We start from the raw sequence: 72,089 nt of genomic DNA, 5'->3' as shown, positions 1-72,089 counted from the left end.
AGTCCCATAATGCATTTCGCACATATTTCTGAACTGTCATTAGAGTGCACTGTCCTTTGTATACAAGAGATAGCACCGCGGTTAAGTCCTCACTTTTTATGGCAGCCATAAAGCCTGGCTATTCACAGCACAGGACTTCCCTTCTGTAAACTACAATATGCCGTCAGCCACAAATTAGCAATTGGTGGATTGAAGGTGTAGGAATCGCTATCCCTCAATAAACAAACATTAGCAAAGCTAATAGGTCTCGCCTATACAAGAGCTATTGGCTTTGGCAATGTGTTTTTCCCATGTTGTACATGAGGGTGGCTGTTGTTCAGCATGGATAAAAGTTAGTGGAGTGGAGTGGGGGTAGAGTGTTGTAGAGTGGAGTAAGGGGTGTAGAGTGTCGTAGAGTTCAGAGGAGGAGAGTAGAGTTCAGTGTTTCAGTGGCAGCGGCACGTTGTGGCGTGTGGTGGAGTGAAATAGGGTGGAGTGGGTTGGAGTGGTGTGAGGTAGAGGGGTGAATTGGAGTAGAGTGGGGTGGATTGGACGGGAGCAGGGTGGGGTGGATTGAATGGAGTGGGGTGGATTGGAGTGTGGTGGATTGAAATGAGGTGAGGTGAATTGGAGTTGGGTAATTAGATTGGACTGGGTGGGTGGATTGGACTGATGTGATAGGACTAGGGTGGGGTGGATTAGATAGGGATGGGGTGGTTTTGAGTGGGGTGGATTACACTGTACTGGAGTGGGGAGGGTTGGACTGGACTGAAGTGGGTGGATTGGACTGAAGTGGACTGTGGAGTGGATTGGGCTGGAGTTGAGTGGATGGATTGGAGTGAGGTAGATAGGATTGGACTAGAGTGAGGTGGTCTGGATTGGAGTGGTAGACTGGATTGGATTGTTGTGGGGTTGACTGGATTTAATTGTGCTGGGGTAGATTGGAGTTGGGTGGACAGGAGTGGGGTGGCTTGGATTGGACTGGAGTGGACTGGAGTGTTGTAAATTGGACTGGAGTGGGATGGATTGACTGAGGTGGGGCGGAATGGAGTGGGTTGGAATGGAGTTGGTGGTTTGGATTGAGTGGGGTGGATTGGATTGAGGTGGACTGGATTGGGGAGGATTGGAGTGGGGTGGATTGAAGAGGGGTGGGTTGGATTGGAGCAGAATGGATTTTTTTGGCGTGGGATGGATTGGATAGGAGTGGACTTGGTGTGAGTAGGATGGATTGTGGTGGTTTGGATTGGAGTAGGGAGACTGGGCTGGAGTGCGGTGGATTTGAATGAAGTTGGGTGGATTGGATTGAGTGGGGTGCATTGGATTGAGTGGGTGCAGATTCAGGAGGGGCACACTGGATGGGGTCAGATTATTATGGATTGGAGTAGGACAGATAGTTGTGGATTGGAGCAGATTGTTTTGGATTTGTTTCAGATTGGAGTGGGTCAGATTAGAGTGGGGCACATTGCTTTGAATTGGAGTAGGCAGATTGTCTTGGATTGGGGTGTGGTAGATTGGAGTGGGCAGATTGTTTTGGTTTGGTGTGGGCTGATTGATTTGGAGTGGAGTGGGGCAGATTGGAGTGGGGCAGATTGCTTTGGATTGAAGTGGCAGATTGTTTTTGATTGGAGTGGGGCAGATTTGTTTGGTTTTTACTGGGGCAGATTGAAGTAGGACAGATTGTTTTGGATTGGACTGGGGCAGATTTTTTGGATTGTAGTTTTGGCAGACTGGAGTGATGCATATTGGTTTGGAATGGAGTGGGACAGAAGGTTTTGGATTGAAGTGGGGCAGACTGTTTTGGAATGGAGTAGGGCAGATTCTTTTAAAATGGAATGGGATAGATTGGAGTGGGGCAGATTGTTTTCGATTAGAGTGGGGCAGAATGTTTTAGTTTGGAGTGGGATAAATTGGAGTGAATTGGGATGAGCTTGATTGGAGTGGGGTGGATTGGATTGGATTAGAGTGGGGCAGGTTATTTTTGATTGGAGTGGGGAAGATTGTTTTAGATTACAGTGGGGTAGATTGTTTTGGACTGGAGTGGGGCAGGTTGTTTTGGATTGGAGCGTGGAAGACAGGAATGGGGCAGATTATTTTGGATTGAAGTGCAGTAGATTGTTTTTGATTAGAATGGGGCAGATTGATGTAGACTTGAGCAGATTGTTTAGTATTGGAGTGGGGCAGATTGTTTTGGATTGGAGTAGGGCACATTGTTTAGGACTTGAGTGGGGTTGATTGTTTTTGATTGGAGTTGGGCAGATTGGAGTTGGGCACATTAATTTGGATTAGAGTAGGAAGATTGTTTTGGACTGGAGTGGGGCAAATATGAGCGGGACAGATTGTTTTGGATTGGAGTGGGCTGATTGGTTTGGATTCAAGCGTGGCAGATTGGAGTGGGGCCGATTGTTTTGGATTGGGGTGGGGCAGATTATTTTGGATTGGAGTGGGACACACTGGAGTGGGGTAGATTGTTTTGGATTGAAGTGAGGTAGACTGTTTTGGATTGGGGAGGGGCCGATTGGAGTGGAGCCGTTAGGAGTGGGGCGAATTGGGGTGAGGTTGGTTGGTTTGACTGGAACAGACCACATGGGGCTGATTGTTTTGGATTGGAGTGGGGCAGACTGTTTTTGGAATGAAGTAGGGCAGATTCTTTTGGATTGGGGTTGGACACATTGGAGTGGGGTAGATTGTTTTGGATTGGAGAGGGGCAGATGGAATGGAACTGATTAGAGTGGGGTGAATTGGGGTGAGGTGGACTGGGGTGGAGTGGGGTGGGTTGGATTGTAGTGGGACAGACTGGATGGGGCAGATTATTTTGTTTGTACTTGGACAGATTAGAGTGTGCAGTTTGTTTTGGATCATAGTGGTATAGATTTTTTGGATTATAGTGGGGCAGAGTGGAGTGGGATATATTGTTTTGGATTGGGGTCGGGAAGATTGTTTTGGATTAAAGTATGACAGACTTTTGGAATAGGGTAAACAGATTGCCTTGAATTGTAGTGAGACAGAGTGGAGTGGGGTGGAATGGAGTGGGGCGGATTGGAGTGGGATGGATTATGTTGAGGTGGACTGGATTGGAATGGGGTGGATTGGAGTGGTTGGATTAGATTGGATTGGAGTGGGAGTGGGGCAGATTGTTTCAGATTGGAGAGGGGCATATTGGAGTGGGCAGGGTGTTTTAGATTAGAGTGGGGCAGATTATTTTTGGATTGGAGTGGGGCAGATTGTTTTGAATTGGAGTGTGGCAGATTAAAGTGGGCAGATTGTTTTGGATTGGAGTGGGGCAGATTGTTTTGGAATGGAGTAGGGTGGAGTGGACTGGAGTATATTGGAGTAGAGTGGATGGAGTGGGCAGATTGGAGTAGGCTGGATTGTGGTGAGGTGGACTGGACTGGAGTACAACGGATTTGAGAGGGCAGACTGGATTGGAGTGGGGTGGTTTAGAGTGGGGCAGATTGTTTCAGATTGGAGTGGGCAGATTGTTTTGGATTGGAGAGGGGCAGATTGGAGTGTGGCAGGGTGTTTTAGATTGAGTGGAGCTGATATTTTTGAACTGGAGTGGGGCAGATGGTTTTAGATTAGTGTGGGGTAGATCGTTTTGGATTGGAGTGGGGCAGATTGTTTTGGATTGCTGTGGGGCAGAGTAGAGTGCCACAGATTATTGTGGATTGGAGTGGGGTAGATTGTTGTGGATTGGAATAGGACAGATTGCTGTGGACTAGAGCAGAGTGTTTTGGATTGGAGTGTGGCACATTGTTTTAGACTGGAGTCAGGCTAATTGTTTTGGGATTGGAGTGGGGCAGATTGGAGTGGGGAACATTTCTTTGGATTGGAGTGAGAAGATTAGTTTGAATTGGAGTGGGGCTGATTAGAGCGGGCAGTTTGTGTTGCATTGGAGTAGGCTGTTTGGTTTGGATTGGAGTGCGGCAGATTGGTTTGGTTTGTACTGGAACAGACTGAGTGGGCCAGGTTGTATTAGATTTAAATGGGGCATTTTTTTTGGATTGCATTGGGGTAGACTGGAGTGGGGCATATTGTTTTGGATTTAAGTGGGCAGATGGTTTTGGATTGAAGTGTGGCAGACTGGAGTGGGGCAGATTGTTTTTGATTGGAGTGGGGCAATTTGTTTTGGATTGGCGTGGGGCAGACTGTTTTGGAATGGAGTAGGGCAGATTCTTTTGGATTACAATGGGACAGATTGGAGTGGGGCAGATTACTTTGGAATGGAGTGAAGCAGATTGTTTTTAATTGGAGTGGAGCAGTTTGGAGTGTGGCTGATTGGAGTGGGGCGAATTGGGGTGAGGTGGACTGGGTTGAAGTGGGGTGGATTGGATTGGAGTGGGCGGACTGGATTGGGGCAGATTGTTTTGTTTGTGCTGGGACAGATTACGGTGGGCAGATTGTTTTGGATTTTATTGGGGCAGATTTTTTGGATTGTTGTGGGGCCGAGTGGAGTGGAATACATTGTTTTGAACTGGAGTGGGGCTGATGTTTTAGATTAAAGTGAGGCAGACTGTTTTGGAATGGAATAGGCAGATTGTTTTGGATTGTAGTGGGGACGATTGTAGTGGCGCAGATTGGAGTGGGGTGGGTTGAATGGGGCAGATTAAATTGGTGTGGACTGTGTTGAGGTGGATTGGATTGGAGTGTGATGGATTGGAGTGGGCAGATTGGATTGGAGTGGGGCAGATTATTTCAGATTGAAATGGGCAGATTGTTTTGGATTGGAGAGGGGCAACTAGGAGTGGGGCAGATTGTTTTAGATTAGAGTGGGGAAGATTGTTTTGGATTAGAGTGGGCAGATTTTTTGGATTGGAGTGAGGCAGATTGGAGTGGGGCAGATTGGTTTACATTAGTGTGGGGTAGATTGTTTTGGAATCGAGTGGGGCAGATTGGAATGGGGCAGATTGTTTTGGATTGGAGTTGGGCAGATTGGAGTGATACAGATTATTGTAAATTGGAGTGGGAAAAGATTGTTTTGGATTGGAATGGGGCAGAATGTTGTGGACTAGAGCGGAGTGGTGAGGTGGGCTGGATTGGAGAGGGGTGGATTGGAGTGGGGCGGATTAGATTGGAGTTTGGGGGATTGGAGTGGGGCAGATTGTTTTGGATTGGAATGGGCAGAATGGTGTGGACTAGAGCAGATCAGGGTGAGGTGGACTGGACTGGAGAGGGGTGGATTGGAGTGGGGCGGATTACATTGGAGTTTTGGGGATTGGAGTGGGGCAGATTGTTTCGGATTGGAGTGGGCAGATTGTTTTAGTTTGGAGGGGGCAGATTGGAGTGGGGAAGGTTGTTCTGGATCAGAGTTTTGGACTGGAGTGGAGCAGATTGGCGTGGGGTAGATTGCTTTTGATGTGAGTGGGGCATATTGTTTTGGATTGGGGTGGGGCAGATTTTTGTGGGTTGGAGTGCAGCAGATTGTTTTGGATTCCTGTATTGAAGTGGGGAAGTGTTATTGAATTGGAGTGTGGCAAATTGTTTTAGATTGGAGTGGGGCACATTGGAGTGTGGTGGGTTGGGAGGATTGTAGTGTGGTGGACTTGAGTGGATTGGGGTGAGTGGTTTGGATTGGAGAGGGGCGTATTGGATTGGACTGGGTGGATTGGGGCGTACTGCATGATTATGTGTTAAAGTATAGTTTGTAAATTACACATAAAAAAGAAACAATGTTGCTTTGCAATATTTAGAAAAAGACAATAGTCATCTTTTGAGAATATTGCCCACAAGCAAAAACAAAACAAGTCTGCAAATTTAGAAAAGAAACTTGGCAAAATCAAAAGTTAACTATAGAAAATACAACTTTTCAGTTTTTTTAGTCCTATTGGGCTCATTGTTTCCGGTCATGAGCCTTCAGTTTGCAGGACACTAGAAGGTAAAAGAAGAAAATAGTACCTCAGTCACGTCGGGAGCAGCGGAAGGGCACTGGTTAAGTTGAATCACTCAGTGCTTGGTCCCGTCTCTACAGATGGGGGCGGAAATTTTGAAATGGCTCCAGTGATGAATTACGAGTTTGTAAATAGGAGTGCCACACAAGCCAATAAATGGTAAGCCATAGGCAGGCTTAGGCCCTTTTCTAACTACAACAGCATCTTCCTAGCAGTACTATTGCAAGCTCTAAGCTAATAAAATAGAAATTTGAGTATGAGGCCTCTGTTTAAGTATTCCAGAAGCTCCCCGCTCTGCCTGAAGAGGTTTGTATGGAGGCAAGTAACATGGAATTTAACTTATGCTGGACCAATTCATTGCATACCTTGACTTTGGGAAAATGACAATAGCACTGACTGATCAGAGAAGAAATGTAATTTTGCACCGTTAGCTAGTTTGAATGTTGATGAATATGTCTGTGTTACACTGCATCACAGTGGTGCAATCTATATTATTTGGAATTGTTAATGCAAAATTGTGCCAGCACTAAGGTAATCTATGTAATAAAGGAAATGTTGGTACAATATACCCCACCAATGCAGCACATGCAATAAGGCTCCGTATTGGCTAGAAAAGGTTGTAAGCAGGTGTGCTACACCAGTCTTCTACTATGATTTACTATTATAAGTAGAGTTTCACCATAGATATCTAATACAAGCAAGCTTAACGCAAATCTCATTTTAAGACAAACAGATTTTTTTAAAAGAAAATTGGCTTCAACACTTGTGTGACCTAAAGTCGGGTGGATTACCATTTATTTATTTTGATCATTTTGAATACTGTATGAGGGGGCAACACTGCAAACTAAGGATCCATCACGAGTTTGGAAATTGGACCACCAGACCACCATGTTGGTGGTCATGAAAAGACCAACATACTGGTGGTCTTTCAGACCACCTCATTACAAATTATACAGGCAGGACCACCGACCGCCAATCAAAAAAGGGCAGACTGGCAGCAGTGCAGAGGCCTGGAAATAGGCGGTCCGACCTCCAGTGCTGACAGCACCACGACCAACCACTGACTGTATTACAAGTACACAGTCGCCATGGCGGACACCCCTGGTGGTCCGAACCACGGCGATGTGCGATCATCAAAGTAATACACATCTGCGCATTGGATGAATCTGAAAACCACAGAGCTGCCACACAATGCCACACTGTACACACCTGCAAAGGATACTAGAAAACACACCCCTTCACACACCAAAATCCTTTACATTATCAATGCCAAACACTGAAGCCAGAGCACATTATTTTCAAAACACTGGATAGATTAGGCACACTTGTTGTCATCATCCCATAAAACACCCTGCACACACTTTTGTCCAGTCACACCCTTTTGCACTTACCCTCTTTAGTAAGTCACTGTAACACATTTTTTTTCCACCATGCCATATTAAAAAAATCCCTGTTTTTCTGAGGATGAGTTAAGAGTCATAGTGGATGAAATCATAAAATTAGAGACACAATTGATTGGAGCAGCATACTCCTCTCAGTAGGAAAATGGAAATGTGACACAGGATCGTCTATAGAGTCAATGCTTTAAGTACCAACTTACGTACAAAGGAGGACATGAAGAAAAGGTGAATCAACCTCAGGGGCAAGGTCTGTTCCCTGGTTTTTAGGCACCAGCTGCAGGCCAAGAAGACTGGTGGTGGCCCTCCCTGTGACCCATTACATCTCTTTCCCTGGGAGGAGAAGGTCTTAGCCATCCTGCATCCTGAGGGCTTGACAGGGCTTCGTGGGGGAGTGGAGTCTGATAAGTCATAAAACAAAAATATGTCACCAAAATGCAATGTCATGCATGCCCCCAGCTGACCCTTTGCCACTGTTACTGTCATTCCACTAACCAGCCCTCTGTTCACCAGTCCAAAGACCTCAATTTGGCAACTCACAATTAAAGTATACTCACTTGGGAGATGACATTTGTATAGTGTGTATAGTGGAGGGACTGACATGACTACATCTCACAGCAGGCACTGTTCTACAACTCCATCCACCAGACCAGTGGTCACTTATCCAGGTATCCCTGCTTGGCAAATCAAAACTGAACTCCACTTACCTGGAAGGATACCATTTGTCAAGTGTGGGAAGTAGAGAGAGTGACCTGACTGCATCTCCCTGGAGGCACTATTCCTGTAACTCCAAACACTAGCAGTGGTGACATGCTGCAGCACATATGTTAGCAAACTCACAATTGAAGTGTACTCACCTGGGGGGAGAACATTGGCCAAGTGTGTGTACTAGAGAGAAAGACATGACTGCAACTCACAGTAGGCACCTCCAAATACCTGAACAGTGGTTACATGTTCCAAGACCACTGTCTAGCAACTCACAATTTAAGTTTACTCATCTGGGAGGATACCGTTAGTCAAATGTGGGAAGTAGAGAGGGTGACCTGACTGCTAGGACCAGGAAGACCCTGTGTCTATAAAACCAAGAATAAGCCCAGTGTTCGTTTGTCCAAACACCATTGTTTGTGAACTCTCAATTGAAGTGTACTCCCCTGGGAGGATAACATTTGTATAGTGTGTGTAGTACATGGACTGACATGACTGCAACTCACAGCAGGCCCTGTATCTTTAACTCCAAACACCTGCACAGTGTTCTCTTGTCCATGGACCTTTGTGTCTTAACTCTCAATTGAAGGAGACTCGCTTACTGTCACTCTAACCCTCAGTCCAGTGCCCTCTTCTCCAAAGACTCATGTTTTGGAAATCACACATGAAGTGTAATTACCTGAGGGAGGACATATATCAAGTGTATGAAGTAGAGGGAGTAACATGACTGCCAAGGCCAGGAAGCTCTGTCTCTCCAAATCCAAACACAAGCCCAGTGCGCCCCTGCCCAAATAACCCTGTGTCTTAACTCTCAATTGAACTTTACTCAGCTGGGAGGGACCAAGATACAGATCATGCTCAACTCTGAGATGTGTCTGGCCACCTAGCTCCATCTTGACCAGCTAACCCAAGATGAAACTATTGAGGACAGGAAGGATACCTTACCTAGTGTGGAAAACAATAATCCCAAAAGCATCAAGATGCATCACCAGAATGGTATTGGCAGCAGACACATTCACAATCCACTGACCACCTGATGACTCCAGTCACATATACAACAAAGTCTTGGATTTGCCCGCAAACAATCACCTATGCCTCAAAAAGGCCAAAGGCATATTTTGCCTGGCCACTGTTTTCCCTGTACTGGTGGCAAAATGACATTCTCAGGCCATCCTCCCGAGGGCTAATTAGCTGCACATCTCAGCAGCTGCTTCAGTCAAATAAATCTGGTGCGCTCCACAAATGACATGTCAATACAACCAGTGTAATGGCAACCTGCCACATAAGATTAACTGCAAAATAACTTTGTACAAGGTCCATGCTTAACAAAACACTAAATTGTCAGAGGTAGATGTCACAATACAACCAGTAATATTGTACCTGTCACATCAAAAGGTGGAGCTGCCACTGGGCACACAGAGGCCACAGAAGAGACTGCCACTACCCCCCTGGATAAAGCCCTCAGTGAAGAAGACACTCCTGGATGTCTGGACTTGGAGGATGGTTCTCGACCATCTGGGCAACCTGGTCAGACACCAACAGAGAGTCTCACTGTGGCCACATCAACACCTCCCAGCCCAGCTCCCTCTATATCACAGGCAACCATTTGCAATCACTGAACTATTGAAGGTGGAAGCTATTGGCATAAAACCAGCAGACAAAGGAGGGGCCATTGTGATCCTTCTAGAGACAACATACAGAGAAGAGTGTCTTAGGCTTCTTAACCAAGGAATTTGTAAAATCTCCAAAGAGACCGCACTAGAGAAATAATGGAGGATATTGCATTCTTGATAACAAGAGGCCTGAACAGAGGTTGGATCACAAAGAAGGAAGCACAATTCCTCAAGAACCCAGACCCTAAGATACCTTATTTTTTACTTTCTACCTAAAGTCCACAAAGGGACTGTCCCTCCCTCAGGACACCCAATTGTCTCGGGGATTGGATCTGCACTAGAACCCCTGTCAAAGTTTTGCAATAGTTTCCTGAGACCAAAGAACAAAAAACTTCCATCTATCTAAAGGACACAAAGAAGGTGTTAAACCTACTCAATGAAGTGTCTTTTAGTCCAGAACCTGAACTTATGATCGGGCTAGATGTTGAAGCTCTGTACACAAATATCCCCCAAGAAGAGACTCTTAAGTTAGTAGATACTATTTTATAAGAATAAGCTTGGGATTCTATCACACCTAAAGACTTTGGGGGTGATTCTCACCCTGGCGGGCGGCGGAGGCCGCCCGCCAGAGTTCCCCCCTCCAAAATACCGCTCCGCGGTCGAAAGACCGCTGAGGGTATTTTGGGATTTGCACTGGGCTGGCGGGCGACCGCCAAAAGGCCGCCCGCCAGCCCAGTGCAAATCATCCTTCCCACGTGGACGCCAGCTCAGAATTGAGCCGGCGGAGTGGGAAGGTGCGACGGGTGCAGTGGCACCCGTCGCGTATTTCAGTGTCTGCAAGGCAGACACTGAAATACTACATGGGGCCCTCTTACGGGGGCCCCTGCAGTGCCCATGCCATTGGCATGGGCACTGCAGGGGCCCCCAGGGGCCCCACGACACCCCATACCGCCATCCTGTTCCTGGCGGGCGAACCGCCAGGAACAGGATGGCGGTATGGGGTGTCAGAATCCCCCATGGCGGCGCAGCAAGCTGCGCCGCCATGCGGGATTCCCAGGGCAGCGGAAAACCGGCGGGAGACTGCCAATTTTCCCTTTCTGGCCGCGGCTGAACCGCCGCGGTCAGAATACCCTGTGGAGCACCGCCAGCCTGTTGGCGGTGCTCCCTCCAACCCTGGCCCCGGCGGTCCATGACCGCCGGGGTCAGAATGACCCCCTTTGTAATGGACTGCGCACACATGGCACTCACGTACATTTATTTTGAGTATGAGGGTGAGTTCTTCCTTCAGATTCATAGGACGCCTATGGGGAGTACATTTGCCCCAAGTTTGGCCTCTGTATATGTCTACCACCTAGAGAGATGTATGATCCTGTCAGAAGAGATTCCCTACCAAAAAAAATCAGAGTATGGAAGCGATATATCGATGATGTAGTTCTCACATGGAGGGAGACAGTAGAGGAGGCAGCAGATTTTTGCACGTGGCTCAACAATATCTATCCCTTCTTAAAATTTACCAGCAATATGAGTAACAAATGATTGACTTTCCTTGATCTAAGGATCTTTGCAGAGAAGGGACTTTTGCATTCGGAGGTCTTCTATAAAGCAACAGACAGGAATAACCTTTACAGTAGCTGTCGCCCCAAGAGTTTATGAGATAATCTCCCGGTAGGGCAATTTCTATGCCTCAGAAGGACTGGCACACAAAGACAAGACTACATAAAAAATGCAGAAGTCCTTACTAGGAAACTCAGAGAAAGAGGATACCTAGATAAGATTATAGATAAAGCAGATGAAAGGGCATATAACAGTAACAGAGACTGTTTATTGGAAGACCGTCCAAAACAAACCAAGACAAATGTCATATGCGAAACAACTCATACTCCTGTGTCCAATGCAATTAGGAAGATTGTCCTATGTACTGGAGGTTCTTACACACAGATGGATTAGACTTAGAAACCCATTTGTTCGCTTTTAAATGATCAGGAAGTATAAGGGACCAGATTGTCCATACTAGATGAAGGACGATGCAAGAAACTTACAAACAACAGACTATGTGGAATCTTTCCTCAATAGTGGACCACCACCCATGTGGAAACTGAAATATATGCCACTGAACAACAAAACAACGGTTTCTGGACCTGGTGTTGTGCACCCCGTGGGAGCTAAGAAGCTTCTCCAACTGTAACACCAAAAATGCAGTGTATATAATAACATGCCGGTGTGGGCGTAGAAATATAGGTATGACCACAACAGAAATCAAGACACGTATAAATGAACATCGCAGCACCTTCGGGTGCAAAATGATGACAATAAAGTTAATGTGCCATTTTCTTGAGAAAGGACATGGAGTGGATGACTTCACGTGGTCTGTCCTTGAGGAGGCCCCAACGGCAACACTATGGGGGTCATTCTGACCCCCGCCGGTGGCGGAAGCCGCCCGCCTGGCGGGAACCGCCAGAAGACCGTACCGTGGTCAAAAGACCGCGGCGGTCATTCTGACTTTCCCGCTGGGCTGGCGGGTGACTGCCAAAAGGCCGCCCGCCCGCCCAGCGGGAAAGCACCAGCAACGAGGAAGCTGGCTCCGAATGGAGCCGGCGGAGTTGCTGGTGTGCGACGGGTGCAGTTGCACCCGTCGCGATTTTCAGTGTCTGCTAGGCAGACACTGAGAATCAATGTGGGGCCCTATAAGGGGGCCCCTGCAGTGCCCATGCCATTGGCATGGGCACTGCAGGGGCCCCCAGGGGCCCCACGACACCCGTTCCCGCCAGCCTGGTTCTGGCGGTGAAAACTGCCAGAACCAGGCTGGCGGGAAGGGGGTCGGAATCCCCATGGCGGCGCTGCATGCAGCGCCGCCGTGGAGGATTCACAGGGGCAGGGGAAAACCGGCGGGAAACCGCCGGTTTCCCTTTTCTGACCGCGGCTTTACCGCCGTGGCCAGAATTGCCCTTGATTCACCGCCAGCCTATTGGCAGTGCATCCTCCAACCCCGGCCCTGGCGGTCCATGACCGCCTCGGTCGGAATGACCCCCTATATCCTGCCCAAACCTTGTTCCTGAAGGAACAGAGATGGATGTTTAGACTCCTTACGGATGTTCGGGGTCTGAATGATGAAATACCCTGGGCTCAAGTAAATAACAGATAAGAGTACGGCACAGATGTGGGGAGGATAACATCTGGTGACTGATATCAGAATGAACATTGATGGACACATGCTAAGTGCATTTACGCACTTCTTTAGACCAAAACACATGAACAGCAGGCCATCAGATATAGAAACGGTATCAAACAGGTATGGCAGATTAAGACCCCCCTAGTGTACAGCACCCCCACTATTAGGACCCTAATAAATGGTGCAACATACCCACAGTAAATGTGGATTGTATGTGAAGTTTAGACTCTATTTTCCATAAGCACACTTACACAATACAGTTATGTAGCACTCTTTAATTGGATTCCAGGATAAATTTAAAATGTATATGGTGTTTCGCCTCAACCATCCATAAGTGGATTTCCATCAATAAATATAAAAAAAAAGAAGGTGTCCCTGGGAGCGGTAGCAGCTCTACATGAGTAGGAGCTACTACTACTCCCATCATCCCTAGCGGCAGGCACAGCCTGATGATGCAAAGGAAGCTCCGGCCTTGGGATGATGGGGATTAAAAGACTCAGCTGACAATGGAGGTAGTGTGCAATGGCAGTCCTAAGAAGTGGTGCGGCTTAGGTGACAAAGAGGAGGATTCCTTTTGATGAAGTAAGTGGGACGGGGGGGAGAAAAGCATTTTCCATACGACGCGAAGACCGTACAGTGCATATGGCATAGATCTCGCTACGTGATTGTGAAAGCTGAGTGCAGTAATATACTGAGAGAGCCCCCCGGGGCAGCCGGAACAAGGGTGACATGCCAAGCTCTGGTCAGGTACTGTCTAATGATATTGAAGATGTACATAGTGCACTCTAAAGTGATGGTAAAAAGCATATAGGAGCAACAAATTAATGTGGGAAAAACAGATACAGGTGCGAGGAGAGCTCTTATGGAAGTAGGTGAAGGAGTAATAAGTACTGCACGATGAACCTGTATGAGTATAAAAATCAGCCAGGGGGAGAATAAATAATTACATAGACATCACATGGCTTTTGAGGACCACGTACCCCGCAATATGGGTTAGATATGATATTAAGAGGTAACACATGTGAAGTGAGAGTATGAGATTTGGTAATACCACCCAGACAAGGGAGCTATTGGGAAAGAATGAGACAATATTTAGGTTGTCTAATTATGCTTGAAAAATAGTCCCAGATTATAGTTATGCTTTGTATACCATGGGATAAGTTCTGACTTTCCAATGTGTGACAATAAGGGAAACTCCCTCACTAGAGACTGATGAGCCCCTTACCTGACAGTTGCAGGGTAAGTGATCGGAATTAGTGGCATGGTCATAGGGTTCTCTGAGTGGACAAAGGGCATACAGAGGATAGCCTTACACCCATAAGGTACACTGTATGCAGTGTTTCTACTCACTACGTGTGATTCACATCAGGTGTTGATATTAACACGTATGGATATTGTATGATATACTGACCTACCATGTTGCCCCCTTTTGATTTTTAATTCCTAGGAGATGGTTAGAGGACACAGGTAAGAAGTACACTTACCTTATGCATGCTGGATATAATAGGCACGCAAGTGACAGTAGGAAATAGAAGACGTTTTTGCCCTGAAAAAGGCCAGAGGACTTATGCCTTGAGAACAAAGTTCCCTAGCAAGTACCTAAATGACGGCCAAAACATGTTGGCAATTTTAAGAGGGTGTAGGGATCTATTACAGGTCCAATAGACACCCGGACGCCCTATCACATAGAAGGGAGCTAACTGGTTTTAACCCAATCCTATATCTTCCTGAATAAAGACAATGGCACTCATTATAACTTCAGCGGTAAGTGCCGCCTACCACCGCAGCGATGGCCGCCAGAAGACCATCAGCACGGCTAACATCTGTCTGCCAAATTATGACCACAGCTGGATTTCTGCCACAGGAAGGACGGAAATCTGGCTGTGGCCATGCTGGGGGACGGTGACGGTGTAAAGGTGACACTGCTACCACCAGCAGCGCCACACCAGTATACCGCCGCCAGCCGTATTATGACAAATAATACGTCCTGGCGGTGTTCTGCTGGTGGGCACTGCTGGCGGTAGCAGCGCCCCGTCCTGTCCTCTTCCGGAAGACTCCCTGGATTCAGGTAAGTCGGGATTCTGACAAGGGGGGGGTGGGGGTGTTGTGTGTGTATGTGGGGGGGTGTGCATGAATGTGTGAGTGTGTGCGTGAATGTGAATGATTGTGTAGTGTTGCTTGCATGTGTCTGCATGTGTGAGAATGCGTGAAGGAATGGAAATGTGAATGCGTGTCTGCATGTAAGTTTGGATGTGTGTACAGATGTGTGCGTGAATGAATGGATGCATGCGTGTATAAATGCGTGTATGCCTGTGTGAGTGAGTGTGTGAGTGCGTGGTGTGTGTCTGCGAGTGTGCGTGTATGTGAGGAGGATTGGAAGGGGAGGAGCACGAATGGGGGGTTGTCTGGGAAGTGTTAGGGTGGGGGGTCGGTGGTCCTCTTACTAGTGACAGGGAAGTATTTCCCTGTCACTGGTTGGGCCTCCCGCCATGGTTTTCGTGGAATTACGAACGCACAAAAACCATGGCGGTAGGCAGGGTCATAATGCTGCCGGCGGGATAGTAGCAGCCGCTGGGTTGGAGATTGTTATCTCCAGCCCGGCGGCTGCTACCGCCATGGCGGTCAGTGTGGTACATTGAGCCAACCCGCCTATGTCATAGTGTGGCGGTATATACCGCCAGCCTGTTGGTGGTACTGCCGCCACATTTCCACCGACCGCCGGGGATATAATGACCCCCAATATTTGGATAGGTATTAAGATAGTTTTAACTTCATTTTTTTATCCTACTGGTACCCTACTGACCAGGTGAATATTTATCTAGATCTCCCTACTCCTATGGGAGCTAGTTTTCTCCTGGAGTTACGGTTGAGACCAGCGGGTCAGTAAAATCTGTACCCGGTGGGTTGGACTAGCCAATGATGAAGCATGCCACGATCAAGTGGGTGAGGATTTTCCATCCATGAAGGAAATACCCCTTAAAAAAGTTGGATAATCATGGTAGTTCAGTAGGCATTGACGATACACATAATAGCAAATGTAACTCTGGCCCCATTTTTTGTGAGTATACATTCGCCCCCAACCTGTATTCCGAGCACACTGTCTACCATCTTGTGACCCCCAGTCCTGGACCCTGAGTTGCAACGCTACACTTCCAACAATGAGGGTACAGGACCCAGTGGGAGAGAGCACTGTATGGCAAGGGCACAGGGCCGTGGGGGTAGGGTGCGTGGGAGAGATGCTGTGGGAGAGCAGGGTGAGGCCATTGGTGCTGCTCCTGGCCAGGACACCATCAGTTCCTTCTTAGGTGTCTATCAGGAGTCCCAAGACTTCATGGGCCAGGTAATAACCGAACCTCTGGAAATAAAGCAGCTACAGAGGGTCATGCACAGGGAAATGTGTGAACAGTGGGAGGCTCACAATACCAACATGGCCTCCCTAATAGGGGTGATGAGGGACATTAACAGTACCCTGAGCAGGGTCTCTACAACACCACTCTAACTCATCCCTTGGAGTATCAACACAAGACCCTTCTTCATTGGTGCCAGCCACTGGAAGGGAGGACCTGCCAAGGGAACAAACCCAGACACCCCTGCCTCTGTAGCAGCAGATCCCCCTCCAACATGCAAGGTGGGGGGGCCTGGCAAGGAATGCTGGAGGTGCGGATGGCAAAACACCCACCACTGCCAGCAAGTGACCTCTTCCTAAAGGAGCTCCTTTGTGTGCCACACGTTAACTCAGTTGACTGATCCTGAACTACCCACCAGTTGCAATGGGAGGAGTACTCTGGACTTTGGACTCCCAATGGTGTGGCATCTACTCCAATGAGTTCATTCACCATGATTGAACCCTTCACTTATTTTTATTTTTTACTGTCCATGTTGTATTTACTGCATTAGCACTGTAATAAATTCACCCATCACAAACCCATTGTACGCTTGCTTAATTTCAACATTTTGCTGTGTAATGAAGTAAGCCCAAATGAACTATATGATGAAGACATGACTTGTTCAAGGAGGAATATGTTACAGGTACACAGTGTCCTGCTCAGGATCACAATCTTTACACACAAATACATCAGTACAAGTTTCTGGTCACAACACACATTTTATTCCAGTGTATAGCACTTAGGATGTCCATATGTCTGGACCTTTGTGACATACGAATGTGTGACTCATACTGAGTCAAAGTACATTTCCAGGGTACAGCACCCCAGACCATGGAAGGGAGGGTTTTGTCAAACATTGTCCTGTAAAATAGATAAACGTTAAAGTGGGTGATGTCAGCAGCTTGAGCTTTATCACATACCATACCAAAGTAAGCCAACAATACATAATCCAAGATACAAACAGAAGACAGTACAACAGTCCCTGATCACACAGCAATCATTATCTAATGACCATGCATCTGGTGTTACAACACAAACGTATGTCAGTGTTGTGGCACAGGCACTGTTGCCTGCAATGATGAAACACATTTACAGCTACATACAGGTCATACAAGAAAAGTGTTTAACCAATGTGAAGGGTGAATGTCTTGATCGCAATTGATGACTACCGATTTCATGCCCATATGATGACACACATGATTCAATTGGCCCAACACAGTACACAAAACAAGTCCAATGTACACTTCTGGCCTTCCACCCAAACACTGTTCATGCTGCCCTGACACAGGTCTTATACACCCCAAATCTGTGACCGACATTACCTGGAGCAATTCATGTCCACTCTGTGGGCCTGATTCTAACTTTGGAGGACGGTGTTAAACCGTCCCAAAAGTGGCGGATATACCACCTACCGTATTACGAGTTCCATAGGATATAATGGACTTGTAATACGGTAGGTGGTATATCCGCCACTTTTGGGACGGTTTAACACCGTCCTCCAAAGTTAGAATCAGGCCCTGTGTGTCAGAAAATCACCTGGAGGGTCACAACTCTGAAATGCTCACATGAGGATGTCATGGTGAAGGTACCTGTTCAAAGACAAAACAAGGGGTACAGGCTTGAAAACATATCTATAACACAAATTACATAGCAAGCATCTGGAAAAGAAATTACATTACAATGAGACTGACACAAAGCAGCATCATCTAGGTGGGGATATGTCAAAGGCTAACTCTTCAAGCAGCATTTGGTTGAATTTTTCAGGTCCCTAGTTGTTGCTAAAACAGCCAACTCCACACATTCTCACACCAACAGTTCATTGTACAGTCATTACATCGCATGACATAGACTCGTGAAAAGTAGCTGTTAATGAGATCTTCCCGCAAGTCAGTTCCTTCCTCTTTACCGCTGTCATCCTAACTTGGTATTTCAGGGAGCTCAACCAGTGACACTGCAGGCTCCCCCTCCTCTGGGATGTACAGGATATTCTCAGGGCAATGTTGTGGAGCATGAAGCATGCCACAGTGATCTGACACACTTTTCCTGGTGAGTAAAGAGGGCTCCACCAGTCCAGTCCGAACACCTAAATCTGGCCTTCAGGATCCCAAAAGCCCACTCCACCACTCGCTGTGTTCTTTCATGGGCCTCATTGAAGCGGACTTCCCCTGGCGTAGTTGAATTCCTCAGTGGCGTCAACAACCGAGGATGGTTTGGATATGTGGAGTCTCCTGTTAAGTAATGGGAGATATGTGCAACAATGAGTCACTCAGTTCATGATTGTAGCACCAGACATTGCACAAACACAAACAGGACATATGTGACTTACCAACCAGCCAGACCCTCTTTAGGTACAGTTGTGACATCAGCTGTGGTATGGTGCTGTTCTGCATTATGGATGAATCATGGGCTGAACCCGGATAACGGCACATACCTGTGAAATGTAGAGATACGCTAAACAGACAACTTGCACGTTGATGAAATGGAGGCTCTTTCTGTTGTGGTATACTTGTTCATTGGCCTCTAGTGGGACCAAGCCAACATGTATGTCATCAATTGCCCTTCCTCATGTGGGATGCAGGTAAAACCATAAAAGTCAGCTTTCACGTGGGGTAAATCCTCATATCGGGGAAACTGTATATAGCTGTCAAGGTGTTTCAACATTGCTGAGAGGACATCCTTCAACACCAGACTAAACATAGGTTGGGACATACCAGCAGATAAGGCCACTGTGTTTTGAAAGGACCTGTGGCTAAGAAGTGAAATACTGACATGACTTGTACAATGGGTGGGATGCTGGTTGGATAACTAATAGCTGGCATCAGATCTGGCTCCAAATGACTACACAAGTCCACTATTGTTTGCCTATTCAGATGTTGCAACAGCATGATGTGTCATTCTTCTATTGTCTGAAGGTCTGGCAGTGGACGGTAGATAGGAGGTTGTCACATCCTCCCTCTCCCTGGGTACCTATGTGTAACAAGATAAGATTTCTAACATTAGTCAGTATGTCCACAGGCACATACATGATGCATGTCAATGATATCATGTGGCAAGGCATTTCTGAATGGATAGACATGGTGACCAGTACACATCACAGCTGCAAAGAACACAAGGGTCATATGTGGCCACCATAGTTTTATACACATGTGATCACAACATGCATATGGACCAAACTCAAAGATGTGCAACACAATGACCCCTCGAAGTGTGACTTGATATCCCTACCACCAACATGACCATCAGTGGTGGTGAACTATGCTCACTGTTAAATGCCATCTGTGCCCTGTAACATACTACAATGGTGTTTGAGTAGTATGACCTACAAGACAAGATAGGATAAGCATGTTTGTGAGGTGAAAAATCCATTTTCACAGGTGTGACACAGTTTATATAACCCAATAGAGCATTTGTGGCTGCCAAAATGACGGCTGCCTGACCTACTCCACTGGACATCAGGAACTGCCGTGCCCGCCGGCGGAAGTTGTCATGACAGTAGGAAGTTGCAACTGTGGCGGACACAGCCTTAGTCTTACGTTGTTGCCAGTGGCGGTCGCAGGCATATGGCTGTGTCCGCCGGCAGTGACGACTGCGTACGTGGTGGACGTGACTGCCATGTTCTGCAGATTCAGTCACTTGACTCCTGACACTGCTGCCAGCAAGACCTCCACAACCTGAGCTGCTGTGTGCCACCTCTGGGACCAATCAATCCACGTCCATCGGGTGATAGGGCCCTACCTTCTCTCCAAACAGGCTGTAGAGGCTAGTTACTGAAGTCCTACCCCTGTATGAACAGCTCTATGGCTCCCCAGAGGTGAAGGTAAGTCCCTCAGGTGCACAATGTTCCCTGTACTTCACCATCCTTTCCCTCCTCACAGGCTAGAATGTGCCCATGTGTGCAATTTTGATTACTTGTGTGCCTGTTGTTGCAGTCTGTGTGGCATTAATGGGATGGACAAAGTGCAGGTATTGGCGGACAGTGCCATGTGTTAAGGTCAATCATATTGTGTTGTGTGAGGGTTTTGGGGTTCTAGATCATCCTTGTGTTGCATGCACATAACTAGGTATAGATACATTACTGCCATCCAGAGACATCTCCTTCGCCATGATTGTTGTAAATGTCAGACAGCATGAATGTTCATGACAGAATAAGCTGTGTATGCATGTTGTATGAGTCAGTTGAGAGTCATGTGAGCAAAATCTATAGTGCCATAGGTTGTCAGGAATACGGCTGTGCGCTGTCCAGGTCCCGCCCGAAACTCCGCTGCGTGGATTTGCGGCGCTTCATGCACACCACTTGTCATCCCCTCTTGTTCTAAAAGTGGTCATCAGCGTTGTCTTCCCTGTGGTAAAGCTCATGTAGCTGCAGGGTCAGGACATTGATGGACAAGATGCACTTGTCAGTGCTATTCTGTGAAGGGACTACAATTCCCATGTTTTTAGAGGCAGCAGCCATCTTGGGGTGTGGCAGGCCTATAAAGCCCAGCCACACCCAAGCACATTGCTCACTATTTTGAAGACTTCCATGCAGTCAGACCTAGTGGGGGTTCCTCTGAAGAAGAGCTGATTTCCTGCAAGGCAGATTGACAGCAAATCGGAGTATCCTTGTTTCCATAGTGAATTCAGATACGAGAAGGTCGTACTCGTAGCGGTAAGGTCTTGATGAGTCCAATCTTGAGGGGAGTTGTTACTTCCAAAGGTAAAGCGCCCCTTAGCACAACGAGCAAAGCTTTTTCAGTTTTAAGAGTAAAGCAGCCTTGGCGTGACGATCAAAGCGCTTCCGAGCACAGAAGTAAAGCGCCCCTTAGCACAACGAGCAAAGCGCTTCAGGCCACACATGTAAAGCGCCCTTGGCACGGCAATCAAAGTGCTTCAATCCACATGAGTTAAGCGCCCTTGGCACGGCAATCAAAGTGCTTCAGTCCACATGAGTAAAGCACCCTTGGCACAGCAATCAAAGCGGTTCAGTCCACATGAGTAAAACGCTGTTGGCATGGCAATCAAAGCGCTTCAGTCCACATGAGTAAAGCGCCCTTGGCACGACAATCAAAGCGCTTCAGCCCACATGAGTAAAACGCTGTTGGCACAACAATCAAAGTGATTCAGGCCACATGAGTAAAACACCCCTTAGCATAACGAGCGTAGCGCTTCTGACAACGCAAGTAAAAACGCTTTCTGGCTTAAGGAACAAAGCGCTTCATGTATAATAATCAAAGCGCTTCATGAACAATAAACAAGGTGCTTCTGCCCAATGAATAAAGCGCTTCAAGTTCAATGAGTAAAACTTTCAGGTCTATAGTTGTAAATGTGAAAGCATTTCGGGGATTAGCAAATTATAGTTTCATTGTTTTTTGGAAAGCATAATATGTGAGATACATATTTAAGTCTTTGAGAATGTCTAGGCTGTGATCAAACGTTTATGTTATGAATGCATAGTTGTTACAGGATTGATATTCAGAGTATGACTATAGCCCAAACCTCTTGCCATCTCTTGGTTCAGAGGTTGTAGTTTGTTCTTGTTCCATGATTCAAAGAAGGGGCTTCGCCCTCACTTCACAAAAGGGGTCTCAATTTGATATCACGGAGACGCCTTTATTCAAGAGTCCATTGATGAGTTATACTGCTATGAATGAGTATATGCATATTTGTTCTAACTTTTTCTTTTCAGATCTCTCTCCCTGCAGTTCCCTACCCTAATTCCCTTCCCCCCGCCTGGCTTCATCATAACTCTGTGCTATAATAGCTTTGTGAGTTGGTGATGCCGGGAGGTTGGCCATTTGTTCAGCAGCGTGCAGATCCTGAGGAAAGGACACTGTGACACAGGTCTTTGAAACCACATCTGCCCTTCCTAAACTGTTGTATGGAAAGCATACCAAGAGTCACTCTGCCCTTCGAGTTGCCACACATCACATGAAAAACTGCTGTTGGCTACATGATGTACAGTCATGCATGGAAGTGATGGGGTGTCATATAGGTTCTGTCAGCTCAGCCTGCAGAGACCAGGGCCTGTCAGATGTGTCTCCCAGTATGGGACCTTGTTTAGGCTGTGGGAGAGTCACTGTGGCTATGAAACTGTGGCACTGGGCCCACTACCTGTACACCCACAGATTGTGTCATGTGACTAATATGAGGCTCTGGTGCCAAAACCTACCCTGAATGCCTTAGTCCTTTGCCTAGATTAGGAATGGGTACAGAGGTAAAACATTAATCTGGTCCATATGTGCACTTAGTATCACTGCCTTATACTCTTGACAGGTCCCTTACTCCCAGAGCTCTGTTATCATCTTCCCACAGGTCATATTTTTCCTGTACAGGCATATTGCAAAACTGACAGTCCCACAGTGGAGACAGTGTGTTGATTTCTGGGAGGCCATGATATGTGAGCCAGTAGCTTGGTCACATAGCAAAAACTGGACAACGTATGCCTTTGTTTGTTGGATGCCATCTCTGTAGGCTGGACACATTTTTCCAAAGCAGTGTTCTGTGGTACAGCTACATAACACATAACCCCACTCACTAAAGTGGCATGGGTCTGCATTTGTTAGTCCACATGCCCACACATTAACAGGTAAGACACTTTTTGTACCCACCATGCCAGCACCTTCATTGTTACTCATTTGTAATGTCAAAGTTTGTACTCTGGCAGTTGCCTGTACGGACGGCATGCAGTGAGTCATTCTCACAAAGTGTGAATGTGTTGGTCTATTCTTGCCTAAGGAGTTTACCCTTCAGAAGCTACACATGTGTGTAGTGATTCATTGTGGCTCACATCACAGTACAGGTTGCTACAGCATAGGCTACCTGATGTCAATAAGCTTGTGTAGTCATTGTAGGCCCTGAGCAGGGTAGTGGGTTAGTCTGCAGATGGAAATATATGTCTGTAGTCATGTCCCTGTACTTATTGGCTTGTATGTGTCACTCTTGGGTAGTACTGACAAATAGAAAAGTCCTAGCTTGATTCTACAAACATGTATGTGACTCAACCATTTGTTATCAAACTAGTGATTTTAATCTCTTGATTTGTCTTTTGCATCCATGCAGGTCAACACCCATCAAAAGAAGGAACTATGGAGAGCCATCACCCAGAAGGTGCAGACCCTGGGTGTCCACAGCCAGAAAAGGTGGGAGGACCTGAGATGATGGGCACAGAAACTCACAGCATGGGTGGGGTGCCTGTTAGACCATGACCCCTCTGATGGCCCGCATTCTGGCAGTGGCCTACCCAGAGCTTGATGGGCATTTGAGGACAGCACAGCAGCTACAAGGGGGTGAGTACAGGGCATATTCCTGTCTGTCACATTGCCAAGTGAATGTGTTAGGTTCTGACAGCTCCACCTGATGGTTAGGGATGAGCCATGTGTAAAACAGAAGATGAGTGATTGTTTATGTAGGCATGTCATCTGTTGTATACTGATGTGCCTTGCCTATTGGCCCAGGGACCTAGGACGCAACTGTGTACAACCCACAAACCAATTGCTCTCCAGGGACGACATACACTGTGTATAGAAATTAAGTAATGTTTGTTGTTTTAGTGTGTGCAAATTCTATGCAACAGACCACTACTCCTCAATGTTACACAAAAAAGATAAGTAAGTGATGGATCACTGTTCTCAGTCATGTACCTGGGTAAATGAGTACATTGGCACCTGCGCCCAGAGGCTGGTTGTCCTCAGCGTATGACGGGTGCTGGTCCCTCACTGCAGTCTGTAATGTGAAGATGGCCATCATACACGTGACAGAGCCGACATTATACTTTGGGTACAGCTACAGGTCAATACTTCACCTTTGTGAATGGGGAATGTCCATTGCCATGATATATGTGCCACCACTGTTGCCAACATTCCTTGTGCCTACATGTCAGCATGTGTCCCTTTCTCATCAACAAAACATTTATTGTAAGCTGCTGTTTTATGCATGGTCTACCTGTGTTGGTGAGATGGTGTCTGTATTCCCTCACATATATGCACATGGCAACCTGTGTGTGGAATAAGCCATTTAGAATGGTGGCACATTTCATACTGTGCCACATAGAGGAGTGTGTCACCATTGTGTTATTGGCTGACACATTCCCTCATGCATTATAGGATGTCATTTGGCATGTACAACTGCAGGAGCAACGAGGGACATGACAGATAATCCTAGAGTTTTTAGCCACAATGTGCATTTCTATGTCATTGATGTGGCAGCATGTAGCAAAGGCACTGTATATGTGTAATGAGTAGGGTTTGTGACTTGACTGTTGCATGCATCATGGAGTGACTTGCTGTTATGCTGAAATCACATGTGTTTGGATACAAGGGTTCATCCACAGACAGACATCTGGGTATGGATGACCATTACGGAGACAACGATGTAGCTTCCAACTGGGCAACATGTTGAGGGCCTTAACAAGTACTTGCAAATCTCAGGGCCTCTCCAACATCAAAGGGACTAATGTCATTTACTGATGCACTCAGAGTATGTCATTGTAAGGGGTGCAAGGCATTAGTGGTGATTACCCTTGCGTTTGCTGATTAATTGTGTTGTAGATTTTGGGGACATCTCTCCCTGACATATTGTGCATGATGTGTACTGTGTCTATTTCCATGTCACATGTGTGGCCTATCTGAGCAACAATAATACTACCTCCATGACTCTATTGGCACAAATACCACTTGGTGAAGTGTGCATAGTGGAATGGCTTCCAGTGTGACACAAGTATTTCCATGTCGCCTTCTCCAGGCCATTGTACTTTTCTCATCAACATGGCAGGATTTTGGAGCATCATTTATTGTTCGGTCATTATGTATGTGACAAGTAGATGTGTGCATGACCTTGTGTGAGATCTGTAGGAATGGACTTGACATTGGCCTACTATTGTATGACAACAGGTGACTGAGGTATGCTCCATGGGGCAAAGCTTTGAGGGTGATAAGATCTCCTACTTGTTGAATGACTATTGTGATTGCACAGCTGTAGCCATGCAATTGTACTTGTCTGAGATCCTGATTTTCCTGTGGGCATGACAGTTTAGATGGCATGCATGCATATGTTTGGCAAATGTATGTGCCACGTAGGTGGAGTATGTTGCTGGGCCCTACATGACAGTATGGTAATGTTTGCTACTCACCACTGTTGTTCAAGTGCGACCATGGACATGTGAATGCCTTCTTTATCTTTGCATTTGCAGCATCAGCAATGGCAAGCAAAGGAGACAGGGCACAGCCAAGTGGGGATGCATCTGGCCATGGAACCTTGGGTCAACACAACAGACACAGAGGAGCCCAGTGGTCTGGAGAGCGAGGGGAGTGCCACAGGGGAGACCAGAACATTCTTTTCATCATCACATTCTTCCTCCAGTGGACACTCCCTAGTGGTGGCGGACCCATCAGGGCATCCCCTTTACCATCTTTGCCAGCCACCCCTGTTCCATCACCGCCCACCCTGTTGCTCCCCACCTAGCAGGCTGTGCCCGCTCATCCAAGATGGTGGGTATCTCCTTTGCCGCAGGCACCTCCAACCCCTGTTACCCCTGCTGCCCTTATTGAGGAGGCTATTGATCTCCTGAGAACTATCTCTGTGGGTCAGACAGCCATTGTGAATGCCATCCAGGAACTGGCAACCAAACTCCAAAAGACAAATGCATTCCTGGAAGGCATTCATGGTGCAATGACTGACCTAAGGAGATTTTTTTAAGCTCTGCCCTCCACACTGAAGGCAGCCAGTCACTGCCACCTTCCGTCCCCCCTCCGCCTCCCTCTTTCCAATCTAAATTCCCCCTTCCCCTACCTACCCAAAGCACACACAGACTGATCTGCATGCACCGCCTCAACACACAGGAGCAGCACACACAGACACAAGCACTAGAAATCACACTGACACGCAAGCAAACACCAGACACAATATCCCCTCTGTCCCAGACACCACCACTACCCCCACCTTAACACACACAATATCAGGCATACCCACAGGCACCACCAAAACAGTCAGTGACACACCCACCACACCCACAGACACCAAACCAACGGATACACAGACATCCACCACAAAAACCATACCTGCAGACACCACCACATCAGACACACAGACATCCACCACATCCACCATACCAGCAGACTCCACCCCAACAGACACACACACATCCACCACTCCTTCCCCAGCACTTCCACCTCCCAGCCCCCCAAGACACACAAATGCACTCACTCACCCATGCAACAGACACCACCCAAACGCAAGCATACTTCCCACACACATTCACCCATGACATCCACTCCAACCCAGCAGATATCCACTACCATGACTTCCAAATCCCCAACCCCTTTCGATGCCTGTCCTAGTGTCCCTTAGAAAGATGTTTTGTTTGACCCTGACCTTTCTCCTTTACCTTGTACCGTCCACCCCATCCCAAACTTAGGAGGCCCGACTCACCTCCAAACCCCTCCCTTCTACCTCCAAGTCCTCCCCTGCCACACCTGCCCCGCCGCAAGCAACCATACCCAACCCCCCAAGAAAAAGCCCTGCCCTCCCAAGAAGCAGTCCACCCCTCCAAACCCAAGAGCAATCCCATCCCTCCAAAATACAAATCCCCCAAAGAAGATCCCACTTGATGCCCCTTCCTGTAGAGGTTCCCTGTCAGTTAGTAGTCAATTGATGGCCCCATGAGGTGCCTGTGCAGGGACATATGGACTGGCCAATAGCCTTGGACCTTCAAAAAAATCCACTTAATAAACCCATACAGTATGTTGTTCCACAGTGACCTGTGTTGTCTGCCTACAGTTGTGTGTGTTTCAGCCTGCTTGTTGATCAATGTGCTGTTGTTTACAGTATCTGACTTTGTATGCAGTGCTAGTCTCTCCCAAGACAAGGCAATATGTTGACTGTCTGGATATTTAAGTGTATATGTAATGGTGGTGTCATGGCATTGTGTACTGTTTGGTATGGTAAGTATTTCATCTTGGGTTGTCCAATGTGAGCATGTATGGTGTTAGACTTGTCAACCTGTTATGGATTATGGATTCATCTAATGTGCCGCAGGTTTAGGTTTGTTTGTGCAGATATGGAGTCTGTTCAGTTGTGCTACCTTTGTTTGCATTTGATTGTGCATGTGGCCATTTAGCTGTTTGTACCTTGCAGCTACTTCAGGTAGAGGTATGCCCCATGCAATTGGAGTTATATGTGCTTCATTGACTTGCACTTTCACATTGTGTAGCTAGGCATGTTATTTGGGTCTAGTATTGTTCGTCCCTGAGATACATGTAGGGCCATTTCCTGTGCAAATGTTTAAGAGGCATCTGCAAAGTGATATTTGCCACAGTGCAGCCTCCTTACCTGAGTGCTCCTGATGACCCCTATTGTGCAGGAATTGTTTGCATAGTGATCATAGTATATCTGTGTCTTGGTCTATTGGACATCCATTGAACTTCCATTGTGTTGCAATGTGGGTGATGTGTGTGTCCATAGCAGGGCTGTTTGATGGTAGTGGTGTTTGTGTTCTATGCAACATCCATACATATGAGTGTTGAATGTAACAACAGTCCATGGCAAGAGAGGAATGTGAGTGTGTGAGTTGTATTTGTAGATCTGATGTTGCTGTGTTGTAGTTGTTTGAGTTTGACACAATGTTGTGTACACATCACAGTCCCTGTGCCTGCAATGAGTAGGCTGTGTTTTTGTCTAGTGATGCAGTGCAGTGTGAGTGACCTGCCCAAAGGGGGCGGTTTGGGACTGTGCATGTGTCCTTCTTTGTGTCTGATTCCGATGTGGGACACAATGACAAGTGTACTTGTAGCCCGTAGCATGAACCCCATATGATGTGGCTGACAGTGTGATGAACAATTGTTGAGCATAATGGCAAAGGTAGGTGTGTGTACGTATGGCCGGTGGCACCCACGGCAGCTTGGATTTTGAGCTCCATCAATGATCATTAGCAGTGGCAGCCTACAGCTAAGTGTCCCACTTTATTGTCCCCATTTCCACTTGCTGCGATGTGGTGTTTGGACCGCCATGGTCACATTGCCGGTGTGCAACCTCATAATGTGTCCGGCAGAAACATAGGCTTTGTTGTGCTGTTTGTGCAGCCTCGTGACCATGGCGGTCTGGGCTGCCTGGTGGTGCCGGAGGGACTGCAACACTTTGTTCCACAGGTCAGCATGACTCGTAATATATTAGTCCGATCGCCAACCCGACGGTGGTTGGACCGCCAACGCTGCGATGGTGGTCCACGGACTGCCAAACTCGTAATGAGGCCCTCAGTCATCTCTATTATCTAATTTATCTAAAATGTAACTATTGTACGTAATAAGGAAGAATCAATATGTTTAATGCTTTCTGAATTTTAAACTGCTACTGAATCTTTCGACCATTGGTACATTGGCCCATAGCGTAGGAACACCTATTGAAAAGATTCATGCATCTTAAAAGATGAAAGCTCTTTTTCTTAGGTTGGAGTGGAACTAGTTAAGTCTGACCCCTCCAAAGTCTTACACTTTCCCTACTATTTCTGAGGTTGGAGTGACAATAGTAAATCTGACCCCTCCATAATCCAACACTTTGCATACCATTGCTTAGGTTGGAGTAATCTCACCTCTCCAAAGTCCAACGTTTTCTCTACTGTAGCTTAGGATGCAGTTGGACTAGTAAATCTGCCTCCTCCAAAGCCTAATGCTTTCCTTCCTAATATTTAGGCTAGAGTGTGAATAATAAATATGATCTTTCCAAAGTCCTATGCTTTCCCTATTGTTGCTTGTATTGGAGTGGGAATACTAGTTCTGACCCATCAAAAGTCCAACAATTTCCTTACTGTTGCACTGCAACGATTGGGACTACCATATTGCACCCTTCCAAAGTCCAACACTTCCACAATAGTTGCTTAGGTTGCAGTGGGGTTAGTAAACTTCATCCTCTCAAAGTCCAACACTTTCTCTATAGTTACATAGGTTTGAGTGGGTTTAAGAAATGTAATGCCAATACATTTTAACACTTCTAAACTTTTTATGTTGCAGTTGGAATGCTTCTTTTTTATTTATATATTTAATTTTTTTTAATTTAATGGATTTTCATTGGTGCTTGTTATTTAGCTTTCATTTAAATATACATTACTCTGGGGGTAGAAGAGTAAATATTTTTCTGTGTTTTAACCCCTTCGCTGCCAGGCCTTTTCCCCCTCAGGTGTCAGGCCTTTTTTTGGCTATTTGGGGCAGTTCAAGCTTAGGCCCTCATAACTTTTTGTCCACGTAAGCTACCCATGCCAACTTTGCGTCCTAGGGATTCTAGAGGTACCCAGAGTTTGTAGGTTCCCCTGAAGGAGACCAAGAAATTAGCCAAAATATAGTGGTTTTTTTTTTATATGGGAAAAAAGGGCTGCAGAAGAAGGCTTGAGTTTTATTTCCCCTGAAAATGGCATCAACAAAGTGTTTGTGGTGCTAAAATCAGACCATCTTTCCAGCTTTCAGGAACAGGCAGACTTGAATCAGAAAACCACATTTTCCAACACAATTTTGGCATTATACTGGGACATACCCCATGTTTACTATTTTTTGTGCTTTCAGCCTCCTTCCAGTTAGTGACAGAAATGGTCATGAAATCAATGCTGGATCCCGGAAAGCTAAACATTTCTGAAAAGTAGACAACATTCTGAATTCAGCAAGGGGTCATTTGTGTAGATCCTACCAGGTTTTCCTACAACAAATAACAGCTGAAATAAAAATAAAATAAAATTGAGGTGAAAAAAACAGCCATTTTTCTCCACGTTTTACTCTGTAACTTTTTCCTGCAATGTCAGATTTTTTAAAGCAATATACCGTTACACCTGCTGGACTCCTCTGGTGGGGGGGATATATAGGGCTTATAGGTCTATCAAGAACCCTAGATGCCCAGAGCCAATAAATGAGCTGCACCTTGCAATGGGTTTTCATTCTATACCGGGTATACAGCAATTTATTTGCTGAAATATAAAGAGTGAAAAGTAGATATCAAGGAAACCTTTGTAATTCCAAAATAGGCACAAGATAAGATGTTGAGAAGCAGTGGTTATTTGCACATCTCTTAATTCTGGGATGCCCATACTAGCATGTGAATTACAGGGCATTTTTCAAATAGACATCCTTTTTCCACACAGTCTTACATTTGGAAGGAAAAAATGTAGAGAAAGGCAAGGGGCAATAACACTTGTTTTGATATTCTGTGTTCCTCCAAGTCTCCCGATAAAATGGTACCTCACTTGCGTGGGTAGGCCTAATACCCGCAGCAGGAAACACAACATGGACACATCACATTTTTACATTGAAAACTGACGTGTTTTTTAGAAAGTGCCTAGCTGTGAATTTTGATCTCTAGCTCAACCGGCACCTAGGAAAACCTAACAAACCTGTGCGTGTTTGAACACTGGACACCTAGGGTAATCCAGGATGGGGTGTCTTGTGGGGCTCTCACCAGGTTCCGTTACCCAGAATTCTTTGCAAACCTCAATATTTGGCCCAAAAATTACATTTTCCTCACATTTCGGTGACAGAAAGTTCGGGAATCTGAGAGGAGCCACAAACTTCTTTCCACCCAGCGTTCCCACAAGCCTCCCAATAAAAATAGTACCTCACTTGTGTGGGTAGGCCTAGTGACCACGACAGGAAATGCCCCAAAACACAACGTGGACATATCACATTTTCCCAAAGAAAACAGAGCTGTTTTTTGCAAAGTGCCTAGCTGTGGATTTTGGCCTCTAGCTCAGCCAGCATCCAGGGAAACCTACCAAACCTGTGAATTTGTTAAAATTAGACACCTAGGGGAATCCAAGATGGGGTGACTTGTGGTGCTCTCACAAGGTTCTGTTATCCAGAATCCTTTGCAAACCTCAAACTTTGGCCAAAAAACAATTTATCCTCACATTCCAGTGACAGAAAGTTCTGGAATCTGAGGGGAGCCACAAATTTCCTTTTACCCAGCGTTCCCCCAAGTCTCCCGATAAAAATAATACCTCACTTGTGTGGGTAGGCCTAGTGCCTGCAACAGGAAATGCCCCAAAACACAACATGGACACATCACATTTTCCCAAAGAAAACAGAGCTGTTTTTTGCAAAGTGCCTGGCTGTGGATTTTGGCCTCTAGCTCAGCCGGCACCTATAAAAACCTGCCAAACCTGTGCATTTTTTAAAACTAGACACCTAGGGGAATCCAAGATGGGGTGACTTGTGGGGCTCTCACAAGGTTCTGTTACCAAGAATCCTTTGCAAACCTCAAAATTTGGCCCACAAAAACGCTTTTTACTCACATTTCAGTGACAGAAAGTTCTGGAATCCGAGAGGAGACACAGATTTCAATCCACCCAGAGTTCCCCAAGTTTCCCGATAAAATTGGTCCCTCACTTGTGTGGGTAGGCCTAGTGCCCGTGACAGGAAATGCCCCAAAACACAACATGGACACATCATATTTTCCCAAAGAAAACAGAGCTCTTTTTTTGCAAAGTGCCTAGCTGTGGGTTTTGGCCTCTAGTTCAGCCGGCACCTATAAAAACCTGCCAAACCTGTGCAGTTTTTAAAACTAGACAGCTAGGGGAATCCAAGATGGGGTGACTTGTGGGGCTCTCACAAGGTTTTGTTACCCAAAATCCTTTGCAAACCTCAAAATTTGGCCCAAAAAACACTTTTTACTCACATTTTGGTGACAGAAGGTTCTGGAGTCCGAGAGGAGCCACACATTTCAATCCACCCAGAGTTTCCCCAAGTCTCCCGATAAAATTGGTACCTCACTTGTGTGGGTAGGGCTAGTGCCCACGAAAGGAAATTCCCCAAAACACTATCTTGACACATCAAAATTATCAAATACAAATCTACCTGTTTTTGAGGGGGCACCTCAGTTTTTTGTCCTGGGTTCAGCAGTCATATAGGGAAACCTACCAAACCCAAACATTTCGGAAAACTGGACACCCGAGGGAGTCCAGAGAGGTGTGACTTCCGTGGATCCCCCAGTGTTTTCTAACTCAGAATCCTCAGCAAATCTAAAATGTAGCAAGAAAATCACAATTCCCCACATTTCTGTGTGGGATCACAGCACTGGGACAAATTTCCTACCACCCACTGTTCCCCTCAGTCTCCCAGTAAAAATGATACCTCACTTGTGTAGGTTGGCCAGATGCCTGTGACAGGGAAGAGCCAAAAACATGTCAAAATTGAGAGGGGACTGTAGCGGATCCAAAAGGGCAGTTTGAAAAAAAATATTTTTAGGCTGACAAGTGGGGCTGAATTTTTATTGGTATAGTTGTGACAATGATGGATGGTAGGAATTTTGTGGATTCCTGCAGATCCTGGAAGGTTCCATCAGAAAAATGTGGGAAAAATGTGTGATTTCAAGCAAAATTGGAGGTTTGCAGGGCATTGTAGGTAAGAAAATGGTGCAGTGTGCATGTGAAGCACACCACCCTGGACTCACCCAGATGTTTTTTTTTCAGATGTGTCTAGGTCTTGTGGATTTTTCTACATGGCAGCGTCCCAAAGTCCAAGAAGTGCAGCCCTCACCATTCAAGTGGGACGATTTGAGACTTAGCCAAGCTCTCAGGGCCCAAATGTAAAACCAAAACCCAAAATAATCTAATGTCCTCTTGCTTGCTGTGGGATAACATGTTTCAATGTGCAGGGGAGAGCTGAGAGACTGTTAGCCCCTTCAGTTGGGGTGGGGCATAATCATGCCCATACTGGTTGGTAGCCACCACCCCACTATTTTTTTTTTTTAATTCCCTGGCATCTGGTAGGCTTTCTGCCCCCCCCAGGGAGCGGATCAGGGGTAATTGCCCCACCTGCCCACCGGTGGGTAGAGCAACTTTGTCCCCATTTATTTGGGGTGGGGGTTTGGCCTTACCCCCACCCTCTTTTTTTGAAAAAAATTCTTCCCTGGTATCTGGTGGGGTTTCTGCCCCCCTAGAGGGAAGATGAACCTTACAAAAGTAGACCGATCTGCCCCAAGGGGGGTAGAAGTGGCCTAAAATAAATGTGCCCCCAGGGGGCAACCCTTGCCTAAGGGGTAGCTCCCCTTGTGTGAAATTGGCACCCAAAAAAGAAATCCCTGCTGTCTAGTGGTTTCTGCCCCCCTTGGGGCAGATTGGCCTAAGACAAATAGGCTGATCTGCCCCCACAGTGGGCATAAATTAACTAAAATAAATTTGCCCCCAGGGGAACGATCCTTGCATAAGGGGTCGCTCCCCATCTGTAAAAAAAAAAAACTAAAACAAAATCCCTGGTGCCAGGTGGTTTCTGCTAATCAATATAGGCTGATCTGCCCCCGGAGGGGGTGGGGACAGAAAAGGCCTAATAAAAAAACTGCCCCCTGGGAAGGGACCCTTGCCTAAGGGGTCGCTCTCCATATTCCAATTTCATAAAAACAAAAAATCCCTGGTGTCCAGTGGATTCTGCCCCCCCGGCGGCAGATCGGCCTAATCAATATATACTGATCTGCCCCCGGGAAGGGGGCAGAATAGGCCTAGTACAATTTTTGCCCCCTGGGGAGCGACCCTTGCCTAAGAGGTCGCTTCCCTTATGAAACAATACAAAGAAAACCAATCCCTGGTGTCTAGTGGATTCTGTCCCCCCATGGGACAGATCGGCATAATCAATAAAGGCCGTTCTGCCCCCGGGGGGGCAGAACAGGCCTAAAATAACTTGCCCCCTTGGGGAGCGGCCCTTACCCAAGGGGCCGCTCTCCTTATGCACAAACAAAAAAACAAAATCCCTGGTGCCTAGTGGGCATTTCTGCAGCACAAACGCATTGTAATCGGGCTGCAGAAATGCTCAGAATGACATCAAAAGAAAGGAAAGGTCTTTCCTTTCTTTAAATGTCTCTGCCTGCCCCCTCCTCCCAAGCAGAAGAAAAATGCTTGTGATTTTAGTTTATAGTATGCCTGTATTTCAAATTTCTATTTATTTTTATGTTTTATTTTTCACCTTTTGTTTGGAGTAATCTAACTTTTAATACATTTTTCAATTGTGAATTTAATAATGGATGGTATAACTCTAATATGTGTTTATATATATATAGAAAAGACTTTGTCACTATCTAGCTCGGCGTGGATAGCACTGTGCTGATCCAGTGCTTAAAAACATTGCTAGATAAACAGACATTTGAGGTGAGCAAATCTAGAGTGTTGCTGGTGTTGCAGGGTACTCTTTACTAGAGCTGCTCTCCACCTAAACCTGGGAACTACCCAGCGTTCTCTATTCTTTTTTGCATAATTTCTGCGCCACTCTAACCCTGAAAGGGATTAGTTTGGACTTATACTGGGTGCTCCCATGTGTCTGGACAAAGCTAAACCTCTCTGATGAGCTCTAATGAGAGCAAAACATGTGTCAGGGGTTGCTTTTACTCTTTCCAGGTTGGCTTGGATGGTATTTTACCAGTCCAAAGCTGTAATACTATGCCTGGAGTGGTAAATGGCTTTTGTCATTTTACAGCTCTGCAAGGTTGACACTGTGTCAAACCTATGCTTAAAGACTTTGCTGTACAAATGGCAAAAGACTTTGTCACTATCTAGCTCGGCGTGGATAGCACTGTGCTGATCCAATGCTTAAAAACATTGCTACATAAACAGACATTTGAGGTGAGCAAATCTAGAGTGTCGCTGGTGTTGCAGGATGCTCCTTAGTAGAGATGCTCTCCACTTAAACTTGGGAACTACCCAGAGTTCTCTATTCTTTTTTGCATGTATGTATATGTATGTATATATACAAACAAATGGCCCGAAGACAAATTCGACGGCGCACTCTGCTGCCGGTGCCAATGAAGAGGGGGACCACACTCAAATTAATATTTCAAATACGTAGAAATTCACCGCACTCCAAGAAGCTCCAAAATTACAGTCTTCATTCATGGGATTTAGCAAACTACCAATGTGTTTCAACTCGAAAAGAGTCTTGTTCACGGTCAGCAAGTCCTTCCACCCTTTCTCTTAAGTACTGAGAATCCAACTCGCCCATAATGAGGCATTCTAGATATCGTAGTCAGTATAAGCATAGTGACTTGTGTAAAAATAATAATTTGGTTACATACGATGGAAATATTTTCAGTGCCCAATTTGTAACTAAACACATCTACAATTGCGATCAGCTTACTCTTTTGGTTATAACATCGTGTTATACAGTTTATAATGCTATTCAATCAGCTACAATGAGTCTCACTGAATACATTCTTTATATATCTATATATTTGTTCTTGAAACAAAAGAGAGAAAGGAAACAAAATTATTTCACAAAAATAAATAAATAATTATACCAAATTATGTAAGTGTATTCTACTGCGTTATAGCTTTCAGCCTTTTTTATAATTAACGTATTTTCTAAATCACGGCTAAGTCGCCTAGTAGCCTTATACGCATCGTTATTTATATCTATATGTCTCATCGTCAAAACCTTTCTCTCAATATGTAATTAAACTCAATTGCCAATGAATGCTACAATAAATATATAATTAAATAAATTATATTCATGTATTCAATATCATTCAGACTAATCATATTTGTATCATTGCTGATGATAATATCATATCTACACCACTACCCCCTTATCATTTTTATTTGAACCTCTACTAATTACAAGTGAACAACAAGTTCTTCATCTATGTTCAATCCATATGGTGTCTTTGTTCGAAGCTGAATAATATTCTCTCCAGTTGTTGTAATTTTAATGTTCTATCTCTTTCATCTTTGTGCACTTGAGCTAGACCAAAGAATCTAATGCTCCTCCAATCACTAGTATGTTGTTTATTGTGATGTCTCGCAATAGCATAACTTTGATCCTGATGTTGAATTGTTCGCACATGTTCTAATATTCTTTTTTTTCAAAGGACAGATTGTACTGCCTATGTATTGTAAGCCACACTCACATTCAATTAGATAAACAACATATTGGCTGTTGCATGTTATTCTTTGTGAGATACATATTTCTCTCCATTTATAATCTTTTAGAGTTTTCAAATTTTTGGCTACTTGATAGGCCTTACAATTATTGCATTTGTAAAATCCCAATGATCCTTTCTCCAGCCAATTTCTTGTCATTCGTGAAGTGAAATTGCTTTTTACTAATATATCCTTTTTAGAACATGATTTCCTCAACTTTACTTGAGGCCTTGGACCTATCAATTGTCCTATATCATGATCACTTTACAATAACTTTCAGTGTTTCCTGAAAATATTAACGATGTCCTTACTTTCCTTACTGTAAGTGAGTACTAATCGTGGACTCTCTTTTTCTTCCTGTTGGGCAATTGGTGTTTTGTCAATTAAAGTTTGCTGATGAGTTCCATTTCTTGCTTTTTGAGCTTTTTAAGCTCCTAATTCTACATAAGTTCTAGGAAATCCTCTTAGAAAGAAACTTTGCCTGACATCCATGAATTGAATTTCCATTTCTTTCTCATCCAAACAATTTCTCCTTGTTCTAAAAAATTCCCCAAATGGGATACTTTTGAATAATGGTTTGCGATGAAAATGTTTGCCATGTAAAATACTATTTGTTGTAGTTTCTTTTTTTATACATAGTTGTGTGTACTTGGTTGTTTTCCACATAAACTTTGATGTCCAAGAAATTAATTTGTGTGGCACTGATGTTGATGTTGAAAGTAAACTGTAACCCACAATCTTTCTGATTTTACTTATGAAAGTATGTTTTGAATTCTTCATTTGAACCATTCCATATAATGAATAAGTCATCAATATACTGGAGCCACAAAATGATATTTTCAAGATGAATATGATAATTTTCCTGCCAGGCAATTTCCCCTCTCCCACCATCCCATAGTAAGGTTTACATAACTTGGAGATAAGGAAATGCCCATGCCAGTTCCGCGAAGTTGTTTGTAAATCTGATGGTTGAATAAAAAGATATTATTTTGAAGGCACATTTCAACCATTTCTAAAAGCACTATTGAATGTTTTGTCTCTTAGATATTTCTCTGTCTGAGAAAATATTCTAAGGCCGAAGACCTACATTATGTTGGATAGATGTGTAGAGTGACATTACATCTATGGTCACTAAGAAATAATTGGGTTGCTATGTTATATCTGAAATTATTCTTAAAAAGTCTCTAGTATCTTTGATATATGAACTTAATGATGTTACCATAGGGGCAAGGTAAAAATCAACATACTTTGAGATGTTTTCAAACACTGAGCCAGACCCTGAAACAATTGGCCTGCCAGGAGGTTTAATGAGTGTTTTATGAATTTTAGGAAGAAAATATATAGTGGGCATGATAGGATGTTCTTTTTAAAAAAATGTATATTCTTCTTCATTAATTAATGCTTCCTGATACCAGCCCTTCAATTTAACCTCAACATCATACAGTATCTCATTTGTAGGATTATGGTTACATTTCTGATAGTTATGTGCGTTATTAAGTTGTCTCATTGCTTCTCTAACATAATCCTCACAATTTTGAATAACTATATTCCCTCCTTTCTCTGCTGGTTTTAAAATGATCTTATCATTCAAAGATAACTTTATTAGTTCTTTTCTTTCTTCTAATGTCAGATTTTCCCTATATTGATGCTTTTGATATTTCAAACTCTCCCGATCAGTTGTGACAACTTTGTAGAACAATTACATTTTATTACCTGGATTCACCACAGGACAACATTTTGGTTTAGATTTAAAGTGACTATATACATGATTATTAGTTGAAATACCTAATTCATCCATTATTTCCATTGAAGTAACCTCCTCATCCGCCAATCATAACAAACTTTTATATCTTGTATTTGTTCACTCAAAGGTCGAGTGCCTGTTTGTGGATCAGAGTGTAGCTTGTCCTTTTTAGAATGTTTGGCGGAGTATTTGGCTAGTCTGACCTTTCTTTTAAACTTAAATGTATACATTTTAGTCTCCACTTTGTCAAAATGATGTTCCGGGCACAACAATAGACCTTTATTTAAAACTTTATTTTCTTCTTCTGTCAGCATATAATCAGATAAATTGACTACCAAATTTTCTTCAATATTCACTCCAGTATTTATTTCCTTTGTCTGCTGCAACAAAGACAGTTTCTTTTTCCCCCTTCCTCTTCTATGCTTGATTGTGAGAGGTTTGGTTGGCCTCTGCCTCAACCGCGTCCTCGGCCCCTGCCTTTTGATACTTGTTGATCCCGATACATAATTTGCATTTCTTCAAGCAATGTTTTTTTAATCCTTGGTTCACCACTCTCCTCGATTTCACTCAATTCCACATCCAATTCCCCGATTGTTTCCAATGTAGTTTGAACATTAGTTTTAGATCCTGATATAAATTGTTGTTTGATTACATCAAATCGCTTGGCAAAGGTCAATATTTTCCATTCTTATAATCATTTTTACCTTTAAGAAATTTTATCGGCTTGCGTGCCTCCACTTCAGACTCATGTTTGTCTAATCTTTCTTCCATTGTTTTTCTGAATTTAATTATTTCATCTTTGTTACTGTGATGCTATTAATTGTGTTTGACCAATGACTTTGTGTTTCACCACTGCGCATATTAGTTGCTCAATGTTCACCAGTAGCACATTACATGTTGTGTTCAGTCTAGCTGCCTATTGGCTTTAACATGAAGTTAGCCATTACATTCTGTATTCAGGTCAGCTGCCTATTGGCTTTAACATGGCATTAGACATTACATTTGGTATTTAGGTTAGCTGCCTATTGGCTTTAACATGGCATTAGCCATTATATTCTGTATTCAGTTTAGCTGCCTATTGGCTTTGACATGGCATTAGACATTACATTTGGTATTTAGGTTAGCTGCCTATTGGCTTTAATGTGGAGTTAGACATTGCAGTTGAGACATTGCAGATGAGCTGCGTTTTTCCAAGCTGTGTTTTTCCACTTGATAGACCAAGCTGTGTTCACACCAGACCCTAGTTGATAAGAGCGCGTAGATTTAGTGTTGACCTCTCAATCCAGTCTGAGAACGAGTGAGGCTTGGGGAATTGGCCACTCTCCAGGTTTCTTCGGTTCTCATACTGAGTTTGCTTTTAAGGGGTGGCTCTGGACAACAGAGTTAGATTGAGACTCTTTTGACTTCAGACAGGAACCAGATGTCAGTTGCCTGTCTCCGTTTGGGTAGAAAATCTCTTTCTCGCAGTTGAACTGGAGTCATCAACTTGAAGCCCTAGAAAGATGAAGCTGTTATAGGCCCTACAGCCTTGCCCTACGGTGATGAAATTTTGACTTTTATGCTTTGCTTTGAAGTTATGCTATAATATAATCACATGTATTTGCTGTGTACATTGCAACTGAGAAGTACTTTGATATATTTTGCTTTCATTGCTGCAACTACTTTTGAACGTGTGCTGCCAATCTACTAATTTTGTCTCTCAGGAACCTCGCGGTGAAGTAATAATAACAATAAATGTCTTCTTTAAACTCAGAAGTGCATTCCAGAGAGGTTCTGTAAGCTCGTTCATAAGATAAGAGCAGGAAAGCAGAACATTTTGGCGTGTCGTCAGTCTTGAGAGTTGGAATTGGAGATTGGAAGTGCACTATTTAAAAGTGTAATTGTTTTTTTTGTTGTTTAGAGAATTAAAGAAGCACGGCAGACCATGTTTGAAAATGCATGTGAAGTTAAACTGCCTTATGGTGCTGTGAGAAACATGTTTTCTTGTTTATCAGGACTGTGTGAGTCTTGGGATGAGTGCTGTGATAAAGCAGATTTGGAAAATGTGCCTTTTGAAAGAAATTATGTTCCTTTTGTTCCTGACAGAAGGGTTTGGATACTTTTGTCTGCTTACAGAAAAATGCAGGAGAGATGTAGGCAGTTAGAACATGAAAATAAGAATTTCCGTGAGCAAATTAGCCAGAACACATTATTGCAAGATAATGCTGAAATCTATGAAACTGCTGTTTTAGAAGAATCTGGCTTTTCCCATTCCAGTAATGAGGGGGTTAAGACAGCTGTGTGCCAGTCTGAGCCTCAGAGTGTAGCGCAGAACACCACATATTTTTTGGCAGTTTAAGTGCATTCCAACAGATAACACTGAGAACAGAGTTAGGAATGTGATTTACAGACCTCTTTTGCAAAGTAAAATTAATTCGGACAAGGCAGAAGTACTGTCGCAAAATGTGCAGTTACTGGGAATTCAGTGGAACCCAGAAAATAGACAGATGTTGTCACAAGTAAAACAAAAGATTTTAGAGTTTCTTACTATGTGCACTAAGCAAGAGACACCGAGTTTCATGAGCTTGTTTGATTTTTGGAAACAGTATAGCCCTCATCTGAGTGAAAACTTAACACTTTGGTACAAAGTAACTAGGAAAAAACATAAGCAGCTGCGCGCTTTTGATTTGGCAAATGAAATAATTCAGACTTTAGGTTTCTGCGCAGTGCAAGAGGGAAACACTGATTTACATGTAAATCAGGAACAGGGGAAGGCAAGAGTGCCCCTGGAACTTTGGACATTAAATGATAATGTAATTCTGAAACCTGAAATATCAAGCATGCAGTGGGTGATGAGTTCACCTAACTCTCACAGTATAGGACAGGCACAGGAGGCTAGTATCATACATTGGATCTGGTACATGCAAGACAGGGCTAGAGTCACTGCAGCCCTACACGAACAGGTGTCACAAGCCCCTTTTCAGGAGGAGGAGAGGGTGCAGGGAGTACCACAGGTAAAAGAGTCACCAGTGAAATTGAGTGCACCATTTGAATTCGTGTCCCCTGAGGATAAAAAGCATGTTTGTTTGACTATTGATTACAATGTGTGTCTGACTTCAAAGCAAGAGCTGTTTGAGATGTGTCATTTTTACACTGATTCTTGGTTCACTGCCAATGGTTTAGCTGTTTGGATTTCCACATGGCTTGTACATAACTGGTTCAATTCCCTTGCAGATGTTAAAGAGAAAAAGTCTGAGTCTGAAGTGTCCACCCAGAATTCTGACTTAGTGGGGATGGCTAAGTGGGTGCATCAGAAATGTGGACATCTGGGAGAAAAAACCACTTACAGGTGGGCAGAGATTAGAGAGATGCACATTCCCCTAGATTTGATAAAAAAACTGTGCAGCACGCACAAGAGAGATCTGTCCCACAAACAGTTAAAGATCAGTTGGGGAAAGGAAAGTTGCCAGGACAGATATGGGAAATTGATCAGGTTTTAGGGGGAGTGATTGCTGCATATTACCAAGGAGAAATCAAAATTATGCTGATAACTGGAAAATAATCTGATTTATTCATACAAATTGGAGATAGAATTGCCCAACTTGTCAAAAGTGCAGTGAATGGAGGTTTGATAAAGAAGGAGTCTGCCCCAGTCCTTCTGACAGTGCAAGGAAAGGGAAGCTGTGGTGCAGCAGATAAAAACCTCAGTGCTAAGGTATGGGTTGAACCCCCAAATGACCCTCCAGAACCTGCAGAAATTATAACCAAGGGCCCCAAAAACGTCCTGCTAATTATAAAACAAGGAAAGGAAGAGGAAGGGCACATTTCAGATGACAAATGTTATTTGCAAGAAAAGTCATACTTTTTTCTTTTGCAGATCCTACCACGACTCGCCACTGACCATGAGTGTGCTGTGTGGTGTCCCTTCGGGTGTGTGCGTGTGGGGTCAGAGGAGGGACCAAACCCCCAACCTAAACCTGATTGATTAAAGTGCAAACCCTATGGATCCATTTTGCGCAACTGGCACCTTCAGTTCAAGTTCAACTTGTTTGATTACATTCTTCCACTGGAACTAAGCAACTGTGTTTTTTCGTGTGGAGCTCTGACTTTCGCTTACATTCCAGCAAACCTTTCAGGTGGACCGTGTACCTTTACATGAGTAAAAACTCATGCTACATCCACTCGCTGTTTTAGAGACACTGTTCTTCAGTCTTTTCATTGTAGATGTATCTGATGTGAAAGGTTATGAGATCAATATGTTAATCCACTTCCATTGCTTTACAGTGATTGCTTTTCTGATTTGCTTATAATGTTTGTTGTGTTGATGTTTTTGTTTTTTTGTTTTTGTTTGAAATAAGAGGTATGTAAACAAAAATTCATTGGTCATAGGGTGGAGAGTGATGCTATTAATTGTGTTTGACCAATTACTTTGTGTTTCACCACTGTGCATATTAGTTGCTCAATGTTCACCAGTAGCACATTACATGTTGTGTTCAGTTTAGCTGCCTATTGGCTTTAACATGGAGTTAGCCATTACATTCTGTATTCAGGTCAGCTGCCTATTGGCTTTAACATGGCATTAGACATTACATTTGGTATTTAGGTTAGCTGCCTATTGACTTTAACATGGCATTAGCCATTACATTCTGTATTCAGTTTAGCTGCCTATTGGCTTTGACATGGCATTAGACATTACATTTGGTATTTAGGTTAGCTGCCTATTGGCTTTAATGTGGAGTTAGACATTGCCGTTGAGACATTGCAGATGAGCTGTGTTTTTCCAAGCTGTGTTTTTCCACATGATAGACCAAGCTGTGTTCACACCAGACCCTAGTTGATAAGAGCGCATAGATTTAGTGTTTACCTCTCAATCCAGTCTGAGAACGAGTGAGGCTTGGGGAATTGGCCACTCTCCAGGTTTCTTCGGTTCTCATACTGAGTTTGCTTTTAAGGGGTGGCTCTGGACAACAGAGTTAGATTGAGACTATCTTGACTTCAGACAGGAACCAGGCGTCAGTTGCCTGTCCCCGTTTGGGAATAAAATCTCTTTCTCGCAGTTGAACTGGAGTCATCAACTTGAAGCCCTAGAAAGATGAAGCTGTTATAGGGCCTACAGCCCTATGGTGATGCAATTTTGACTTTTTTGCTTTGCTTTGAAGTTATGCTATAATATAATCACATGTATTTGCTGTGTACGTTGCAACTGAGAAGTACTTTGATATATTTTGCTTTCATTGCTGCGACTACTTTTGAACGTGTGCTGTCAATCTACTAATTTTGTCTCTCAGGAACCTCGTGGTGAAGTAATAATAACAATAAATGTCTTCTTTAAACTCAGAAGTGCATTCCAGAGAGGTTCTGTTAGCTCGTTCATAAGATAAGAGCAGGAAAGCAGAACAGTTACATGATATGTTTAATTTCTCTTCAAGTTCCTTAACTGAATTCTTTATGCTTTCCACATCCATTTTAGCGTATTTGATTAATATAAGCATCATATTACGTGAGCATGCCATATTGTTCTCGCCCCATTCAAGTAACAACTTTGGTTTGATATCTGGATGATTTGGTAAGGTGAAGATACGCAGTCCCCTCGGTACTCTACCCACTTCTACATATTTTTGTGGCGTCAAGATTTCCCAACTTTTTGTCATCTCTTTCCTGTATAATTTCTCAAGTTCAAAGAAAATAGAATGTATGTCTGTCAATTCTTTCTGTTCAATAGTTGTGACATTATTCGAGTTCAAGGATTGAGGAGTAGAGAACAGAGTTTACACTTTCTGAGCTCGTTTGGCCACCCTAGCTTCCATCATAGATTGTTAAAAAAATAAATTTGAAGAACTCACAAAGTTGCTATTTTGTCCTGCAATATATCTGACAAAGGAGCTTAAGGCCTTTTATAATATGTAGGCTGCATCAATATCGTTTCTTAAGAAATAAAGGTGTTGCAATGTAACTTACAAATGAGCTAATGGTTTTACGGAAAGAGACTCATTGAATTTTACTTTATCCGGCAGGATTACAATGTTGTGCGGTGATCTCCAGCTCCGTCCCCACAGTCCTCAGCACAGGTTTTGTAATTGTTGTAAAACACAGAGGGGGTCATTCTAAGCCGCCCGCCAAAGTAACCCCGTCGAAAGACCGCACCGCGGTCAAAAGACCGCGGGGGTCATTTCGACTTTCCCGCTGGGCCGGCGGGCGACCGCCAAAAGGGCGCCCGCCGGCCCAGCGGGAAAGACCCTGCAACAATGAAGCCGGCTCCGAATGGAGCCGGTGGAGTTGCAGGGGTGCGACGGGTGCAGTAGCACCCATCGCAATTTTCACTGTCTGCAAAGCAGACAGTGAAAATCTTAATGGGGCCCTGTTAGGGGGCCCCTGCACTGACCATGCCAGTGGCATGGGCAGTGCAGGGGCCCCACGACACCCGTTCCCGCCATTCTGGTTCTGGCGGTGTAAACTGCCAGAAACAGGCTGGCGGGAAGGGGGTCGGAATCCCCATGGCAGCGCTGCATGCAGCGCCGCCATGGAGGATTCTCCGGGCCAGGGGAAATCCGGCGGGAAACCGCTGGATCCCCTTTTCTGACCGCGGCTTTACCGCCGCGGTCAGAATGGCCCTGGAAGCACCGCCAGCCTGTTGGCGGTGCTTCCATTGCCCTCCACCCTGGCGGTCATAGACCGCCAGGGTTGGAATGAGGACCAGAGTTCCTTTGCTTCGTGATTTTTTCACCGTTCTCTTTCCAGCCACCATAAGCGTGCGATTGTTTGTTAGTGCTTTGCACGAATTCCATGGTCGTTATGAAACCCAGGGTTCCTTCGCTCCGTGACTTGTATCATCGTTTTCTTCCCAACCATCATAAACACGCAAATGTTTTTCAGCGGGTTGTCAATCCTTCAAACAAAAACTTCAGCTCTTTTGAAGATTTACCGCACTTGTTACAATGTTTCTACCAGCTCATGCATCCTGCTGGTAATTAGATTTTGGGTGACACCGCTTCATGATAAAATGCAAACAAATGGTCCGAAGACGAATTCGACGGCGCACTCTGCTGCCGGTGCCCGTGACGAGGGGGACCACCCTTGAATATCTTTGGCACCATTTGACGAACCTTCACAAAATTTTCCAAAATGCCCCAGTGATTCTTGCTGCAAACGTAAAGTTTCGGGGTGACCCTTCAAGTGGGGGCAGAAAAAAAGGAGGGGTCAAGTAGGTTGGTTTCCCATGTTAATTTCCCTAAAACTTTTGAACAAGGCTTCAGCCTGAACCACTGAACGGAATTACACCAAATTTAGCAGAAAGATAGCTTCTGGTACGCAGATTACGCCTTCACTTATTTGGTGTAAATACATCACGTAGTTTAGGAGATATTAAAGGGAAAACAAATCTGTGTACCTCTAGCCGCAACAACTTCGCGAGGATTACCAGCTTGTGCACGGCAAATACACAGCTCTGATTGGCTGCCAACACTTCAGACCAGGATGTGCTGCTAGCCAAAATGTAAAAAAAAAAAAGGAAAGGGGCCAAGGTCACCCTGACCCCTTAGTTCTGGTGCTGGGGTCCCAAAAGCCCTCCCTGATAGCTAAAAAGCATTTTCTAATTTATGTACTGCGATTCACGCAGGTCCAGTGAACATTTTTTTTTAAATGAAGAGCGAGCTCCAACTCTTCTCTATTCTGAAGACCCTGCTGGGCCAAGTCCCTGGGATATTGCTAATTTAATGGGGGGGCACGTGGCCCCCCGCACCCACGACGACCACCATCTCTGGGGGACTTTTATCATACTGAGTTCAGGGGGCCTGTGACCCCCCTGATCCCTTGGGACCACCACCTCCCAAGGGCTTTACAGAAATATTACACGGGACTGAGTGCCCCACCTGGAGCCCCGGGGACCACCACCTCCCCGGGGCTATCATAAATAGAATGACGGGGGTCTGTTTTGGACCTCTAAGTCCCAGGGACAACCACCTCCCTGGGGCTGTGTAACATTGGAGGAAGACCCCACGGCCCCACTCCAGGAGCCAATGATGGCCCTGGGGACTGCCACCCCCCCAGGGCCAACTGCTTCTATGTCCTGGTGTGTCGACCACCAGGACATAGCTGTTTGCTTTTGCTTGATGTCAGCTGACAGCTCACACTTAGCAAAGGCAAACAACGCCCAGTTTCTCTCAGCGAGAACTGTCAAACAGCTCCTGCTGTCAGAAAATTGTCTTTCCTGCTTGCAAATATGCGTGCAGGGAGACATATGGAAAATTGCTTCCTCAAGCAGGAAGCTTCTATTAAAAGCATCTCCCTGCTTTTGGGCGCAATGCAGGCTCCCACAGGATGTGGGGAGCTGGCTAGGACCGCGGGGGCCTTGAAGCTGCCCCCATAGTCCTGTCACTCTCTCTCTTTCTTTCTTCCTTCCCATAAGGGGATGGAAGAGAGAAAGAGAGAGATTGTCATTGCAATGGTCTCTTCATGCAAGGACTTCAAATAGTAAGTCTAGCTAGATGTTTGGTACAAATGCTATAGTTACATTTGGATGCAAAGCTGAACAGAGTCACGGCTGGCCTAATGGTCAAGTTTTTTAATGTCACTCAGTAGACTGAAGGTTCAAATCCAAGTATGGCTTGGTAGTGTGTTTGTTTACTTACTAGTGTTTTGACTGTTAACCCCTCAGGTGCCTGGGATGAGGTGGTTACATCTGCTGCCGTGGCGCTCAGGCGCCAGGGATGTAACCACCTCCTCCTGATATGGGCCCTCCCGAAGGCCTGGCACCCCCTCCCCTAGGCATGGATGGAAGGGGAATGGCTTCTCCTCCACCCCGCCCCACCTGACCCCTCGTGCCGTCTGATGACGTCAGCGTGCAATCACACTTAGGCAAGGGTTGCGCCCCGGGGGTGCAAATTTATTTTAGGCCATTTATGCCCCCTTTGGGGGCAGTTTAACCTATTTCTATGAGGCTGATCTGCCCCCGGGGGGGGCAGAAACCACTTAGGAACCACGGATTGGTGTGTGTGTATGTGTGTTTTGTTTTTGGGGGGCAGCCCCTTGGGCAAGGGTCGCTCCCTATGGGGGCACATAACTGTCAGCCTATTTTTGGAAGGCCCATTTGCCCCCAATGGGGGCAGAACGCCCACCAGAGACCAGGGAAGATTATGTTTTAAAAAAAAAGAGGGTGGGGGTATGGCCATACTCCCACCCTAAATAAATGGGGCCAAAGTTGTTCTGCCCACCAGTGGGCAGATGGGGTAATTACCCCCAATCCACTCTCCGGGGGGCAGAAAGCCTACTAGATGCACAGAAATAAATAAAAAAATAGTGGGGTGGTGGCTACCAACCATTATGGGCATGGTTATGCCCCCACCCCAACTGAAGGGGGTACCAGTCTGTCAGCTGTCCACTGCACACTGAAACATGTTATCCCACAGCAAGCAAGAGGACATTTGATTATTTTGGGTTTTGGTTTTATATTTGGGCCATGAGAGCTTGTCTAACTCTCAAAATCGTCCCACTTGGAATGGTGAGGGTTGCACTTTTTGGACTTTGGGATGCTGCCATGTAGAAAAATCCAAAAGACCTAAACACATCTGAAAACTAAAGATCTGGGTGAGTCCAGGGTGGTGTGCTTCACATGCACCCGCACCATTTTCTTACCTACAATACCCTGCAAACCTCCAATTTTGCTGGAAATCACACATTTTCCCCACATTTTTGTGATGGAATCTTCCGGAATCTGCAGGAATCCACAAAATTCCTATCACCCAGCATTGTCGTATCCATACTGATAAAAATTCTGCCCCACTTCTCAGCCTAAAAATGTTTTTTTTCAAACTGACCTTTTGAACCCGCTTTGGTTCCTCCTCAGTTTCGACATGTTTTTGGCTCTTCCCGGTCACAGGCAGTTAGCCCACCTACACAAGTGAGGTATAATTGTTACCAGGAAACTGAGGGGAACATTGGGTGGTAGGAAATTAGTCCCAGTGCAGTAATGCCACACAAAAATATGGGAAAGATATGACTTTTTAGCTAAATTTGAGGTTTGCTGAGGATTTTGGGTAATAAAACACTGGGGGATCCACGCAAGTCACATCTTCGTGGACTCCCTCGGGTGTCTAGTTTTCAGAAATGTTTGGGTTTGGTAGGTTTCCCTATATGGCTGCTGAGCACAGGACCAAAAACGCAGGTGCCCTCCTGCAAAAACAGGTAGTTTTGTATTTGATAATTTTGATGTGTCCATATAGTGTTTTGGGGCATTTCCTTTCATGGGCATTAGGCCTACCCACACAAGTGAGGTACCATTTTTATCGGGAGACTAGGGGGAATGGTAGGTGGAAGGAAAAGTGTGGCTCATCTTAGATTCCAGTACGTTGGATCACTGAAAGGGAGGAAAAAGTTTTTTTGGGGCCAAATTTTAAGGTTTGCAAAAGATTCTGGGTAACAGAAGCTGGTGAGAGCCCCACAAGTCACCCCATCTTGAAATCCCCTAGGTGTCTAGTTTTAAAAAATGCACAGGTCTGGTAGTTTTCCATAGGTGCCGGTTGAGCTAGAGGCCAAAATCCACAGCTAGGCACTTTGCAAAAAAAGCTCTGTTTTCTTTGGGAAAATGTGATGTGTCCACATTTGTTTAGGGGTATTTCCTGTCGCGGGCACTAGGTCTACCCACACAAGTGAGGTGCCATTTTTATCGGGAGACTTGGGGGAACGCTGGGTGTAAGGAACTTTGTGGCTCCTCTCAGATTCCAGAACTTTCTGTCCATGAAATGAGAGGAAAAACTGTTTTGTTGGCCAAATTTTGAGGTTTGCAAATAATTCTGGGTAACAGAACCTGGTGAGAACCCCACAAGTCACCCCATCCTAGATTTCCCTAGGTGTCAAGTTCTAAAAAATGCACAGGTTTGGTAGGTTTCCCTAGGTGCCGGCTGAGCTACAGACCAAAATCCACAGCTAGGCAATTTGCCAAAAACAGGCATGTTTTCTTTGGCAAAATGTGCTGTGTCCACGTTATGTTTTGGGCCATTTCCTGTTGCTGGCACTAGGCCTACCCACACAAGTGAAGTACCATTTTTATCAGGAGACTTGGGGAAACGCTGGGTGGAAGGAAATTTGTGGCTCCTCTCAGATTCCAGAACTTTCTGTCACCGAAATGTGAGGAAAAAGTGATTTTTTGGCCAAATGTTGAGGTTTGCAAAGGATTCTGGGTAACAGAATCTGGTGAGAGCCCCACAAGACACTCCCATCCTGGATTCCGATAGGTGTCTAGTTTTCAAAAATGCACAGATTTGGTAGGTTTCCTTAGGTGCCGGCTGAGCTAGAGGCCAAATCCACAGCTAGGCCCTTTGCAAAAAACACATCAGATTTCAATGTAAAAATGTGAGGTGTCCATGTTGCGTTTCCTGTCGCAGGCACTTGGCCTACCCACACAAGTGAGGTACAATTTTTATCGGGAGACTTGGGGAAACACAGAATAGAAAAACAAGCGTTATTGCCCCTTGTCTTTCTCTACATTGTTTCCTTCCAAATGTAAGACACTGTGTAAAAAAGACGTTTATTTGAGAAATGCACTGTAATTCACATGCTAATATGGGAACCCCGAATTCAGAAATGTGCAAATAACCACTGCCTCTCAACACCTTATATTGGGCCCATTTTGGGAAATAAAAAGGTTTCCTTGATACCTATTTTTCACTCTTTATATTTCAGCAAATGAATTGCTGTATACCTGGTATAGAATGAAAACCCACTGCAAGGTGCAGCTCATTTATTGGCTCTGGGTACCTAGGGTTCTTGATGAATCTACAAGCCCTATATATCCCCGTACCCAGAACAGTCCAGCAGACGTTACAGAATATTGCCTTCAAAAATCTGACATCGCAGGAAAAAGTTACAGAGTAAATGTGGAGAAAAATGGCTGTTTTTTTCACCTCATTTCAATTTTTTTTAATTTCAGCTGTTATTTTCTGTAGGAAAACCTTGTAAGATCTACACGAATAACCCCTTGCCGAATTCAGAATTGTGTCTACTTTTCAGAAATGTTTAGTTTTCCGGGATCCAGCATTCGTTTCACACCCATTTCTGTCACTAACTGAAAGGAGGCTAAAAGCACAAAATATAGCAAAAATGGGGTATGTCCCAGTAAAATGCCAAAATTGTGTTGAAAAATTTATTTTTTCTGATTCAAGTCTGCCTCTTCCTGAAAGCTGGGAAGATGGTGATTTTAGCACCGCAAACCCCTTGTTGATGCCATTTTCAGAGAAAAAAACACAAGACTTCTTCTGCAGCCCCTTTAAACCCATTTTAAAAAATATATTTGCTGTATTTTGGCTAATTTCTTGGTCTCCTCCAGGGGAACACACAAACTCTGGGTACCTCTAGAATCCCTAGGATGTTGGAAAAAAAGGACAAAAATTTGGCATGGGTAGCTTATGTGGAGAAAAAGTTATGAGGCCCTAAGTGAGAACTGCCCCAAATAGCCAAAAAAGGCCTGGCACCTGAGGGGGAAAAGGCCTGGCAGCGAGGGGGTTAAACCTTCTGGGTAATGGAACATGGATGTCACTTTCCTCTTATGTGTAGGTTGCATGTCATAGGTATGTCTGGAAACAGTCCATCAAGAAGTCACCTGTGGCTGAATGGTGAAGGTTTCACACCCTCACCCTGACAGTTGAGGGTTCTACTTCAATGTGTCTGAGATCATTTCCTTCCTTTAATTTCTTTTACATTTCAAAAACGTAAGGTTCATACTGAGAGGTGATCGCACTCTTTTTAATTGACAAATACATTTTTCTTTTCCATTTGTCCAGAAATCTCTCATTCTAAGTACATCATCCATAAAAACCTAAAAAACTCTCTATCTCTATCTCTCTCCCTCTTACTCTCTTTATCTCTCCCTCTCTTCAATCTTTCTCCCACTCACAAACCCACTCAGACCCTTACAAACCCACTCACAGACCTACTCATACAGTCTTGCACCCACTCACAGACCCACTCAGACCCTCATGCACCACTCAGCCCCACTCAAATCCTCACGCACCCACTCAGACACTCACGCACCCACTCACAGACACACTTAGACTCTTAATCACACACTCACAGACCCACTGACACCCACATGCACACCTGCACAGACGCTGACACATCCACTAACACACTGATGCACCCACTCTCACACTCAGACTCTCACAGCCACTCTCATCCTCAAAGACACCAATTCACACCCAGAGAGACAGGCTGTGGCCAACTCCCGCCACGCATGGCCAAAGGGCCATGCACAGGATAGGTTTGGGTGGTTAGGGGGGTAGACCACAAATTCTTGATGCAGGCCAGGCCTTGCTGGCAACCCCTGACATGTTGAGAATAAGGGAGGGATCAGGAGGAATTATGGTCCAGTGTATATCCTCCTTAAGTGAATATAGAAAATCAGCGATACACTGTTCCAAAGAAAACAAAAAAAGAGACAAAAAAATATATATAGAGTGACCAGGGTCCTAAATTCTAGGAGCAAGAGGCCTCACACACCCATAGGGTGTCATGCTTCATCATAGGCGCTGCTCCTCGTCAGACTGGCGCTGCAATGTCTGACGGGCACCACCCCTGATGGGGGGGCTCTTTGCCGGAGATCTTAATATATGGTGGTGCCGTGACCCCAAAGGTGACTAAAGAATCAACGGAGATCAGAAAAAAATTGTGTGGTTAAAATTGACTCTCAAAAACGCCACTGGGACTGTAGATTTTATTGGACCCAATGAGCGGTCAGGGCCAAGATTAAAAATTAGAAACAGAAGAGTGAATCAAGAAGTTAAGATCAATCACTCTTGTAAATTAGAACATATCAAGGAGAGGAGTCTGGGAATTCTCCAAAAACTACCCCCTCATGGGTCAACATGTTTCGCATCCTGGTGGTCCAAACGGATCCAGTGATGCTTCATCAGGACCTTATGTGACTATATGTATCTCCTGAGTAATGAGGGTCACATATATTTGCAAGGAAGTAAATACAGATACCTCTCAACCAACAATTAGTGGGGAGGCGTAATAATCACTTACATGAATATGGAATAAATAATTCCTAACTCGTGCCCGTCCTAAAATTGAAGGCGAGCATCTTAGGAATACACGGACCAATAGTCCAGCGCTAAACAACGTTTGTTGCAGCAATGCTGGCCAGGCAGAGACCTACCCCGGTCCGTGGTTCCCGAAGAAATTCTAATTTTTTATCTTGGCCCTGACCGCTCATTGGGTCCAATAAAATCTACAGTCCCAGTGGCGTTTTTGAGAGTCAATTTTAAACACACAATTTTTTTCTGATCTCCGTTGATTCTTTAGTCACCTTTGGGGTCACGGCACCACCATATATTAAGATCTCCGGCAAAGAGCCCCCCCATCAGGGGTGGTGCCTGTCAGACATTGCAGCGCCAGTCTGACGAGGAGCAGCGCCTATGATGAAGCATGACACCCTATGGGTGTGTGAGGCCTCTTGCTCCTAGAATTTAGGACCCTGGTCACTATATATATATTTTTTTGTCTCTTTTTTTGTTTTCTTTGGAACAGTGTATCGCTGATTTTCTATAACCCCTGACATGCACAGGTGAAGGCCACGCACTGTGCAAGGTTGGGTGCTTATAGGGAGTTGGCCTCCGGGCCAGACCCTCTGGCCAACCGCCACAGTGCACCACCAAAGGCTGTGTGTGGTAGTGGTTGGATTAACAAATAGTAATGAAAAAAACTATATGTTAAAAAAACATAGATATTCACTGAAATAACCAAAAGTTACAGGGACTAATAGATAGGAGATACAATTTTAAAAACATAGAAATCAACAAACAAAGGTTACAGGGACGTTATAGTTAGGCTCACATTTTATATGTACAAAACAATAGAAAATCACCTGGTATATTTAGAGTCATGTCAAGTAACTATAACTTGCACCCTCGCCACGTACTGCTAATTACATCTCAAATTAGAGCACTAAAAACATCTTTGATAACATCACTCATAATATCAAGGCAATATTTGCTGTAAGAACTTTTAGGAAAAAACTGTTTACTTCTAAAGTTTCATTGTTATTTTTATGATGTTATAAAAGTTGCCATAAGTGTTGTAATATCTGGGATGGTTAGCAGTGCATGGTGAGGGCGCGAGTTATAGTTACCTTAGACCTCAAGGCCCTCGCGATCCCAACCGCCTCTCCTTCTCCTGCAGGAGCTGACATTGCTTTAGCACCTAGAGAGCTGCTGAAACTGCAGCCCCCTGTCTTCAAAAGCAATCATTTCATCCCTTTCCCTGCCTGGGAGTCTGCGGGCAAGGAAAGAGATGAAAACTCTGCTTTCAGTGGGCAGGAGCACTTTGAAAATCTTTTGCCCGCTAGAAACAGATTGTTTGCTCTGACGTGATGGAAACTGTAAAAGCTCCTGCAAAGTCGGAGCAAACAGCTATGTCTCAGGGGTGGGCACACCAGAACCCAGCAGGAGATGACCCTCGGTGGTGACGGTCCCCTGGGCTATTATTGACCCCACGAGGGGGGGGCACATGGCCTCCTTTCAACATTTTAACTTAGCCTTGGGGAGGTGGTGGTTCCCAGGGCTGCAGGGGAGCTGGGCAGGCCCAACCGCATAAAATTTAGATTTAGCCCCAGGGAGGTGGCGGGCCTCGGGCTGTGGGGGAGGCCTTGTTGGCTCCCCCATTTTAAATAATAATTTTGACTTGGGAAGGTGGGGTCCACTGTGTCTAATAGGTGCACCCCTCCTCCTTAATCAATCCCCCAGTGTCCCCGGACCTGGCCCACCAGGTGTCAAAATGAAAAAAGGGCGGGAAACCCCCCTTTTTTTTAAATCACAGCATAATCCGCAGGAAATAATGCTTTTTGCCCTGATGCGGTCCAAGACTAAGGCTAGGGGCTCTGGGTGACCCTATTCTGGGCCTTTTCTTTTTTTTAAACTTTTTTAGTGGGACTCGGCTGGAGCTGAGTCCCAAGATGGCTGCCAACACTTCCTTGTTGAAGTGTTGGCTGCCAATCAGATATCAGCACTGGGACAGTGGATCCGTGGAGGATCCGCGTCCCTAGATATCTATATTATTAAATCTCGAATTACCCTCATATCTACTGAACGGTTGGAGATAGGAGATAGAATTTAAAAAAACATAGAAATCAACAAACAAAGGTTACAGGGACTTTATAGTTAGGCTCGCATTTTATATGTACAAAACAATAGAAAATCACCTGGTATATTTAGAGTTATCTCAAGTAACTATAACTTGCACCCTCGCCACGCACTGCTAATTACATCACAAATTAGAGCACTCATGATATCTTTGATAACATCACTAATAATATCAAGGCAATATTTGTGGTAAAAACTTTTATGAAAAAACTGTTTACTTCTAAAGTTTCATTGTTATTTTTATGACGTTATAAAAGTTGCAATAAGTGCTGTAATATCTGAGATAGTTAGCAGCGCATGGTGAGGGCGCGAGTTATAGTTACCTTAGGCCTCAAGGCCCTCGTAGTCCGAGCCGCCTCTCTATCTCCTGCAGGAGCTGACATTGCTTTAGCACCCAGAGAGCTGCTGAAACTGGTGCTCCCTGTCTTCAAAAGCAATTGTTTCATCCCTTTGCCTGCCTGGGAGTTTGCGGGCAGGGAAAGAGATGAAAACCCTGCTTTCAGTGGGCAGGATCACTTTGAAATCTCTTGCCCGCTAGAAACCGATTGTTTGCTCTGACTTGACGGGAACTGTAAAAGCTCCTGCCAAGTCAGAGCAAACAGCTATGTCTCAGGGGTGGGCACCCCAGAACCCAGCAGGAGACGACCCTCGGTGGTGACGGTCCCCTGGGCTATTATTGGCTCCACGAGGGGGGGCACATGGCCTCCTTTCAAAATCTTAACTTAGACTTGTGGAGGTGGTGGTTCCCAGGGCTGCAGGGGAGCTGGGCAGGCCCAACCGCATACAATTTAGATTTAGCCCCAGGGAGGTGGCGGGCCTCGGGCTGTGGGGGAGGCCTTGTTGGCTCCCCCATTTTAAATAATGATTTTGACCTGGGAAGGTGGGGTCCACTGTGTCTAATAGGTGCACCCCTCCTCCTTTATCAATCCCCCAGTGTCCCCGGGCCTGGCCCACCAGGTGGCAAAATGAAAAAAGGGTGGGAGACCCCCCTTTTTTTTAAATCTCAGCAAAATCCTCAGGAAATAATGCTTTTTGCCCTGATGGGGTGCAAGACCAAGTCTAGGAGCTCAAGGTGACCCTATTATGGGCCCTTTTCTTTTTTTTAAACTGTTTTTGTGAGACTTGGCTGGAGCAGAGTACCAAGATGGCTGCCAACACTTCCTTGTTGAAGTGTTGGCAGCCAATCAGATATCAGCACTGGGACATTGGATCCGTGGAGGATCCGCGTCCCTAGATATCTATATTTTTAAATCTCGAATTACCCTCATATCTACTGAACGGTTGGAGATAGGAGATAGAATTTTAAAAAACATAGAAATCAACAAACAAAGGTTACAGGGACTTTATAGTTAGGCTCCCATTTTATATGTACAAAACAATAGAAAATCACCTGGTATATTTAGAGTTATCTCAAGTAACTATAACTTGCACCCTCGCCACGCACTGCTAATTACATCACAAATTAGAGCACTCATGATATCTTTGATAACATCACTAATAACATCAAGGCAATATTTGCTGTAAAAACTTTTATGAAAAAACTGTTTACTTCTAAAGTTTCATTGCTATTTTTATGACGTTATAAAAGTTGCCATAAGTGCTGTAATATCTGAGCTAGTTAGCAGTGCATGGTGAGGGCGCGAGTTATAGTTACCTTAGGCCTCAAGGCCCTTGCGGTCCGAGCCACCTCTCTATCTCCTGCAGGAGCTGACATTGCTTTAGCACCCAGAGAGCTGCTGAAACTGCAGCTCCCTGTCTTGAAAAGCAATTGTTTCATCCCTTTCCCTGCCTGGGAGTCTGCGGGCAGGGAAAGAGATGAAAACCGTGCTTTCAGTTGGCAGGAGCACTTTGAAGTCTCTTGCCCACTAGAAACAGATTGTTTGCTCTGACTTGATGGGAACTGTGAAAGCTCCTGCCAAGTCAGAGCAAACAGCTATGTCTCAGGGGTGGGCACCCCAGAACCCAGCAGGAGACGACTCTCAGTGGTGATGGTCCCCTGGGCTATTATTGGTTTCATGAGGGGGGGCACATGGCCTCCTTTCAACATTTTAACTTAGCCTTGGGGAGGTGGTGGTTCCCAGGGCTGAAGGGGAGCTGGGCAGGCCCAACCGCATACAATTCAGATTTGGCTCCAGGGAGGTGGTGGCCCTCGGGGCTGCGGGGGAGGCCTTGTTGGCTCCCCTATTTTAAATAATGAATTTGACCTGGGAAGGTGGGGTCCACTGTGTCTAATAGGTGCACCCCTCCTCCTTTATCAATCCCCCAGTGTCCCCGGGCCTGGCCCACCAGGTGGGAAAATGAAAATAGGGTGGGAGACCCCCCTTTTTTTTAAATCTCAGCAAAATCCTCAGGAAATAATGCTTTTTGCCCTGATGGGGTCCAAGGCTAGGGGCTCAGGGTGACGCTATTCTGGGCCCTTTTTTTTTTAAACTGTTTTTGTGAGACTTGGCTGGAGCAGAGTCCCAAGATGGCTGCCAACACTTCCTTGTTGAAGTGTTGGCAGCCAATCAGATATCGGCACTGGGACAGCTGGATCTGCAAAGGATCCTCATCCCTAGATATCTATATTTTTAAATCTCGAATTACCCTCATATCTACTGAACGGCTGCACACCAAATTACAAAAAGCATGCTTGCTAGGCCAAGAGCTAGATTTCTGCCAAATTTGGTTTAATTCCATCCAGCGGTTCAGTCCATGAGAAAATGTGTTTTGAGACCCCCCTTTTTCTCAGCCCCGCTTGACAGATCACCCCAAAACTTTGAAGACAGCAGCTGAACCCATTGAAGTATAAGTTTTGATAAATTTTTGAAGATTCATCAATCAGCGCGAAAGTTATTGGCAAAACAAGAAATCCTCTTCCTATAGAAACTAGGTCCTAACTACAACTGTGTGTGTATGTATATATATATATATATAAATATATATATATATGTAATATATATATAAATATATATATATTTATATGTATATATATATATATATATATATATATATATATATATATATATATATATATATATATAGTTATATACACTCCACAGCGTTTCTCAGTCACTGAACCAGCCGCACCAACTTGACAACGTATACAACCAAATGCACAGGCATAGCAGGATGCAACAATCTTCTTTATTGTGAAATGGCACCAGACAAATAACAGGACGCCAACGTAGGGCAACCCATATCCCCCTACACAAATGATTTAAAAACAGTCTTTAGTTCATTGCACTGCCCCATGTTCGAGTGCTAGACTTCTTAATCAAATGGGCTGTGATAATATACAGCCGCCATGACACAAACCTTGTTTGCACCGGGTATGCATATATCATAAATCATTGCAACACAGTATCAATGTATCAAATTACATGATATCCTGCTTGACAAAATACTAATAAATAGAAATAGAAATGTAAATATAATTGTACACCACATGCCAGTAAATAGTGGCCTGGAGCACTAATATTATATAATAGCAGTGTCAGTAATGGTACAACCACACATTCTAATCAAAATATTTAACATTTTTGCCAACTTTCATAGTTCATTTAAAAGGTATGGTAAGGTGTTCATCACATGTCACTATCATGAAAACTAATAATATAAGACAATATCATCCTTGACACATAAATTGCACACCAGCACAATAATTGTGTGCCTGGCCAACTGATACTGTAAAACATAATGCAGGGTCCCTCTATTGTCATATTCATACATATGTATGGTGTACCCCAACAAATTCTACCCTCATTTGCATCAGATTGAAATACAGCGGTAATTGCATATCACCTCATACTAAACCCCCAAGAGGTGAGGAAGTCAGTAATCAACAGCAGGGGTGACTCTCCCATTCAAGTAACTCACTGAAACTAATTTGTCATGAAGGTGATGATAACACCTCCCACTATATAAAATGCCATAACACAGTAACCTACCTCCCAAAGTCTCAGTAATGTTAGGGCTAACTCAAGCTAGCATGGTGAGGAGAGTAATGTTTCTAAAAAAGTTTTTTTAAATTGTAATTTCCCAAAAGCTTAGTTTGTTCTGCACAAAATATTCCTTAGAACCAAAGTAAGCATAGCAGCAAATATGAACGAAGTGCATCGTCAAAGCTAAGATACTCCACAAAAATGAGTTGAGTTCTCTTAATAGATGTAGCATCAAATATCAATGTGTAAGTCGCAATGTGCATTGTGCTAAACTTCAGATTCTCACATTGAGAGTCCAAAATTTGGAGCATCTATTATATTATATTGGTGGTCTAGGTGCAAATCGCAAAGCATGAATAACATTATTAAAATCTAGATATGGTGTAAAAATACAACTCCATATATCTATATGTAGCAACCCCTGCACAATGTATTGACCTAGTTCTATACTGCTGAAGGTGAGTTGCTGCAAATATCCTTACAATATAATACAAATCTAATCAATTAAAACAACCCACTATCTACTGCGGATTGGCGGTGACTGGCAAAACCGTTGCTGTGCAATAGGGGTCTGATCAAATGTAAAATACGAGGGTGATGACAGTGCCTCACACCATAATGATGCTATTATGAAACTGACCGCTAAATAAAAATGTCACTGCATGGCCCCATATGAGGTATCATGTAAACACATAATTCACAATGAAGTGTGCAAAAAAGCAAAAAGTGCAACAGATAACTATAGATAACTTTTCTTCACAGTAATCAATTGATATCCTAATCCAAATATCACAATTGCACGCTGAATCATCAAGCAGCATTAACATACCCCATGGATCAAATATGTTACCTCCATCGGTGACCAAGTAAGTGCAAAAAAGAGATCAACATTGGTGCAACAAATGAATATTTTCTTAAAAGTATAAACCCAAAGTATAGAAAAAGTTGTTCAACAGGGATTATCTATAAAACCAGCACTAGCCCCTTACAAAAGTGCAAACAATTGATTTCTACATCTTAATCTTAGAAGGATTAAAGCATTTTTTCCTTGACCTGGCCAGAGGACATCAAATCATCACCCAGCTAAAATGTATCAAATGCCTACATTTTGCAGCTATTATAACCAAAGTGTCTGCCACAGATGCTTATTCGAGGCTCATGTGATATATTGTATCTCTTAAGTGCGTACATGCAGTTCTGCATCCAAGTTGTGTATCTATGGCTGTTCAGTTCCCAGAAGGATACTAATTTTTTATTCATATCTAAGTAGCTTGAGTTCGCTATAACGTCTAAGAGGGTGGACCTTGATGTGTTTAATTCTATAACAAAATAAGCTACTAGGATTCCCCCGGTACACCTCCCTAAACTGTTTAGCCACAGGATTATTTCTGTCTTGAATTTTTATGGCCCTGAGATGTCGTAGTGTGTGAATGTTTACTTTATTGACAGTGCTGCCCACATACTTCATCTGACAGACTCATTCAAGAACATAAACAACAGATTCAGTGTCACCTGTGATTCCGTCCTTTATAGGACATGATCTTCCCTCAAATGCCTCAAATGTTGTCTTATTAATGCCTTTGTTGCATGCCTTTCAACTATTGCATTCCTTAAATCCCAATATTCTCTTGGTCAGCCACTCTGATCTATCATTTTCAACAAACATACTTCTGATCAAGATGTCACCCAATGATTTTGCTTTTCAGTATTTGATCTGGGACTGATGACTTATAACACCTTTAAGTTTCTTCTCCATTCCATATTACAAAAAAGCCAGTTGATGAAATGCACCAAAAGCAAAAAATGTTCATGTAGTTCATACTAGCGTCTAACCAGGCCATCTCCTTTTCCCACAGTTTGCCTATCTGGTGGCAAAGGAGGCCCCCATAGCAGTCCATTGTTTTTGAAGAAAAATATTTTTATCAAATAGAAAGTAATTATGCATAAGGCAGAATCTCAGCATGGTCATAAGCATTTTGGTATGTTGTGCATAATTCAATGGATGTACTTTCAAGAAATATTGTCAGGGTTCTATGCCATGTTTATGTTTTAGGGATGTATAAAGTGAACTGACATCCATCAACACCGAGATGTACATTCAGCCCCAAGCAGGTCATTGGTTTCTTGAATATATGAGGGTAAGCTGCTCACATTTTCACACAAAAAGAGATCCAAAAATCTAGATGTACTCTCAAGAAGTGAACCAAACATTCTCACTATAGGTCTGCCTGTCCTAATGTATTTTTTTCGGAAACAAATATATAATCGGATTTCTGGGATGATCAACCTTCAAGTATACATATTCATCAAATGATAAGAACCCCAGATTCAACCATGTTTTGAGCATACTATGATACTCGATTTGTTTGTTAATTGGATTGTTCTTCAATGCCTTATAGTGATCTCTAGTATTCAGTTGCCTGTTAGCTTCTCTGATGTATTGGTGCTTGTTCATAATGATGATGTTGCCACCCTTGTCAGAGGGCTTGATGAAATTGGAATGGTTGGCCTTTAATAGGTTGAGCTATTGCCACTCCTTAGATGGAAAGTTGTTATGGCCTCTGTGTCTCAATGTTTTTCTGAGTTTGTTGATGTCATCAACAACTAGTACATGAAACATCTCAGTGAGATTTCCACTTGGTAATTGAATATTAAACTTATTGCGAGGCCTCAAGCGACTCTCACTGGAGAAGTCCGCAGGCAACCCCATTTGTTCCAGCTGTGGAATATCTGTTTCTTCCTGTGGTTCAGATGGCATTGAGCCTATTCCCTCAATATCTAAATCACTTATGGCCTGGAGCTCCGGAATATCCCCAGTGGTGAAATCTGATTCAATTGCAATGGATTTACTGTTGTTGATGTTATATCTCTGTTTTCATAGCATGATATTTGCCTAGCTTCAATTTCCAAATGAATTTATAGGATTCAGTGTGAAGGTTGACGAAGTCAGGGCCGGATGTGGGGCAGAAACTAAGTAGATAACATGGCCCTACTTTGGGGATCTTCCTGAAACGTTTTGCTTTTTCCTCCTAGTTTTTTAATGACTCACTTTGTGTGGCCTTAGGGCTCAGGAATTTCCCACTATACTGCTGTGGGAAAGTGCATGTGCCCTTCTTGCCCAAGCCAGGAAGGGGTTCTTATGTGATTGGTTCAGGTTCAGGTTCAGGTGCCATACCTAGAAGTGCTCTGTAAAAAGGTACACCACATACATGGGGCAGGTACAGCCCTGGCCAGAGTGGAATGTTGCACTGAGTAGCCTGACCAACACGTATTAGGCCTGATACTGCAGGCCTGGAGAGGCGCAGGTATGCCTGCCCTCAGGGTGGCATCTCACCCACCTTCGCCAACCCTGAGTAGGCCTTTCGCTACCCCTAGAGGACCCCCCAGAGGGTAGAGCAGGTGGAAGACAGGAGGAAAGGCAGGTAAACAAGGGTGTTTCATGCCCTAGTAGGGGAATGCTCCCACGTGGGTTTCCCTACCTAGGAGGTTGGCTCTTCCCTGACATATGTTAGGAAGTGGAGCCTACCAGTATGTGCACACTTGCACATTGGTGTTCTCATGTATATACTGAGCCTGGCATAACACAATGGTGGTTTCATACATACTGAGCCGGGCACAGCTTGCCACCATGTGCCCATTTACACAATGGTGTTTTCATATATACAGTGAGCCTGACCAAGCTTGCCAGGATAGGCACACTTGCACATTGGTTTTTTCATGTATATACAGAGCCCGCCATACCTTGCCAGCATGTGCACATTTGCACAATGGTGGTTTCATGCATATGCACAGCTTGCCAGTATGTGCACACTTCCACAGTGACTTTTTCATCTATATACTTAGCCTGTCACAACAGGCCTGTAGGGGTGCACTTGCACCTTTGTGGTGTTATTAAAACTTGGGTCCAGCCTGCCCCTGCGGGCTTGTGCATGCGCCAGGGCACGTGTGCCCAGGGAGTAAAGAATAGCCATTTGTGTTTTCACTACCATTGAGAGCTGATTGGCACATAGGTTAATATAGGGGAAAGATTACAATTAAGCCTAGCTGTAAATAATGGATTGCAGTGGAGCAGCCTCATAATGTTTACTATCATTGGATTCACAATGAACCTCTTTCCAGTAGTAAAGATGTTTGTCAGTAATGCCTTGAAAATGCCACTTCTAAAAAGTGGGCATTTCTATGTTCTAAAACTCAATTAGTGTGTCTTTTTAATTGAGCTTCATTCCTCTGGAGGTGGGTGGGGGAAACAAATCTGTGCATTTCCCAGTGACAGCTATAAAACTTGGGCAACTGGAATGACAGACCTCTGCAATTTGAGGGTCTGGATAGATTGGAGGGAGAGGTTTTGACTCTTGGCCTCTTTGAGGCAGATCATGGCCCCACTAAAGATTAAGATCTGCATTCCACTGCCCAATGGTAGACAGGAATGACATTTAGGGAAGACATCTGTGGTCCTAAGGTTATCCCTTTGAACCACCTCCAACTTCAATGTCACATTTCAGTATAACTAGGGGTATCACACTTCTGTGGGGAGCATGCTGCCAAGGGAATCTGTAGTGCACAGGAGTATTTACTGCCCTGGGAAGGGACTGTGCACCCTTCCTGCACCATGGCTCCCCTGGGCAAACTGCTTGCTGCAGTGTGGCACTCAGAAGTGTGCTTTCCAAGGGCTTGTTGGCTTGCCCCCCATTCTTTGTTGAGGGCTCAGGGACAATAAAGACATCCAGTGAGGGCTCTACAGCTTCTACCTGTGTCATCTGGAGAGCAGTGCCCTCCTACCCATCTACGTTGTCTGCTGGATTCCACTAGGAAGCAGCAATGTGAGCATAAAGCTAAATAATTGCTCCTGGAGACCGGATTTGCCTGGTGTGGAGTCTTCAAAGTACTGCCCGCATTCAAGGAGTATTACCCTTCATCGTGGAGCCGTGATATGCATAAGCGTCTGGTTAGTAGTGAGCAGGTTCACTGGTTGCGGGATCCTGCATGGCCCATATTTTGTCGAGATTGCTGCATTTCTATCAGTGTGACACCTGACTGCATGCTCATTGTGTGCGGTGTCTGTGTCACTGGTGCAACTTTTGGTGGTGGGGGCATACCCAGAACAATGCCACATCCTCATGTGACACAGCTGAACTTGTGTCTCTTTGTGTGTGACCGGATTTGTCTGGTGTAGCTCAAGTCATTTTGCACCATTGTGCCTCATTGCAGTGAGCTAGGGAATTGGATGTAATTGGATGTTATTGCGTGTTCAAAAGTGTCGGTTGTAACTCAAGTCATCATGTGTGCTAGGGGAATTGTCTGGCACGGCTTAAGTTATCATGCACCAGACATTGTGCCTCATTCCAGGGATGCACTGCATTGGTTACTTTGCATGTGTGATCAGAATTGTGAGTTGCGACTCAGGCATCGTGCACCAGACATTGTGCCCATACCAGGAGGGCACAGAAATTGGAAATTCTGCATGGGTGATCTGAATTGTCAGGTGTGACTCAAGTCATTGTGTACCTGACGTTGTGCTTCCTTTCAGGGAGGTGCGGATTTGGTAACTCTTTGTGTGCAACCAGGACACCTGGGGTGGCCTAAGACATTTTGCCCCAAACGTGATGCCTCCGTTCCTGGGAAGCGCAAAATTGGTAACTATTTATGGATTGGAGTGTCTGGCTTGGCTGAGCACCACTGTGAACAGTGTGTGTTCCAAGACGACCCTCCCCCTGTGCTTTGCAGACTGGTGGCCATGCTGGAATGCTGGCGTGGAGACCCCGGAGGGAACTTCCCGAGTTGTGGCCAAACCTCCATTTATCAACTGCTACCTGATCAGCCATTCCCTCTTCCTTCCCCCTTCCTTTGCCCAGAGATCCTGAATAAGTGTAACCACCGGCCGCGAGCAGCATAGTATCCAGGAAAAGGTTACAACATCTCTAGCTCTTGGGGGCGGGAATTGGTTGGAGGGTGGAGGAAAGTTTGGGACCAAAAGGGGTCTGCAAAATCATTGTCAACTCAAATGCCGAATGTCACATCACCGGATTAGGGTGCGAGTGCGTGTATACTAGCCTGCCTGATATCCGTGGCACCGCATTGCGGTGTTGGAGTGATTGCCTGGGACTGACTACACGTCATAGCGGGGTGCCGTGCTCTTGCATACTGATACCATTGATATTGAAGTTTATCCGTGCGGCCTAGGCCGCAGAACTATTTGAAAAGTGCTGAGATTCTCTCTACGTACACATTGCTGCTATCGTTGTGAACTGGGATGCATCCTCAAACAATTTGACATAGAATTGGGGGTGATCACTGGGTGGGTTTTCTACTGCCAATGTGGTTGCACTGCATGAGGGTGCTGGGAGGGAAAGAATTATTGTTTTTCTCTTATCTACATATTGCTAATGTGGTATTAACCTAGTTGGCCCTAGTACTACTAGTTCTATTTCTAAATTTGATTGATGCCCAGATTTAAATGATTTTCATGTTGTGTTAATTAATGTGTGCATTGAATACTAACTTTATTTACATACACCTCATGTGAAGTTTCTTTTGTGATGAACAGTGCAATTGTTGTGTGGTAGTGCTGTGCCAATGCTTTACACATTGCCCCAGTGATAAGCCCGAATACTCTGTGCCAAGCTACCCAAGGGTGAGCGCAGGTTATACAGTGAGTGTAATCACCCACCCCTGATGGGAGTGGTAGGTTCTGCATGGCTAGGGCCTCGCCTCAGCCAACCACAACATGCCACCTCCAACAATAATTCAAGATCTTTTCTTGCATTTTAGTAAGAGATACCTTTGAAATGTTAATGATTCTAAGACTTGTGATCAATTGTGTGCCAGTAACATCAATGTTATTTATACACTGGTGTTTCTTCCTCTTGCCCCTCCTCATTTTGTGCCACTGCATCCGTGGCCCCTTCCTCTGCCACATTGTGATGTGACCATTCTCAAGCGCATTTCCTTGTGAAAATCCAACTTTTCCTTTGGACCTTCATCTACCATGGAACTCGGATCAGAAATTACTTCTGTGTCGCCAGGCACTATTTGGGCCTGTCCAATCGCATTCAACTCCTCCTTGGCTCTCAGGGGCGCATATTGTTTGGTGAAGGTATAAATTCTACTATATTGATAGTCCATTTAATCTTGGTTAAATGTATGGGCTTTGAGCATTATAGTGTCCTCCTCATCTTTCGCATTGCGTTCCTTTATTTTGCCCTATGATATTTTGATTTCCTCCTGGTCTTTCATGACCTCGATCTCATACACAAACACATTTATAGATATATATGCTGCATATATATATCATATGTATGTGTGGATATATATGTATATAAATTTACATTGTATGTGTTGTGTTTTTGTTTTAAATATTATTGGTAGTTTTAGTTAATTTTATACTTAAATAATTTATTGTATTTAAATTTTGTTTATTTATATTTTCATTGATTTGTTTAAATGATTTTTAACTGTTATATTTTTAACTTTTTCAAATTATTAAATTAATATTTACATGTATACATATACATTTTTAAAGGTAATTGTTTTATGTTATTATGTGCATTTCATTTCAACATATATCTAAAAAACACTTCCCTATGTAATGGCAGCATTTTTCCCCATTTTCCTGTACTCTATATTTCTGTAGTTTACATAGTACGTATGTAAAGTGATATTTTCCGCCACAAAATGTTTGCTTTTAGCTTTTTCCCTCACAAGGTACTTGACCTCGATATCATGTCTTAGAAGAAAAAATGCAGAGAGCGAGGATAGCAACACACTGGAAATACACAGAAAGGACAAAAGGAAATAATATTAGGCAAGAATAAATGAGGCCAGAGGAACTGGGTTTACAGAGAAAGGAGGAAGTGTACACTCTGGAAGTTCACATCAAGGATTAATAAAGAGACTGGAAATACCCAGGGAGAAGAGACGGCCGGCCAAACACACATGCACACTTAGGTGCACTCTCCCCTCCTTCCCACTGCGTGGCCCAGCCCTGCACCTCCCTGCACTGCTGACTGTGCCAAAAGCAATAGTAAACTTATCTTTTTATTTTGCTGCTTCTGGCTTAGCTAATGGGGTGACGCTCCCCATAGCGAAGGAGCTGCCCCTGCTGTATTTCCACCCATATTTCCACATTTGTTTTGGGGGTTTTCATGCAATGCTAGTCAATGCTTTACAGAACAAATGGCAGCACCACCAACTATCCAGCACAAAGGTTATTTTGCAGTGAAATTAACACAGGTGTTGAACAAAAATTGTGTCTGGAGCATCTTACTGCTGTTAATGTTTAGAAAGAGGGCATAATGAGGTAGAAACATAAAATGTCCTCTAGTATTTCCCATTAAGCTCGAATCACTGAAGCAGCACAACCTGGCTTTGAGTGAAATCTATCCGACAACAAAACCTGGCACAAACAGCGGGCATGTGGAATACTGCATAACGTGTGTTTATAAAATTATATACTTCACTCATTTTACACCTTGACAGTTGTCATCGCATTGATATTTGCCCTTAATTGTGTACCTCAAGAACGTCATCATTGCCATAGACAGCATCACCTTTGAACTTTTGGTACACACACAGCACTGCTCAATTTTTTTCCTGTTCGCTCAATGCAGGGCTGAGCAGTTTTCGTAAATCTGGCCTTAAATCTCTGAGCACATACATTCACTGAAGCACAGAGGTTCTAAAGCCCAGAGTAATAGAAACAGATGCTATGGGAGAGGTATAGGCGCACACCCACGGCACGCATGTTGCAGGGGGCCCAACCCCTCGAGAGCACATCCTTGGCTGGCCGTCCACACTTCAATGCACACTCGCTGCAGGTTAGTGCTATACTCTAATTACATCTGAGAGTTCCTTGGAGGTAGCATGTTTACGGGCCAGCAGATATGCTGTGGTGACTGGAAAGGGGGCCCTCATTTACATAGGCATTGTGCTACGGAACGTCACTTTTACCAATGTTCCGGTGGCACAATGCCCTGCCCCATATTTATAAAGTGGCGTTAAGCCACTTTTTTGTGGGTTAACCCCACTTTGTAAATTTAGCCCCTTTACATACATCACTTTCTGTGAAAGGGGCGTGCAATCGGTGTTGCTGTGGGTGTTCCACTGTAACACCCATTGCATTTTGGCACTGCCCCAGATTTATGAGGATTCGTAAACCTGAGGCAGCGCCAAAAACTAATGCCAGACCAAGAGGGGCATTAGCTTGGAGAAACAAGGAGAAATAATTTTGTTTCTCCTTGTTTTTGCTCTTCCTATGTGTGCTGCATTTTGCAGCCCACATAGGAAGATCAAGACGCCATTAATTATTGTTTATGTGCGGGAAAGTAACCGTCCCTTCCTGCACATAAACAATCATTAAAAAATGATGATTTGCTACTCCTATGTGTGCTACATTGTGCAGGACACATGGGACTAGCAAATAGCCATTACTGATTGTTTATGTACAGGAAGGGGCACCTTCCTGCACATAAACAATCATTCCCTGCAACACAGGCACCTTTGCACTATGGTGCAAGGGTGTCTGCATTGGTGCTAGGCAGCTAATTTTAAGCCAGTGCTTGAAAAAACATAGGGGTGTGCCGTATTGTATTAAATATGGTGGATCCCTGCATTTCTGAAGTGATGTATCGCTGCCAAATTTGGCGCAGTGCCGCGCTGCACCACTTCTTAGTAGATGAGGCTGATGTTGAGACCCTCATGGCGTCTTGAGACCCTCACTGGTGAGTAGTGCACTTTACAACTGCTATGATTGATTGATTGATGTTGCTTTCCAGTGTATTTCTAATGAGGACTGCAACATTTTACTATGGCTCTGATCTTCATTGCTGCTGTCAGGCTCCCAGTAAATTCCTTAACCTGTGCGCACGCCCATCTCTAGGTGTGGAGAGGCTGTCTACCTGATTTTTCCTTTGGTTTGGACACTGCTGGGAGGGGTGCTGTATCAAAGGACCAGGGGGATGCAATGTACTCCATCCTTAAATAAGCTTCCCTTTCTAATGCTTTACGTATAAATTAATGCCAATTTGATCCATTGTTATCAAGCTATCTTTATCAGTTTACTGGACATAGGTCCGTATAATCCATGCAATAGATACAACAAACTCATTGTATAAAATAAACCTTATTCTAAAAACTGAAATATCAATACAAACTTTTAAAATATTATTATTCTGCAGCACCCCTTAAAATGTCCCGACCACTATCGGGAACGAGAATGATTCTGATAAAAACAAAAATACTAAAGCATCAGGAATTCCTCTGGCCAGGCTTTTAATCAAAAGAAACAGAGGGTAGGGGGTTCTCACATTCCCATATATGGGGAATGTGAGCATGACATTTGAGAGAGTGTCAGCTACGTTCTACTCACAACAGCATTGATTTGAACGATTCTTCTAATCTTTCTTGTTAGACCCCCAACTATTTAGGAATCACACATGGGATATTATAAGCCAAGTTTAAAAATGGTTCCTTTTGAAGCAGTACAAAAATATTAGCTTATTAATTTATACCCAGTTGGCCACAGAAGCTGAATCTTGTTACAAGGTAATTCCCCGGAACTCAGTTGCAATCACTGCTAATACTCAGCAAGTAAATTATATAGTTCTCGCCAGCTGAAGAAGAGGAGATATTTTAATTATGCACAAAGAGCATTACATAAAGCTTGCATGAAATAACACAAAGGAAATGGCATTTATGTCAGGCAAAAAGAGAGGTGTTTCAGGCAATAATACTCTTATGCTAGGGAATACACGTATGCCATACCATTCAGTATGAAACACTATTTAAATAAGCATTAAACCCTGTAACGCATTTCTAACATAATAAATGTATAAAAGGCACACGTACATGACAGTCCAATGAGTTTGAACATACTTTAAGCTTACCACAATCCTCCGTTTAAGCAATAAGCACCACAAATTTGGAATAATACTCTAGAAGTACCTGGCTGAAATTGTGATATTTTGTTCATCATATATTTAACATTATTTTGAAATGAGTAAACATTTGACAAATTTCCAACATTTCTCACTTTCAGGTTAATAGGATCATTTACCAACCAATCAATGCTGAGCACTCCATATTTCAACTGAAACTGATTACTTGAACTACATTAGAAGACTAAGGGGGTGATTCTAACCCTGGCGGTCGGTGTTAAAGCGGCGGCCAACCCACCAACAGGCTGGCGGTCAAAACAATGGAATTCTGACCCTGGCGGGAACCGCCAACACTGACAGCCACTTTAACACTCCGACCGCCACGGCGGTACAAACAAACAGCGCGGCGGTCACCGCCAACAGCCAGGCGGCAGACAATGTACCGCCCACACTATCACAACTCACCAATCCGCCACCTTTTCCGGGGCGGGAGCACCGCCGATAAAAACACGGCGGAAACAGACTACGAACGGGAAAACGCACACCACTACGCACTCCAGGAGGAAGGAGGACAGCATGGAACCCAAATTAAACATCCTACCTGCTCTCGTCTACCTTCTCATCTACCACGAGTACGAAGTCCGGCGCAGACGACAACGGTGAGTACTGCACCTACGACACACGGGAGGGGGAGGACGAAAGGTTACGGGCACACACATATGCGACCCCCCCCCTCAACTATGTACACACCAATGCAGAGCAACAAGTCACAGTGACACCACCCAAACACCCCTGAAAAATGCTATGACATAATCAAATTTGGAATAAATATTTATGTACCAAAAAGCTCCTGAAAATTATCGTACAACCATGAAAGATATTTACAAGAAAACAAATGATATACACATCAGTGTATAACTGAAGTAACAAGTCCTGCACATCCTACGAATTCATCATGTCCGTGGGGCAAAGTTTTGAGAAACAAGGGCAAAGCCCACACAGGAGACCTGAGTCCTTTGTAGAGAACACTGCAGGGGCATCAAATGTAAAAACTACAGGCACCTCAGGGGGAAGGGAAGGGGGGGGCACCACAGCCACATGAGTCCACGACGCCAGATCCACGAGGAGCCACAATGCCCACTGTACCATCCTGGGGAGTGCAAAGCCACTGTCTCTCAATGTCTCTACAGTGGGTGCGCTGCCCACTGTACCATCCTGGGGAGTGCAAAGCCACAGTCTCTCAATGTCTCTACAGTGGGTGGGCTGCCCACTGTACCATCCTGGGGAGTGCAAGGCCACAGTCTCTCAATGTCTCTACAGTGGGTGGGCTGCCCACTGTACCATCCTGGGGAGTGCAAAGCCACAGTCTCTCAATGTCTCTACAGTGGGTGGGCTGCCCACTGTACCATCCTGGGGAGTGCAAAGCCACAGTCCCTCAATGTCTCTAGGGGAGTGCAAGGCCACAGTCTCTCAATGTCTCTACAGTGGGTGGGCTGCCCACTGTACCATCCTGGGGAGTGCAAAGCCACAGTCCATCAGGTGGATGACAGTCTCCACTGGTCAAGGAGGAGGCATGGTGGGCACAGTGAACCATAAACAGTGCTTGAGACGGCGGTGCCCAGCGGAGCGGTGCTTGAGATGAAGGGCCCAGCGGAGCGGTGCTTGAGATGAAGGGCCCAGCGGAGCGGTGCTTGAGACGGCGGGGCCCAGCGGAGCGGTGCTTGAGATGAAGGGCCCAGCGGAGCGGTGCTTGAGATGAAGGGCCCAGCGGAGCGGTGCTTGAGATGAAGGGCCCAGCGGAGCGGTGCTTGAGATGAAGGGCCCTGCGAAGCGGTGCTTGAGACGGCGGGGCCCAGCGGAGCGGTGCTTGAGATGAAGGGCCCAGCGGAGCGATGCTTGAGATGAAGGGCCCAGCGGAGCGGTGCTTGAGATGAAGGGCCCAGCGGAGCGGTGCTTGAGATGAAGGGCCCAGCGGAGCGGTGCTTGAGACGGCGGGGCCCAGCGGAGCGGTGCTTGAGATGAAGGGCCCAGCGGAGCGGTGCTTGAGATGAAGGGCCCAGCGGAGCGGTGCTTGAGATGAAGGGCCCAGCGGAGCGGTGCTTGAGACGGCGGGGCCCAGCGGAGCGGTGCTTGAGATGAAGGGCCCAGCGGAGCGGTGCTTGAGACGGCGGGGCCCAGCGGAGCGGTGCTTGAGAAGAAGGGCCCAGCGGTGCTTGAGATGAAGGGCCCAGCGGAGCGGTGCTTGAGACGGCGGGGCCCAGCCGAGCGGTGCTTGAGATGAAGGGCCCAGCAGAGCGGTGCTTGAGATGAAGGGCCCAGCGGAGCGGTGCTTGAGACGGCGGGGCCCAGCGGAGCGGTGCTTGAGATGAAGGGCCCAGCGGAGCGGTGCTTGAGATGAAGGGCCCAGCGGAGCGGTGCTTGAGACGGCGGGGCCCAGCGGAGCGGTGCTTGAGATGAAGGGCCCAGCGGAGCGGTGCTTGAGATGAAGGGCCCAGCGGAGCGGTGCTTGAGACGGCAGGGCCCAGCGGAGCGGTGCTTGAGAAGAAGGGCCCAGCGGAGCGGTGCTTGAGATGAAGGGCCCAGCGGAGCGGTGCTTGAGATGGCGGGGCCCTCTTCAGCGGTGCCTATCTTCACGGCGGGGCCCTCTTCAGCGGTGCCTATCTTCACGGCGGGGCCCTCTTCAGCGGTGCCTATCTTCACGGCGGGGCCCTCTTCAGCGGTTCCTATCTTCACGGCGGGGCCCTGTTCAGCGGTGCTCTTCTGCACCGCGGGCCCTGTTCAGCGGTGCTCTTCTCCACGGCGGGCCCTGTTCAGCAGTGCCTATCTTCACGGCGGGGCCCTGTTCAGCGGTGCTCTTCTGCACCGCGGGCCCTGTTCAGCGGTGCTCTTCTCCACGGCGGGCCCTGTTCAGCGGTGCCTATCTTCACGGCGGGGCCCTGTTCAGCGGTGCTCTTCTGCACCGCGGGCCCTGTTCAGCGGTGCTCCTCTCCACGGCGGGCCCTGTTCAGCGGTGCTCTTCTCCACGGCGGGCCCTGTTCAGCGGTGCTCTTCTCCACGGCGGGCCCTGTTCAGCGGTGCTCTTCTCCACGGCGGGCCCTGTTCAGCGGTGCTCCTCTCCACGAGGGCCCTGTTCAGCGGTGCTCTTCTCCACGGCGGGCCCTGTTCAGCGGTGCTCTTCTCCACAGCGGGCCCTGTTCAGCGGTGCTCCTCTCCACGGCGGGCCCTGTTCAGCGGTGCTCTTCTCCACGGCGGGCCCTGTTCAGCGGTGCCTATCTTCACGGCGGGGCCCTGTTCAGCGGTGCTCTTCTCCACGGCGGGCCCTGTTCAGCGGTGCTCCTCTCCACGGCGGGCCCTGTTCAGCGGTGCTCTTCTCCACGGCGGGCCCTGTTCAGCGGTGCTCTTCTCCACGGCGGGCCCTGTTCAGCGGTGCTCCTCTCCACGGCGGGCCCTGTTCAGCGGTGC

The sequence above is a fragment of the Pleurodeles waltl genome, chromosome 11 (genome assembly GCF_031143425.1).
Source record: "Pleurodeles waltl isolate 20211129_DDA chromosome 11, aPleWal1.hap1.20221129, whole genome shotgun sequence".
NCBI classification, from domain to species: Eukaryota; Metazoa; Chordata; class Amphibia; order Caudata; family Salamandridae; genus Pleurodeles; species Pleurodeles waltl.
Note: the sequence above shows the minus strand (reverse complement) of the source record.